Source organism: Oncorhynchus mykiss, chromosome 2 (genome assembly GCF_057628025.1).
Source record: "Oncorhynchus mykiss isolate SJ-2025 chromosome 2, ASM5762802v1, whole genome shotgun sequence".
Classification (NCBI taxonomy): domain Eukaryota; kingdom Metazoa; phylum Chordata; class Actinopteri; order Salmoniformes; family Salmonidae; genus Oncorhynchus; species Oncorhynchus mykiss.
This window is the reverse complement of record NC_143023.1, coordinates 88662289-88734229: the sequence shown is the minus strand read 5'-3', so window position 1 is coordinate 88734229 and position 71941 is coordinate 88662289. Positions and strand designations below refer to the sequence as shown.

The 71941-nt window shown below is 43.1% G+C and overlaps 3 protein-coding genes and 1 long non-coding RNA gene across 8 annotated transcripts; 1 reads left to right on the top strand and 3 right to left on the bottom strand.

Annotated features, from left to right (window-relative positions):
- Positions 1-22464: 22464 nt before the first annotated feature.
- LOC149985294 (uncharacterized) lies at positions 22465-28576 on the bottom strand. Its single transcript, XR_016489216.1, has 2 exons — positions 28205-28576; positions 22465-27772 (listed from the first exon to the last, which is right to left on the bottom strand). It is a non-coding gene; the product is annotated as an uncharacterized LOC149985294 (long non-coding RNA).
- znf277 (zinc finger protein 277) lies at positions 27661-34749 on the top strand. Of its 4 annotated transcripts, none has more exons than XR_016489214.1 (11): positions 27661-27798; positions 30063-30279; positions 31578-31666; positions 31780-31862; positions 32277-32479; positions 32772-32873; positions 33048-33112; positions 33266-33362; positions 33475-33517; positions 33781-33955; positions 34190-34749. XR_016489214.1 is itself a non-coding variant. In XM_021576089.3 (11 exons), exons 1-11 carry the CDS (start codon positions 27765-27767, stop codon positions 34374-34376), a joined length of 1326 nt encoding a protein of 441 aa, XP_021431764.2. In that variant the 5' UTR covers positions 27661-27764; the 3' UTR covers positions 34377-34749. The 4 variants fall into 4 exon arrangements, 2 of the variants coding, with proteins under 2 accessions (XP_021431764.2, XP_090067974.1); XM_021576089.3 differs by having other exon boundaries at positions 32772-32904; XM_090211848.1 differs by lacking the exon at positions 27661-27798 and adding an exon at positions 28538-29214 and having other exon boundaries at positions 32772-32904.
- A 4911-nt stretch (positions 34750-39660) lies between these two features.
- tmem168b (transmembrane protein 168b) lies at positions 39661-47370 on the bottom strand. The gene is made up of 5 exons (XM_021576056.3): positions 45690-47370; positions 45236-45541; positions 44850-44992; positions 42040-42314; positions 39661-41873 (listed from the first exon to the last, which is right to left on the bottom strand). Exons 1-5 carry the CDS (start codon positions 46515-46517, stop codon positions 41326-41328), a joined length of 2100 nt encoding a protein of 699 aa, XP_021431731.1. The 5' UTR covers positions 46518-47370; the 3' UTR covers positions 39661-41325.
- Positions 47371-47887: 517 nt separating this feature from the next.
- samtor (S-adenosylmethionine sensor upstream of mTORC1) lies at positions 47888-59744 on the bottom strand. 2 transcript variants are annotated; one of them, XM_021576065.3, is made up of 5 exons: positions 59207-59744; positions 52362-52503; positions 51944-52075; positions 51651-51765; positions 47888-51282 (listed from the first exon to the last, which is right to left on the bottom strand). In XM_021576065.3, exons 1-5 carry the CDS (start codon positions 59367-59369, stop codon positions 50650-50652), a joined length of 1185 nt encoding a protein of 394 aa, XP_021431740.1. In that variant the 5' UTR covers positions 59370-59744; the 3' UTR covers positions 47888-50649. The 2 variants fall into 2 exon arrangements, with proteins under 2 accessions (XP_021431740.1, XP_021431750.1); XM_021576075.3 differs by lacking the exon at positions 59207-59744 and adding an exon at positions 52792-53172.
- Between the last annotated feature and the right edge of the window lie 12197 nt (positions 59745-71941).

The window sequence follows — 71941 nt, the reverse complement described above, 5'->3', positions numbered from 1 at the left end:
AAGGAAAGACAAATAAAGAAAACCTAGAGCACGTTTAAGTAGAGGCCCTGATTGGTTTCACCTGTCTGCAGTTTGGCTCTAATTACAACTGGAGACAGGTGTGGCTGTTCTGCTGCAGTCTAGAAGTTTCCCCTGAGCTGTCCATGGTCTTGCCTCTGGAGAATACATCACATTGCTGTCAGTGGTCCTGGCAGCCAGAAAACACAGAAACCTCGCAGGCACATACCGTCCATCCAACACACAACCCCTGAAACCGCTATACTATACATAGAACTGAGTTAGCTCACCATCTTGAGATGGCAAATCAGTCAGAAGGGGAGAAGTTCTCAACGTCAAAACGGTATTCTCTCTATAGCAAAGCTAGCTTGGCTTACCGTGCTGTGCTCACTACTGCCCTTGTTTGTTGTGATTGAATGGCAAAGACAAACCCAATATTATTTTGCATGTTATTAGTTAATTGTGGAAATAAATTAAGATATGCAATAATTTTTTTGATATATATATATATTTTTAAATAACAGTATACAATACAATCGAGGTGATGTCATTAGAAATGTTTTTGACTGTTCATTTGCTTCCGTTCTGTAGGTGGCACTGTGCTTTTTTTTAAAGGATGGTGACCAATAATCTCTCAAAGGCCCTAGGATCCAGGTGGGTAGAGGTGGTCTGCCAGTCACTGGGACAACAACCTAACTTGGGATGGGGGGAGGTTTTAGCAGGTGGAAAAGTGGAGAACAATTGTAGGTTTACTCAGTAGCTGTGCAAATATTATGGTACAGCTATATGGACACGGAATCATTGGGGTACTTTTTAATGGTAAGTTTACAAACATATATTATGAGAAATATCATTTAAACTTGTATCTCATTATGATAAATGGTGAAATAAGAAAAGCCAGTTATAACTGTAATGGCATAGCAGATAAAAAGAAAAGACTATCACTATTTACCTGGCTAAAAGAGAAGGAATATAATATAAATTGTTGACAGGAAACTCATTCAACAATTTTAGATGAAGTTGTGTGGAAATATACTTCTCCCATGGGCAAAGAAATTCAAAAGTGGTAATGATATTATTTAACAATAATTTGGATCAGAATGTGCAAATAGTCCAAACCGATCCGCAAGGTACTGTAAGTATTCAGACCCTTTGCTATGAGCCTCAAAATTTAGCTCAGGTGCTTCCTGTTTCCAATGATCCTCTTTGGGATATTTCTACAATTTCATTGGAGTCTACCTGTGGTAAATTGAATTGTTTGGACATGATTTGAAAAGGAACACACCTGTCTATATAAGGTCCCACAGTTAGCAGTGCAAGTCAGAGCTAAAAGCAAGCCATGAGGTTGAAGGAATATTCCGTAAAGCTCAGAGACAGGATTGTGTCGAGGCACAGATCTGGGGAAGGGTGCCGAAAACAAAATCTGCAGCATTGAAGGTCTCCAAGAACACAGTGGCCTCAATCATTCATAAATGTAAGAAGTTTGGAACCACCAAGCTCTTCCTAGAGCTCTTCCTAGAGCTCTTCCTAGAGCTGGCCGGCCCGCCAAACTGAGCAATGGGGGAGAAGGGTCTTGGTAAGGGAGGTGACCAAGAACCCAAATGGTCACTCTGATAGAGCTCCAGAGTTCCTCTGTGGAAATGGGAGAACCTCCCAGAATGACAACCATCTCTGCAGCACTCCACCAATCAGGCCTTTATGGTCGAGTGGTCAAATGGAAGCCCTCCTCAGTAAAAGGCACATGACAGCCTGCTTGGAGTTTGCCAAAAGGCACCTAAAGACTCTCAGACCATGAGAAACAAGATTCTCTGGTCTGATGGAACCAAGATTGAATTCTTTGTCTGCAATGCCAAGTGTCACGTCTGGAGGAAACCTGGAACCATCCCTATGACTCCGTCATTTGTAACAAGTTTCAGCTAATTATTTTGGTAGCATTTCTATATAAAAAATATAACAAATATTTGGTGCATTTTCCCCCAAATTTAAGCCCTAGAAATCCAGGGCTTAAAAACAAAAGGCATCATTGTATGCTGATGATTCATGTTTTCTTTAAATCCGCAATTTGAATCCCTCCATAGCGTCATAGAGGATCTAGATCATGTATCTAACCTCCTGGGTAACAACCAAATTATGATAATGATGATTATATGATATATTGGATCACTAAAACATACAACTTTTACATTACCGTGTAGTTTACCAATAAAATGATCTGACGGTGAAGTGGACATACTAGGTATTCTTATCCCGAAAGAAAGAAATGATCTCACTACAATACATTTTAATAGAAAGTTGGCAAAAATAGATAAAATCTTGCTTCCATGGAAAAGAAAATGCCTGTCAATTTGTGGAAAAATCTACCTGATTAGCTCTTTAGTCATATTGTCACACCCTGACCATAGTTTGCTTTGTATGTTTCTATGTTTTGGTTGGTCAGGGTGTGAGCTGAGTGGGCATTCTATGTTTCATTGTCTAGTTTGTCTATTTCTATGTCTGGCCTGATATGGTTCTCAATCAGAGGCAGGTGTTAGTCATTGTCTCTGATTGGGAACCATATTTAGGTAGCCTGGGTTTCACTGTGTGTTTGTGGGTGATTGTTCCTGTCTCTGTGTTTTCACCAGATAGGGCTGTTTCGGTTTTCGGTACGGTCTTTGTTTTGTAGTGTTTGTATCGATTCGTGTTTTACGTTTGTTTATTAAACATGGATCGCAATATACACGCTGCGTTTTGGTCCGACTCTCCTTTGCCTACAGAGAACCGTGACACATATTGCAGTATACTTTTTTGCTTATGGCCCTGCCTAAACCCAGTGGTGTAAAGCTCTTAAGTAAAAATACTTTAAAGTACTACTTAAGTATTTTGGGGGGTATCTGTACTTTACTTTACTATTTATATTTTTGACAACTTTTACTTTTACTTAACTACATTCCTCAAGAAAAGATTGTACTTTTTACTCCATACATTTTCCCTGACAACCCAAAGTACTCATTACATTTTTAAATGCTTATAAGGACAGTAAAATTGTGAAATTCATACACTTATCAAGAGAACACATGGTCATCCCTACTGCCTATGGTCTGGCGGAATCACTGAACACATGCTTTTGTAAATAATGTTGGAGTGTTGCAGTGTGCTGTCTGGTTTGCTTAATATAAGGAATTTGAAATCAATTATACTTTTACTTAGACTTTTGATATTTAAGTATATTTTAGCAATTATATTTACTTTTGATACTTAAGTATATTTAAAACCAAATACTTTTTGACATTTACTCAAGTAGCATTTTATTGGGTGACTTTCACTTTTACTCGAGTAACTTTCCATTACGGTATCTATACTTTTACTCAAGTATGACAGTTGAGTACTTTTTCCACCACTGCCTAAACCTAACAACTTGATTTTTTAATTATACGAGCAAAAAATATTCAATCTTATTTGGAATGGCAAGCCAGACAAAATAAAAACAGGCCTATTTATATAATGAATATGAATTTGGAGGGCAGAAATGATTAAATATTAAAGCATGAGCCCTCTCACTAAAGCCTTCAGTCATACAAAAGCTATACTTTAAATCCAACTAGTTCTCTAGCAGATTAGAAAGAATGGCTCACCCTGTGTTTAAGAATGGCCCTTTTCCCTTTATTCAGATGGCAACCTCTCACTTTCGGTTATTTGAAAATATAAGAATCTACAAAATATAGCTATTTTTAAAACAAGCCATGGAAAGGTGGTTGCAATTTCAGTTTAATCCAACAGAAAAGACAGAACAAATATTACAACAAATATTATGGTTAAACTCAAATATACATATTAATTTAAAAAAAACATGAAAATAATGGTATAATCTTTGTAATTATATCATAAATAGGATTATTATTTAGAATTCAAGGGACACAGCATTCTGCAGTGATACGCCATCCCATCTGATTTGCGCGTAGTAGGAATATTATTTGTTTTTCAACAGAACAATGACCCAAAACACACCTCCAGGCTGTGTAAAGGCTATTTGACCATGAAGGAGAGTGATGGAGTGCTGCATCAGATGACCTGGCCCAATTGAGATGGTTTGGGATGAGTTGGACAGCAGAGTGAAGGAAAGGCAGCTAACAAGTGCTCATCACATGTGGAAAATCCTTCAAGACTGTTGGAAAAGCATTCCTTATGATGCTGGTTGAGAAAATGCCAAGAGTGTGCAAAGCTGTCATCAAGGCAAAGGGTGGCTAATCTAAAATATATTTTGATTTGTTAAAAAAAAAAGGTTATTACATGATTCCATATGTGTTATTTCCTCATTTTGATGTCTTCACTATTATTCTACAATGTAGAAAATAGTAAAAATATAGAAAAACCCTTGAATGAAGTGTGTCCAAACTTTTGACTGGTACTGTATATGTCTCAACAAATGACTCCACTATGGAAGTAACCACTTCACTGTACCGTTTACACCTTCTGTATCCTGTGCTTGTGACAAATAAACTTACGTTTGATTTGATATACTGTGTGTTGACCAGAGACGGTAATGTGAAGAATAACAAAACATGCCCTGCTTTTATTTCGTCACACACACAGCCGTAAACTATTTTTTGTAATTAGCTCGCCATTAACTTGTAAGTAATGATCTGGTTGTGAGTTTATTTTCCTGTAATAACATAATACAAATTAGTATTAGTAGTATTAGTAGTTGTTTAGTACACCACTGTACTCACTCTGTTTAGCACATGGCCTCACATGTGAATCATTAAAGAGATGGGTGGGGCTAAGGCTTAAGAGGGTGTGAACAATACTAAATGGCTGTAGACAAAGAAGAGCTCTCCAGTAGGTGTACCAAAACATTCAAGGGGCATTTTCTCAAAGTGGGGTTTCAAGTTGATCAACTTCCAAAGCAAAATTACTTCCCATTATTCCTCAGCTGTAGTGTATGATATATTGTTTTCTAGCTCTGAGTCTAATTTTATCCAATGTAAAAAACACATTTAAAAATTTTGCTAGATAAGACTGAATCGAGCCAGTCGGTCACGGTTATTAACTAATACACAAAACAACACTTTTTATATTTAAATGATTATACAAAATCCTTGCAACCAATATAATGTTATATATATATGGGGGATACAACCATCCCAGGTCTGCAGATTTTGCTACGAAGAGACAGAATCATTAGATCATTTGTTTTGGTACTGTCTATACATAGCTTGTTTTTGGTCACAGGTTCAGGAATGGCTGAAGAATAGCAACATTTACTTGGTGTTAACTCTGCAAATAGCACTGCTGGGTGATGTGAAAAGTCATAGTCAATCCATTAATAATATAATAACTTTCTTAGCAAAACATTTTATCTTTAATTTACAATCAATAGAAACTATGTTCAGAGATAAATGGGAGGTGTTGAGGGAAGCTGGATGGGAATAAAAATAACAAAAAAACAAGAAAGCTAATGTAAAATATACCGTGCCCATAAAATGTATATACAGTAGGTTCATAACTATTGTGAATCAGCACAGTTCAAAAAATATATGTCAAATAGAAATCAAATCTGGATGATCTTCAGAGATAGAAGCTAATCTACACCCTAAATATATATATATTTTTAAAAGACACACCCAAGAAACAACCACATCAAACTACACCCCCAAGACAACTCCCGTTTGCCTTCAGTCGTGGCTGCTAATATTTCAAATGAGGATGGATGAAAAATGAGGCAAAATCAGGAAGTGCAGTCGCCCTTTAAGATCAACCTGCAGCGCTCTGTGCTCAGCCTCTCTACCTCTGGCCCTATGACTGCTCTGTTCTTCTCCGGCCCCAGTCAACCTGCTGTAACAAAGCTAATTAAAAAGGCCACGCACAGAGCAGGTGGAATCAACCTACATCCATGGCACTCACACACACATTGCTGAGGGAACACACACACACACACACACACACACACTGAGCCCTACAGCATCCGACCCAAACAAATGCATGATTTCCGCACCCCTGTATACTTTATGTCCTATTTAACACCGTCATCTATTTTCCCAACCCACCATAGGGTATTGTAAGACATCAGTTACCATGTGGTAGAGGGAGAGGAACACCAGCATGAAGGCAGAAAATCAATAGTAGTATAACAAGCCATCCTGACATGACCATATTGCCATTCTTACACTTTCATAGATTACATAATCCATATCAAAACCAATTGAATCAAATAAGGCATTAGGCCTATAGCGAGCTACAGTGGGTGTGAGGGAGGCACAGAGCAGCTGTCCTGCATTAGGCCATCTTTCCTCCTGTGCTGACTGCTTGCAGTTGTGTTTATATTAACTGACAACCTTGTATTGATTCATATCCACCTAGCCAATACAGTATAGATCTGTAAACCTATTAGGATACTACTACCACCCCATTACCTGGTATCTGGAAGCAAAAAGTATAGTTTCTCACACATTTTCCCCACACAGTTTCTCCATTCAGCCATGAGAAGACTGCAGAGTGAGGAGACAGAGAGAGAGCGAGAGAGAGAGAGAGAGAAAGAGAGAGAGAGCGAGAGTGTGAGTAGAGAGAGTGAATGCAGTATCAAAGAAAGGGTCAGAATGAAAAAGGTGAAATAGAGGGTATAGCTTGATGTGTAGCCTGAGGTAACGGTAACGGCTTATAATATGTCTGGGTAACACATTCTGTGTGTGTGCAATGAGCATGGGCTAATGCATGGGGAATCAACCCCCCCCCCCCCCCCCCCCCCCCCCCCCCCCCCCACACACTGAGCCATGACCAACTACCCTCGGCCTCGTCTCTCCATTTTTCTCCCCACCATAGGTTTTGCGTTTTCTGTCGCTGGTCTGAAATGTCTTCCTTTGCAGTGCTGCCAGATTGTTGTATTATATGTAGGCCTACCAATAATGCATGAAGAGCCTGAGCGTGGCATTGTTTACTGCGATGTGACAACTGCACTCAAGCACATTAAAGTGTGCTCCACTGATGGAAAAAGCCTTTGTCAAGGCTGAGGCAAATGCATTAATACTGTTGACACGGTGACAAACGAGTTAACGCACCACATCTCTCTTTGAGCATTTGTATTCATGATGATACCCAGCTCTGTAACAAGCTGTGGCAATACTCTAGACAGATTATCTATCTATCATAAACAAACATTTATCTGGTAATGTTATTCTATTGTGCTGCTTTGAAAAAGTGGGCATCTGAGATTTTGTTGATAAAAAGAAAATGGACTGTAGTTGTTATAAAGTAATGATCTACCTAAGTAGTCAGTTTATGAAGTCCATGTCTGAACATTTCCTAAAAGACATTGGAACTAAGATTGGAACGGGCATAGGTCTATGGGACCACACACACAATTCACCGAATGTTGATCTACCATTCATCTGCCATTCGTTTGGTGTGGTGTGTTTTAGGGACCAGTTCGGCATGGTGTGTTTTAGGGATGTCTGACTTCTGGCATTTTCGCAGAATCGGTTTCCTAATTATGACGACACACTGTTCAGAGGTTCTAAGGGTAATTTCCATGTAAAAGGACCCAACATGTGAAGTTCATAGGAGCATGTCAAATTGGGTGTCAAATGAATGCTAAGAGTCTATCCTTTTGAGAAATTAAGGCATATGCAGTTGAAGTCAGAGGTTTACATACACCTTAGCCAAATACATTTATATTCAGTTTTTCACAATTCCTGACATTTAATCCTAGTAAAACTTCCCTGTCTTAGGTCAGGTAGCATCACCACTTTATTTTAAGAATGTCAAATGTCAGAATAATAGTAGAGAGAATGATTTATTTCAGATTTGATTTCTTTCATCACATTCCCAGTGGGTTAGAAGTTTACATACACTCAATTAGTATTTGGTAGCATTGCCTTTAAATTGTTTAACTTGGGTCAAACGTTTTGGGTAGCCTTCCACAAGCTTCCCACATTAAGTTGGGTGAATTTTGGTGGATTCGTCCTGACCGAGCTGGTGTAACTGAGTCAGGTTTGTAGGCCTCCTTGCTAGCACACGCTTTTTCAGTTCTGCACACACATTTTCTATAGGATTGAGGTCAGGGCTTTGTGATGGCCACTCCAATAACTTGACTTTGTTGTCCTTAAGCCATTTTGCCACAAATTTGGAAGTATGCTTGGGGTCGTTGTCCATTTGGAAGACCCATTTGCGACCAAGCATTAACTACCTGACTGATGTCTTGAGATGTTGCTTCAATATATCCACATAATTTTCCTTTCTCATGATGCCATCTATTTTGTGAAGTGCGCCAGGCCCTCCTGCAGCAAAGCACCCCCACAACATGATGCTGCCACCCCCGTGCTTCACAGTTGGATGGTCATTATGGCCAAACAGTTCTATTTTTGTTTCATCAGACCAGAGGACATTTCTCCAAAAAGTACGACCTTTGTCACCATGTGCAGTTGCAAACTGTAGTCTGGCTTTTTTAATGGCGGTTTTGGAGCAGTGGCTTCTTCCTTGCAGAGTGGCCTTTTAAGTTATGTTGATATAGGACTCGTTTTACTGTGGATATAGATACTTTTGTACCTGTTTCCTCCAGCATCTTCACAAGGTCCTTTGCTGTTGTTCTGGGATTGATTTACACTTTTCGCACCAAAGTATGTTAATCTCTATTAGACCGAACGAGTCTCCTTCCTGAGCAGTATGACAGCTGCGTGGTCCCATGGTGTTTATACTTGCGGACCTTTGTTTGTACAGATGAACGTGGTACCTTCAGGCGTTTGGAAATTGCTCAGAAGGATGAACGAGACTTGTGGAGGTCTACAATTCATGATACTTATAATACCAACTTTTTTTGTCCCTACCAATCTAAAGAACCCGCTGGAGCCAGTTATAACATTTTTATAGAGTAATTTGTTTATAAGTTCAGTTAAATGTTTTAAGCAACAATAACTAGTCTCTTGTATGCACCAGTCAATAATATCCACTTCACTTTCATGCATATATCACTTTGGGCAGCTGCAATCAGCCAGCCACATCCCTTACCAGCCATCACTCACCTGCTTCTCTCTGTCCACTCTTCCTGCACATCTATTCCCCCATATGTTTTTAAAATATAATTGAGCCTTGATGGCGAGCAGGGATGGAGACCCTGATCAGTCTTCTGTTTTTACATTTGTACATTTGATACATTGGATTAGTGCACAGAGTGAGCAAAGTTGATACATTGTACACCATTTCATCCCTGATATAACCAGGAGCACAGGCCAGTCTGAGTATTGGCTTTGCAAGTTCACTGTCACGCAGCAGTGCCATAGGAAAAACAGCTTCGCGACAAGCAAGCTTACAGCAATGAAAATGGCTCGTCTCTAGCTCAAACAGTTTACAAAATATGACATAACCGGAGCTACCTTTTAATCTTCATGCGGGATTTCGCACGCATTTGATATAATTTCACAAACCATGTCACAGCCCGCTAATTATTGGTTTGATAACAAACACCATTGTTCAAGTCATGTTACCTAGCTAGCTAACAACCTGGTAACTTGACGGTAGTCCTAGGCATATTTGATTGCCACAGGAAGAAAGTAAAAGGGTCTGCTACTCATGAGATGTGCTTCAAAAGGTAGGATTCATATAGGCCTAACTATATAAAACAATTGATCTCTTTCTGGTGCTCCTTACATTTGGTTTGGTGCCTAACATTTTTTACATTTGGGAGCAGTGTGTGTATGTTTGTGGTAGAGAGAGTGGTGTGTGTGTGTTTATGAGAACGAGGGAGACGTGTGTCTGTATGTTAACTAAAGAGTAAAGGTTTCATGCAGTATTTTCCCCTTACTGCCACAATGACATGCAGATCAGTATGTGTGTACAGTATATTCTTCCTCACATTCCTCCAGCCAACTCACAGGTAGGCCTTTGCAAATATTAGCAAATTAGCCATTCTACGCAGTATTGAATGATACAGTGAACAGTGCATAGTTAAATTTAATATGTGCTGAATTGAGTAAAACTGTGAATATCAGTGACAGGTTTTTGGTGTAGCACATGCACATAATGTATAGAAAACAGGAACAACCGTAGGTGGGACAGGGCGAACAGGAAGCTAGGCCATTCTGAATTTTCCCCTCGTGGTATCGCATTACAACTTGGTATCGTGATACTTGGCTTGGTATCGTTAGTCAAATTTGGTATTGTGACAACACTAAACTTTACAACTACTTAGCATGTTAGCTAACCCTTCCCCTAACCCTTTTAGCTAACCCTTCAACCTAACTCCTAACCCTAACCCCTAGCCTAGCTAACATTACCATTAGACACATAGCTAACATTAGCCACAACAAATTGAAATTCGTAACATATCATACACATTGCAAATTCATAACATATTGTATGAATTGCAATTCGCAACATATCATACTAATTGTAATTAGTAACATATTATATACGAAATGGATAATGGACATCCTGTCAAGGCTCAGGAGAAGATCCTGAAACGAAAGGGCAGGCAGAGGTCAGTAATCCACAGCAGAGTCCGAAAGGTACAGAACGGCAGGCAGGCTCAGGGTCAGGGCAGGCAGAATGGTAAAAAACGGTTAATGAACTAGAAAACAGGAACTAGAGAAAGACAGGCGCTGTAACGGCTTTCCTCCTGGGAAGGAGAGGCTGACCAAAATGCAGCGTGGTTAAAGTTCATGGTTCTTTAATCAGAGAAACTATACATGAACAGAATACAAAACAAGAAACGTAAAAACCCGAAAACAGTCCCGTGTGGCACAAACACTGACACAGGAGACAATCACCCACAAAATACCTAAAGAATATGGCTGCCTAAATATGGTTCCCAATCAGAGTCAACGATAAACACCTGCCTCTGATTGAGAACCACTCCAGGCAACCATAGACTTACCTAGAACACTCAACTGAATACAACCCCATAGACTACAAAACCCCTAGACAAAACAAGACCCATAAATCACCATGTCACACCCTGGCCTAACCAACATAATAAAGAAAACACAGAATACTAAGGCCAGGGCGTGACAGTACCCCCCCCCCCCCAAAAGGTGCGGACTCCCGGCCGCACACCTAAACCCATAGGGGAGGGTCTGGGTGGGCGTCTGTCCACGGTGGCGGCTCTGGCGCGGGACGTGGACTCCACTTGAACACAGTCTTAGTCCGCTTACTTAGCGTCCCTTGAGTGGCGACCCTCGCCGCAGACCTTGGCCCAGTAACCTTAACAAAGGGCCCCACTGGACTGAGGGGCAGCTCCGGACTGAGGGACAGCTCGGAACTGAGGGGTAGCTCAAGACTGAGGGGTAGCTCAAGACTGAGGGGTAGCTGAAGACTGAGGGGTAGCTGAAGACTGAGAGGTAGCTCAGGACTGATAGGTAGCTCAGGACTGAGAGGTAGCCCAAGACTAAGAGATAGCTCAGGCAGGTTGACGGTTCTGGCCGCTTCTGGCTGAATGGCGGCTCTGGCAGATCCTGGCTGATTGGCGGCTCTGGCAGATCCTGGCTGACTGGCAGCTCTGGCAGATCCTGGCTGACTGGCGGCTCTGGCAGATCCTGGCTGAATGGCTGCTCTGGCATATCCTGGCTGAATGGCGGCTCTGGCGGATCCTGGATGAATGGCGGCTCTGGCGGATCCTGGCTGACTGGCGGATCCTGGCTGACTGGCGGATCCTGGCGGATCCTGGCTGACTGGCGGCTCTGGCGGATCCTAGCTGACTGGCGGATCCTGGCTGACCCTGGCTGACTGGCGGCTCTGGCGGATCCTGGCTGACTGGCGGCTCTGGCGGATCCTGGCTGACTGGCGGATCCTGGCGGATCCTGGCTGACTGGCGGCTCTGGCGGCTCCATGCTGACTGGCGACTCATGACAGACGGGAGACTCTGGCGACTCATGACAGACGGGAGACTCTGGCGGCTCATGACAGACGGGAGACTCTGGCGGCTCTGGACAGACGGGAGACTCTGGCGGCTCTGGACAGACGGGAGACTCTGGCGGCTCTGGACAGACGGGAGACTCTGGCGGCTCTGGACAGACGGGAGACTCTGGCGGCCCTGGACAGACGGGAGACTCTGGCGGCCCTGGACAGACGGGAGACTCTGGCGGCCCTGGACAGACGGGAGACTCTGGCGGCCCTGGACAGACGGGAGACTCTGGCGGCTCTGGACAGACGGGAGACTCTGGCGGCTCTGGACAGACGGGAGACTCTGGCGGCTCTGGACAGACGGGAGACTCTGGCGGCTCTGGACAGACGGGAGACTCTGGCGGCTCTGGACAGACTGGAGACTCTGGCGGCTCTGGACAGATGGGAGACTCTAGCGGCTCTGGATAAATGGGCAGCTCAGACAACGCTGGAGAGGAGGAAGGCTCTGGCAGCGCTGGACAGGCGAGGCGCACTGCAGGCCTGGTACGTGGTGTTGGCACTGGTGGTACTGGGCCAAGGACACGCACAGGAAGCCTGGTGCGGGGAGCTGCCACCGGAGGGAGGGTGCGTGGAGGTGGTACTGGATAGAGCGGATCGTGCAGGCGCACTGGAGCTCTTGAGCACCGAGCCTGCCCAACCTTACCTGGTTGAATGCTCCCGGTCGCCCTGCCAGTGCGGCGAGGTGGAATAGCCCGCACTGGGCTGTGCAGGCGAACCAGAGACACCATTCGTAAGGCTGGTGCCATGTACGCCGGCCCAAGGAGACCAGATGCGTAGAGCCGGCATCATGGCACCTGGCTCGATGCCCACTCTAGCCCGGCCGATATGAGGAGCTGGTATGTGCCGCACCGGGCTATGCACCCGCACTGGGGACACCGTGCGCTCCACAGCATAACACGGTGCCTGCCCGGTCTCTCTAGCCCCCCGGTAAGCACAGGAAGTTGGTTCAGGTCTCCTACCTGGCTTCGCCATACTTCCTGTGTGCCCCCCCCAATACATTTTTGGGGCTGACTCTCGGGCTTCCTTGCCAGCCGTGTTCCCTCGTATCGCCGGCTGCTCTCTCCGGCTGCCTCTGCTCTCCTAGCTGCCTCCACCTGTTCCCATGGGAGGCGATCCTTTCCCGCCAGGATCTCCTCCCAAGTGTAGCAACCCTTGCCGTCCAACACATCATCCCATGTCCATTCCTCCTTGCGCTGCTCCTGCTGCCGCTGCCTGTCACCACGCCGCTTGGTCCTGTTGTGGTGGGTGGTTCTGTAACGGCTTTCCTCCTGGGAAGGAGAGGCAGACCAAAATGCAGCGTGGTTAAAGTTCATGGTTCTTTAATCAGAGAAACTATACATGAACAGAATACAAAACAAGAAACGTAAAAACCCGAAAACAGTCCTGTGTGGCACAAACACTGACACAGGAGACAATCACCCACAAAATACCTAAAGAATATGGCTGCCTAAATATGGTTCCCAATCAGAGACAACGATAAACACCTGCCTCTGATTGAGAACCACTCCAGGCAACCATAGACTTACCTAGAACACTCAACTGAACACAACCCCATAGACTACAAAACCCCTAGACAAAACAAGACACATAAATCACCCATGTCACACCCTGGCCTAACCAACATAATAAAGAAAACACAGAATACTATGGCCAGGGCGTGACAGGTGCAAGGGAAAATGCTGGTAGGATTGATGAAAAAAAAACTGGCAACAGACAAACAGAGAACACAGGTATAAATACACTGGGGATAATGGGGAAGATGGGCGACACCTGGAGGGGGGTGGAGACAAGCACAAAGACAGGTGAAACAGATCACAAATTAATCCACAAATTAATACATACCATAGGAAATATAACATATATATAACATATAACATATAAATGGAATGTCTCGGGTTTATGTACAGAACAATATGAAATGGTCTGAAACCAGGTTGCAGCCTCAGCCCAGCCCAGTTCCATGCGAGTAATGTGTTTATTGGACAAAATTATTAAATTAAATCCATTTATGATTTTCATGAAGCATCACTTGTGTGTCCCAATATTCATATTACTTTCGTTTTGGAATTCCAACATCATACGCGAGGAAACAGCGCAATATCTGCTCTAACTGAGATGGGAATAGACTATATTCAGTAGACTATATCCCCGGTATAGACCCCGTCTCTCCTACTCTGCATAGGATGCCCTTAGAAATGCGCTGCTACTGACAGAACGTTTCAGAGATATCAAGTTATGATGCTGCGTGTATTTCATCAAATGTTCGCAGTCAAACAACCAAAAATAACGCTCAACTCTTATTTTCCTGTGTTTGGTCCTGACTGCACTCTCATCTGCAGCGAATCGCACCACATTAAGAATTGAATGTGACCAGGGCCACCCTCTTTGAACGAACCACAGTGAGTTATTCAGTGCGCCCCTGAGTGCAGATGGGGATCACACCCCTGCAAACAAACCAAACTAAGAGATTAAACGCACTAGATTTCGGAAAAATTGCACCAAACAAATTTGGTGTGAAAATAATGTCCCCTAAGGCACCAAGGGATACTGATTTCAGCAAGCTGTTACTAGTTTCCCCCAAACTCTTTGCAGTTCTGCCTCTGCATCATTTCTCTTCAGTTTACCGAAAAGCACTCCGATCCCTACAAAATCCCGCCCTGAGAGAGGGCTTGATTTGAGCTTTAGAGAGCCAGAGCTTGGCAGTAGCAACAGAACGAACTGGAAAAAGGGGCAGGGTACCAACCAAGACTTTACAATGTCAAGACCAGACACTGAATTGTAATTATTTCACCTCTATGGCCTATTTATTGCCTTACCTCCCTAATCTTACTACATTTGCACAAATTGTACCTAGCCTTTTATATTGTGTTATTGACTGTACGTTTGTTTATCCCATGTGAAACTCTGTGTTGTTGTTTTTGTCTCACTGCTTTGCTTTATCTTGGCCAGGTCACAGTTGTAAATGGGAACTTGTTCTCAACTGGCCTACCTGGTTCAATAAAGGTGAAATAAAAATAAAATAAAACAAGCAGAAGGATACAGCCTGTAAATCAGATGTAAATTGTACTCTCCTTGCGTTGTGTTTTGTCCAAATAAATCACATCAGCCAGTGGTCCCAGTTGAGCATCATTTATTTCTGTTGCGGTTGTTAAATAGGAAACAGCACGTTAGTTGTGCAGGGCTTAACGATATTGATGGCTGTCGATGGCAAAATCCCTTGCATCACATTTTTTAAAAAATTTTAATTTTTTATTTTCACTCCCCAATTTCGTGGTATCCAATTGTTTTTAGTAGCTACTATCTTGTCTCATCGCTACCCGTCTCTCCCGTACGGGCTCGGGAGAGACGAAGGTTGAAAGTCATGCGTCCTCCGATACACAACCCAACCAAACCACACTGCTTCTTAACACAGCGCCATCCAACCCGGAAGCCAGCCGCACCAATGTGTCAGAGGAAACACCATACACCAGGCAACCTTGGTTAGCGCGCACTGCGCCCGGCCCGCCACAGGAGTCGCTGGTGCGCGATGAGACAAGGATTTTCCTACCGGCCAAACCCTCCCTAACGACGCTAGGCCAATTGTGCGTCGCACCAAGGACCTCCCGGTCGCGGCCGGTTACGACAGAGCCTGGGCGCGAACCCAGAGTCTCTGGTGGCGCAGCTGGTGCTGCAGTACAGCACCCTTAACCACTGCGTCACCCGGGAGGCCCCTGCATCACATTTTCATACTGGATGAACAAAATACAAAAATACAATACAAAATATAACGCGTGTAAATACCTGTTGTTAAATAGGAAACAGCACATTAGTTGTGCAGGTCTTAACGGTATTGATGGCTGTCAATGGCAAAATCTGTAGCATGAAGACAACTGTGTTAGCAGTGGGCTTATGTGACCACTACGTCGGTGTATGCTAACACACTTATTTACAGCAATCATATGCCAAAGCACTTCCCCGAAAGACCCTCAATCCCTAACAGGTACCATATACCCACACATGTATAAATCAGTAATGTACAGCAAACTTGTACACATTGCAAAATAGAAAATAGAAAACAGTATTCAGAACGTGACCTACCCCTTGCATCGCATTTTCATACTGGGAAGACCTGACGTTCGCGATCGCCCCCTATCTGCAAGCGGGGCCAAACACAACACGCCTTATTGTCATCAGAGTTGAACCAACCAATAAGAATGCTTGATGTTACGGATACAGGTATCCTGTGTGTGTGTGTATGTATCCTGTGTTCTTTTCTCTCCTTCTCCCCTCACAGGTGAAAATCATCACTCCCCAATCAGTCACCAATCCAATCATCAATTCAATCCAATCATCAATCAGAAGACACACACCCCATCAGTTGTTTGCTCTAGAGCTCAATCTCTCTGTAAATGCCATGTCTGTAGGTCTCTGTGTTTCACTCTCTCTGTGTATTAACCTCTCTTTTGTTTGAGCACCTCCATAGCACTTTGTCCTCACCTGTGAGTATTGTTTTTGGTTATGGTGTTTGTTTGTGTGAAACTGTGCAGGAGTCCCTAGGTTTCAGCCCGGCTGAACTAGTGTTTGGTCACACAGTGAGAGGACCAATGAAAGTCCTTAAAGAACAGTTCTTGTCTCGAGACAAGAATGTGTTGGACTACGTTAGTCGCTTTCGTGAGCGCCTACACCAAGCTTGTGCTCTCGCAAAGGAAGCTCTGTCTTCCTCACAGAGGAGCATGAAAAGACCCTATGATAAAGAGGCTGTTTCTCGTCCACTACAGCCAGGTGACCAAGTACTGGTGTTATTACCTGTTCCAGGATCTTCACTGTCAGCTCGTTTCTCTGGTCCTTATTTCATTGAAAATAAAATAAGTGAAACTATGTGCTTCAAACTCCTGATAGACAACGCCAATCTCGTGTGTCACATTAACATGTTGAAAGCTTACCACACCCGACCCATCACACAGTTAGAGAGTTCAAAAACAAAGGAAGGTACTGCTGTCTCCTCTGCTACTACTGCTATCATAGTGGACTGTCATATTGATGATGTTGATGGATTGGAGTTGCGCAATACTCAGCAGCAGTGTTTTAGATTGCTCAACTCAGAAATGCTGCTGTCTATCCAATCCGGTCTGGTTCATTTAACGGACGGACAGGCCAATGATATTGTGAGGCTACTATACAGTTTTCCATGTCTCTTTAATGACGTTCCTACTCGCACAAACGTGTTGGAACATGACATTAATGTTGGAAATGCTACACCTATCAAGCAACACCCATATCGTATCAATGCTTCCAAGAGGAAGATAATGAGGGATGAGGTGAGATATTTGTTGGAGAATGACCTGGCTAAGCCAAGTTCAAGCCCTTGGAGTTCTCCTTGCATTCTGGTTCCTAAACCTGATGGTACGTCCAGGTTATGTACGGATTATCGAAAGGTAAATTCTGTCACAATGCCAGATTCGTTCCCGTTACCCAGACTGGACGACTGTATCGACACTATTGGTGCTGCTAAGTATGTAACTAAGTTGGACCTCTTAAAAGGTTACTGGCAGGTTCCGTTAACTTCACGTGCTTCTGAGATTTCTGCCTTTGTGACCCCAGACAACTTCCTACAGTACTCAGTCATGGCTTTTGGGTTGCGAAATGCACCAGCCACTTTCCAACGACTGGTTAACTCTGTATTAGTTGGCGTTCCTAATTGTAGTGCATACCTTGATGACCTAGTGATTTATTCGTCTGAGTGGTCAGATCATGTTGACTCGCTAAGGGTAGTATGTGAATGGTTGGCAGCTGCTTCTCTAACCCTGAACTTGGCAAAGTTCGAGTTTGGGAAGGCTACTGTTACCTATCTCGGTAAAGAGGTTGGCCAAGGACAGGTGCGCCCTGTTGATGCCAAGATCTTGGCTATAACTGCATTCCCTGCACCTACCACCAGATGAGAGCTACGTCGCTTTTTAGGGATGGTTGGCTACTACCGTAGCTTCTGTAAAAAATTCTCTGCGGTAGTTGCTCCATTGACCGATTTGCTTAGTTCGGCTAGATCATTTGTGTGGTCCCCTGATTGTAAGAGCTTTTGAATCTGCGAAAGCACTCTTATGTAGTACACCTGTACTTGCTGCTCCGGATTTTGAACAACCGTTCAAACTTGAGGTAGATGCTAGTGCCAGAGGTGCTGGTGCTGTTCTACTGCAGCAGGACGAGTGGAGTGGATCATCCCGTTTGTTATTTTTCCCGTAAATTTAATAACTGTCAAACTATGCAACAATAGAACAAGAAGCTCTTGCTTTGTTGTTGGCTCTGCAATACTTTGAAGTAGATATTGGTTCCAGTGCCCTACCAGTGATTGTATATACTGACCATAACCCCTTAGTTTTTCTCCACCGGATGTACAACCAGAACGAGCGCCCAACGCGGGCGCTGATTGTACAAAATTATAATTTGGAGATCCGCCACAAAAAGGGTTCTGATACTGTGTTGGCAGATGCTTTGTCTCGTGTGTAAAAATGATTTTTGTATGTTTTGGCAAGGTTGACTTTGTTATTGTTGTGAGTATTTATTGTAATACTGTGGTCGCAATCCCTAGGGTTGCTCTTAAGGGTGGGAGTGTTACGGATACAGGTATCCTGTGTGTATGTATCCTGTGTTCTTTTCTCTCCTTCTCCCTTCACAGGTGAAAATCATCAGTCACCAATCCAATCATCAATCAAAAGACACACCTCCTCCTGTTTCCTACCCAATCACAGTTCCTTTCCCTTGGTTTAAAAACCCCATCAGTTGTTTGCTCTAGAGCTCAATCTCTCTGTAAATGCCATGTCTGTAGGTCTGTGTTTCACTCTCTCTTTGTGTATTAACCTCTCTTTTGTTTGAGCACTTTTTCCTCACCTGTTAGTATTGTTTTTGGTTATGGTGTTTGTTTGCTGGTGGAAAAAGGGGAAACCAAGACAAGTCGCCCATGGGCATACACTACCCGTAGGTAGACTTTGTTAAATACACTAGTTAGAACTGGGCGGACCACCCACTGTAATTTTGGTTAGCTGTTGTTAAAGTAGGCTAGTCTAGCTTAGGGGTGTTTTTGAATACTTATTGTTTCTTTCCTTGGGTCCAGCTCAGCCCCCCCCCCCCCCCCCCCCATTACCGTGTGTTTACTAATAAACCTTGAGTTTGACGGTAGATTTCAGTTGTCCTGGTTATTTCGTTCACACTTTGTCACTATTATAATTTGCATGAGTTATGTTACGGGTCTCATTACCATTCCCCCCCCCCCCCTGTTACACAAGCACTAGCTGCCTAGCTGCTCTCTCGCTAAGCCACGCCTATAGTGCATTGGGAAACTCAAACTATTGAGCACAGCATGTAACAGACAACCTCCACCGCACATCTGGCTACAATTGCTGCTCATCTATGGTCTGTTTGAACTAAGAGTCAAGCAGTTTAATGAAGGGAACACATGAATAAACAGCTTCATAGATGTAGCAAGCAGAACGCTGCCCATTACTAGAGTACTGTAATCATTGGTATTAGCATGCCTCTGGGGTCCCACCGTTCCAAAGTTGAATGGTACATGGCTTACTAAAAAAATGTACTTATGAAAAATAAACGGTAGCTATTTGGTTATGGTAAGAACTGTATTTTTCTAGATGTTTAAAGACCCCCGACGCAACAGTCAGAGCTGCAGACACCAACATATTTGAAATCAATAATCACCATTGGCATGTAGGGGAGTGAGGGCAACAGAGCTAGACCCTTAGCTAGTATAGGGGCATTTCCATATAAAAGGACTCATGAGCACCAACATGTGAAGTTCATAGGAACATGTCAAATGAAAGAAGGCTCTATATTGATGAGAAATGAAGGCATACAGTGCATTCGAAAAGTGTTCAGACCCCTTGACTTTTCCACATTTTGTTACTTTACAGCGTTTTTCTAAAATTGATTCAATTGTTTTTTTCGCTCATCAATAATTGTCCATCCTAAAAATTAGGAATAAGCAAAGGCTTTGATTTCTGGTCAAACAAATGGAAAGGGGGTTTTACGCAACATCTAAAAATACATCAAAACACAATGTTGGCCTCCCGAGTGGCGTAGCAGTCTGAGGCACTGCATCATTACAGACCCGGGTTCAATCCCAGGCTGTGTCACAACCAGATGTGACTAGGAGTCCCATAGGGCGGCGCACAATTGGCCCAGCGTCGTTCGGGGTCGGAGGGTTTGTCCGGGGGGGGGGGGGGGGGGGGGGGGGGGGGGGGGGGGGGGGGGGGGGGGGGTCATTGCACTCCTTGTGGCTGGCAAGGCGCCTGCAGGCTGACTTCGCTCATCAGATGAACAGTGTTTCCTCCGTCACATTGGTGCGGCTTGCTTCTGGGTTTAAGCAGGCAGGCGTTAAGAAGCGCCGTTTGGCGGCTCATGTTTCGGAGGAAGCATGACTCGAGCTTCGCCTCTACCAGCCTGTTGGGGAGTTGCAGCAACGAGACAAGATCCTATTTGGATGTGACAAAAAGGGGGTACATTTAAAAAAATAAAATTCATAATAATGTTGAAGTAAAGACCCCTGCTAACTAACATCAATACTTATTTGCCTTCTGTAAATGTAAGAAACATAGCCTTGTGCCTTGTAATTCTGAAGGAATTACCGAAAAATCAGTAATGGAATTACTGCAGTTGAATTGGCTACAATGGGAAATAACAGTCACAAACCACAGTTGGGTCACCTGCTACTGTCCTCCCTTTCACTGGCATACTGTTATGTTCAGCTCATAACTGGTGGTTAAAGCAAGACTGTGAAAACAGTTTGGACAACCCCTCACTGTCCTTCTCTCTGCCACTCTCTCTTCTATCTGTCTCCAGTTAATGTCACCTCTCCCAACTCATACTGACACTTACCATGACACCTACCACCTATTCTCTTTCCATTTACTGTAACAAGCATCCTCACCCCCTGAGCACTGACCGAACACCGGACGTCCACGGACTTGAAAAGTTTGGTCAGTCCGCCCTGGGTCGACCAAATCTGAACCAATATTAGACGTCTATGTTTCACAAGTTTGGACAGCACAGTACAGAACAGTAAAGTAAAGTACAGAACAGTACACTACAGTTGTACATTAGAGTAGAGTTCAGCACAGTAGAGCACACTAGAGTAGAGTACAGTACAATCTACTGTATTGTACTGTACTCTACTGTATTGAACATATTTATTTTACTGTACTCAACTGTACTGAACTCTACTGTACTCTAATGTTCTTTACTGTGTTTAAACTTGTGAAACCGACTTCTGTGATCGGTTCAGATTTGGTCTGGTCCGGACCAACCAAATGTGTTTTTGTTTGTAGGCGGAGCTCATTAGAATAATAACCAGTGTGTAGAATAATACCCAAATATGCAAAAGAAGGATACTACATATTTCTATCTTTGTGTACCTATTCAGGATACATCACAATAATGAAGGGAATGATATTCACAATTATGCATCTCTCTATAGTAAAGATCATGGTCCCATGATGTAATTCCGTTACCGTAATTCCATTTCCGAATGTAAATCCACTTCACCTGCTGTAGTTCAATAACCAAAATACATTTTTTTAAACTCAAGGTGTCATGTCATAGCTGACACCCCATTCTTTCTGCAGACATCTTTGATTCTTAATTTGGAGTAGATATTTAACAGAGTATTTGGAAAACATCTTCACATTAAAAACTGAGGGAGATTTTACCGTAATTCTGCTACAAAACTTTACATCTGGACAGTGAAAAATCAGTCAAAGCGTAATTCCTTTCACGTGGAATTGCCCATAGCCTAATGGAGGGGAAACAGTGGTCTGAGAGATTGCCATTCTAATTTAACCACCACCAGGCCTGTTGTCAGTTAGCCTAAACCCATCACACCATTCCTGAAAGGTTCAGTGGGTTCAAACTGCAGACACCACTCTGAGAGAAATAAACTAATAAGTAACAAACAAAGTCAACTTTGTCTCCTGTATGTTAAAAACACCAACTATCTCTCTCTGTCATCTGTCTCCCTGTCTCTTCACCAACTACAGGAATAAAGCACTAATTAGAGAATCACATTATCAATATGAGAGACCGTTTTTCCATTAGAGAGATGGCATCGAGCCCCAGCAGCAGATTGATTTTTCCTGATGAGTGCTTAATTAAAGACAAGAGTCCACTGCAGACGGAGAAGTAGCACCTCACTGCCTCCATCTGTGACTACCGCTACCGCACTGCTCAGCAGGCAGTGTCCATGTGGCCAGTCCACACGGCAAGTTGTGTGAAATGGTGCATGGTGGATGAATGTATCATTCCTAGAAGAAGGATGAAAATGTCTGCTGTGATTACTCCATATTATTGATTAATCTTATCCCTTTGTGATTCATATACTGTAATACAATCCATTTTGAGTAGTAGGCTATTTGGGTGGTGGGATAGTCTTAAGAAGTCTTCAAAGGTTGTATAAAATAAGTTGTATACTGACTAAACCCTTTACCCTAATCACTGTCTGTTTATTCATCTCTTCCAGACACTGAGCAGCCTGGTGTGATGCAGGGCATCAGCTAAAACTAAGTTGACTATTGGAGTGGTGTATAAGGGCACAAGGCGAGACCCAGATTCAGACACAGGACGCAGGTGGTTAGAGTCCAAGATGTTTATTAACAATCCAAAAGGGGTAGGCAAGAGAATGGTCGTGGACAGGCAAAAGGTCAAAACCAGTTCAGAGTTCCAGAGTTCCAGAATGGCAGGCAGGCTCGAGGTCAGGCAGGCGGGACTGGAGTCCAGAAAAACAGGCAAAGGTCAAAACCGGGAGGACTAGTAAAATAGAATAGAAAAGCACAGGGAAAACTACACTGGTTGACTTGAACATACAAAACAAACTAGCACAGAGATACAGGAAACACAGGGATAAATACACCAGGGAAAATAAGTGACACCTGGAGGGGGTGGAGACAATCACAAGGACAGGTGAAACAGATCAGGGCGTGACATGGTGTCAGCTTGACTGTAAGCTCATGGGTAAAAGCCCAATGCCCAGGCCCACAAAGGGGATTTGTCTCTCAAGCAGAACATCAGACTCACTGTTTGCCTGCACCTGGAAGATGAATTACGACAAATCCCTGCTTCTGATGACTTTGGGTATTCAATGGGAAGTTTAAGGTCTGAGTGACAATGTAGGCTAATCACTACGAATGGTATACCTATTTAGGGAAGTAATGTGGTAACTGCCACTCTGAAGTGTAGAATTCAATAATCTAACAAAGCTAAATAAAATGTACCATTTCATGAACTTAGTCTTTATTCATGCAGCAGGTAAATAATGCCATAGAAGGTTTTGCCATATCGAGAAGATTGAAATACTGCTAACTTCCCTTTTCGTCCTCATGCTAGCTAGCAGTAGCCACAGCACCCATTATGGAATGGCATATTGTGTTGAACAAAAAGGAGCTGATTGGCTGACACTGCCATTCCAAAATGGCGGCGTCGGCTACTACCAGTTAGCATGAGGACAAAAAAGGCAGTTTTCCAGGAAATTAGCAGGATTTCAATCTCTTCGACGTATCAGTGTGGATAAAGGCAACATTTGGAGTACAGTGGCATATTCCATCCCTGCGTTGAAGTACGTTTCCAGACCCATATCTCACGCAGGCTCCATAGTGTATTAATGTCACCATGATTGTGTACAGACCCCAATGCAGCTCAGCGTAAACAAGAATAATGGTAGGGTAGGACTCTTCTGGCATTTCCTCACATTTCCCTTATTTTTTATTTATTTCAGATACCAAATCAGTGAGCTGCTATATTGACTTTACTTCATATATGGGTTATTGATCTGATAATGAAAATATAACTCCTCCCCTCCGCCTTATAATAAACATTTAAAAATGTTAGAATGTATTGTTGTATTTGTGAATCCACAAAAATGCTAAAGATTTTTTGGTTTAATGTGTTTTCAATTGCTAAAAAGTTATCAAACACTTTTGAACAACTGGTGCTTTAATTTGGAGCAGATACTTATGGGTTTGGTAAGGAACAGATTGAAGAGAGATCAGAGCAGGAGCCTATCATTCTTATCTCTGCTGGGACAGAACATCCTGTACTCTCAGCTGAATGTCTTATATGGCATATGAAGAGAAATTGGGTATTGGCTACAATATCTCCTCATTCATGCTTAGAGCTATGAAAATACAAAAAGGAGTGAATTATTACTCACACAGCACATTCATCCTGACTCCTTAAACCATTTCTGTGGAGAAATTGAGCATCACAGCTACATAATATGGAAATTGAGGCCTGGGAGTCAAAAAAAAAACTTCTTAACAAAAAGGGGAAATGGGTGATAGTGAAATAATTTAATGAAGTATGCAGAAGTAAATGTGCCAATTAATAGCTAGAGTATGTCACGTTTTCCCGGCATGGAGATTCAGCTCCGAATCTTGTTAAGGGTTTGAGTTTCTTTAGATAATAAATGGATCAAGTTTAGTTATATTCAGCTCAAGGCTCTGACCTTGGAGCAGTACAGTAGGCGGGTTGAAGATGGATAAGTAGGCTAAGGAAGGACACTGAGGATGCTCTACAGTAGGATTTGTTTATAGAGCCTGTCTGATTCTCATATTGGTTGTCTTTGATCATTCTGGAGAAGCTGCTGGGTGGACATCATCTCAACACATAGCTGCCAATGGCAAGGACAATACAGACATTAGCCTGCACTGAATTCATGCATGAACACTGTGGTCTAACAGCAGTTCAGAGAGGAAAGCCATAGAGGGATAAGATTATTTTCTCCAATAATGCTCAGATTATTTGTATTTATGGTAAGGATCATCTGGAAATACATAACAGGAGAGTGCCTCAGGTATGAACTACACAATCTAAGTATATTTATGTATATCCTGTTTATTTCTTACATCCAAGACTTCACTACACCTCTGCATCACTAAAGGAATAATAAATAGAAAGCTGTCAACTAGACATCTGGATAGGTTTATCACAAACCTTGTTGCATTGAACACGATGTGAGAACATTATGCAATGAACAAAAGCCGCTATGGCTTTTGAAGAAATCAAATTTTTTTAAAGAGAGAATTGATTGTGAATGGTGATGCTTCTTTTTAATGTAAACTTGGCAAATGCACACTGAAACCAAACGATGGTCTTATAGAAGATGTGCTGCTCAGCTTACCCATTGAACACAACCGACAAGCTGTTTACAAAGAAAGTAAGCAATGACTTTCCAGTTGTTGGGTGGGTGTGTAGAACTAAACAGATTAATAAATGCAGCATTTTCCTGAGAAACGTGTCACCCGTGGTTGAATAGAATAGAGGGTGGATAAGAAGCACAGTTTGAAATGGGGACAGCATACACATAGACTTATAAATCAAAATCCACATTTGGAGAAGACAAAGCTTCACTGATAATAAAGAGTTGGATTTTCCTTGAGGGCTTAATTAAACCCTTAGAATCAAAATGCTATTATCAGTCCCCAACCCTGCACTGCAATTGACAGCATGGCCACTTTTCTTATGAGTCACCAACCATTAGGGCCCTCTGATATTTGTTAGGTAACAATATATCAACATTGCTGCAACATTGATGAGACATGAATGTGTTTCTCTGAGGGGCTATATGGCATGATACGCACCCAGTAGTTATGTCTAGCCTATATAGGGAATAGGGTGCCATTTGGGACGTAATCTATGATTTAAAGTAGGTGGTTACACACCAGTGCTCAGTCTGAAAGAAAAGGATCATGCTTCTGGACACTAGGCAGAGTCAGACAGTGACCCATGCGGGTGGTTCTTCCCACATAATGACATCTTTTGAGGCTGCAGACTTCTAAATGATAAAAACAGGTGCTGAGCAGGTAGTTGCTATGCAACAATCGGGTGCGAAGCTAGCAGCAGCAGCCAGGTGGGCTTCAGCAGAAAGGAGTGAGCACACACAGAGGTGGTTATTAGAGACCTCGGAACACTGTGGGGAACTCTAAAAGGCTGCTGGAACCACAGGTAGGACGGAGACTTTTCCAGTTTAATAGGCAACCTGCAGCTTGGGCTTGTCTGGTGAAAGAGAGTTGAGCATAGTGGTTCTCTAAATTGTTTCAAATTCAGAGTTGTAGACTTGAGTCCAGAGCGCTATTGTAATGCACAATACTGTATTGATTGCTTCTTTTCACATCCATTGTGTCAAAGAATGAACATTCTGTCTGGCCAGGCAAAAAGAAATACACATTTTCTTATTGTAAAACATAAATATAAAGGAGAAAATGAGGCACAAAGATTAAATAGATTGGAGTTGATTTAACTGTTTCATGACAAATTGATGCTATTTGAGCATGCTGTTATAAATACATTTGAAAGTGAGATTGCCATTGCCATCTATGACACCGGTTTATCTCTGAAATAATTCTATCCACAGATAATAAGAGCATATTCTCTCTTCGGTATTTGGAGTTGAGATTGGTTGAGCAAAGAGGGGAACAGTGGGCTGAAACAAATCTTCCTCCCTCACCACCACAGTGGAGGCTGGTAAGGGAGGATGGATTGTAATGAATGGTACCCTTACCACCACCTTCCCTTAATCACCACCACTCCCTCCTCTCTATCCCCAATCCCTGGAGTTTAATTAGGCTCTCTAAGCTCTGTCTGAATAATGCAACACCTGAGCACACCTGAATGTCTCTGCTCAAACAGACAGAACGAGAGAGAGAGAGAAAGAGGGACAAAGAGAGAGGGGGGAGAGATTATTTGCATTTTGCGCAGTACTTCCTGGTAAGCCTGCCCTCCAAAGCTATGGTATAGAAGAAAATAACATAGATATTTGTCCACAGATGGGAACATTATAGATGGTATGTCTACAATCATTTACATTCAATAACTGGGCTTGCGTCTTTTTTTTCTTAAGTGTATGACCATTTGAAATGCAATGACAAATACTTTACAAGACTACCATCTAGTGGTGTTTTTACACATTTACAGCTGGTCAATTATCCTTCTCCAGGAGAGGAGAGGGATGTGGAAGCGCGAATGAGCAAGGCGGGGGCTAAGGAAATTATATGGGCACTGGTGCTGCAGAACTGGCAGGAGCAGTGGAACAGCAACACTAAGGACAGGCATCTATTCCCTGTTCAGAGTAAAGTCGGGGAGGATGGTATGAAGGGACAGAAGAGAGGAGGCCATTTTTACAAGGCTACGGGTGGGACACAGCCGGTTTAATAAGTAATTAATTATATGTGATAGGAAAGCGTCCAACAGGAAGGTGTGATTACCGCAAGACATTGGAGAGGTGGGTATAATTTGTGGAACGTTCCAACAGGAATCCGTTCCAAAAACGTCTTAAAGTACAAGGTTGCCAACAAACGCATACAATGTAACATGATCAATTCACCTAACTTTTGCTAAATAACTATCGAGTAGGCATCAACTCACCACGTAGCTTATTCTTAATGTTTGTCAATAGGTTACCAGAGTGAGGACAGACATTTTTCGGAATAAACATGGTGAGTGAAAAACGTTATTAATTAGCCCACTCCCAACCCGGTTTCGTATTATGCCACTATACGACTTTGTATGCGTTATTTGTGGGCAACCTTGTTATTTACGAAGTTTTTGGATCAGATTCATGTTGGAACGTTGCAAAAATTATACCTACCAACATTGGAACATGTGCTGATACTGTGTGGGCAGTATGATAGGGAGAGAGACTGAGAATGGGATCCAGTAATTGAGTTTAAGTAGCATACTGAGTTGAACATATATTTTTTTAAGAGAAACTTAGCTGGCAGATAGGATTCAGTTCCTCCCAGTACAGTGGGTGGCGCTAATGCACCATAACGTTGGATACCAACTGCCGATAAACGCCAAAGAAGAAGAACAGCCGTACCGCCGATAAACCGAACAGAAGAACGTCAGCTGTATTGACCACGTGACATTTGAAAATGGCTGCCTGCGTGGAGAAAAAAATAAATTCAGGTACGTGTCACTATCTCTGGATAACGCAAATAATTATGACTCTATAAGAGGTATATATGTATATGAACGCAATTTCCTATTTAAGAAATGCATAATTTAATACACGTTAACCTTTCAATATTGCTAAAGAAGTAGCCAGCTGTTCAACTTGTTAGCTAGTTGAGCTAGCTATACCTAACGTTACCTGTAAAATGCAATTCTGACTAAGTTATTTTTCAGGATTTACTCATACGGTATAATGACTTTGGTACAAATAAAGTAGCTAAGTAATGTGTATAATGTTTTGGAGTCAGTTATTCACAATGTGATAGTGCTTGTACTCATTGGGGCCGATTCAGACTTACGAACTTTACGCCTTTTCTACCCCTTTCCTACGCACTTCTCAGTATTTAGTATTCAGACTTACCTTATTCAGTCCCATAACGTGCTCTGCAGTTGTGGCTACCCAAAATATTTTCTTGTGGAGTTTTCATTCAATAGGATTTTCAGTACATTATCTTAAAGCCATCCCGTTTAAATACGGTGTACATTTTTTTTTTTTTAGCTCGAATTCTGTCAACAGACTAGAATATATCGAGAAAGTGGTTCAGAATATTAAGGATCAAAGAAAGAAATCCATCAAAATATATGTATATTCCTCTGTTTCAGCAACAATTGGTAGATTTGAAAGGGGTACACAGAATCTCTGAATGTCTCCCCTATGTGGAAGCTAGGTAGTAAATTGCAACAGCACTAGGCTGCATTCAAAAGACATTTGCCCGTAACGTGGCGGAGACTCACGCTTGAGCATTTTACTTTCGGTTTTGGTCCACCAGCTTCAAACGGTTGTAAAAATGTTATTTTTGTTATTGAAAATATGTTCACAGCGATTTTAATGGATTCCTTACACGATTCAGTATTTGATTTCTCAAACTGAAATTGAGTTAACTGTAGAATTTAACAACCAGGAAATGAGTGGGCTGCTTGACCCGATTTCCACTAGATAACTCAGCCACAAAATACGATATAATGCAAAATATATATATATATATATATATATATATATAATCCTATGTGTAGCTCCTTTAAAAATAGTCTGATTTTGTAGATTGTTTAGATTTAGTAAGTAACGTTATTTATGAATCAAAAGTTCTACAACCCATGTTGGAATATTAGCGTACATAGAATTATAATGGTGAGAAAAGTGTACAATAGTAGGCTATACCCTCATTTATTGCCGGCAGTAATAATGGAACTGTGTGATGATGGGCAAAGTATTGCGCCATGAGTCGGGTTCTGTTACGGTTTGGTCTGCGTTCCGCTCCATAACGATTTAAAAAGCCTACATGTCTTTCAAAAACATATATTATCAACTGTTACTAATCCTCAGCAACAACCACACGGCCGTGACGGTGTTTACAGAGGGAGCAAATTAAGGTAAACGAAACAATGTAATTAAATGGAATGATAATTTAGGTTATACCACCTGAAGGCAACTAAAAGTAAATTGACAGTTGAATGTGTGGTTGGTTATTAGGCCTACTGACGGTCGATACTGATAGTGGCTAATATTTAACATGATAGAAATGGTAAACGGCTAAGTCTGGGTAGCCTGAAATTAAGACATTCTTGGGTGCCCACCCTGCTAGTTAAAAGGCTGTACAATTTAAATTATGCATAATGGCACAGCATTTCAAACTGTACTATGGTAAAGTTGATATGCTTCAGTTAGCCATATGACTGGTTTCACATTTGTCTTCAGCGATTTTATAAGGTAAAATAGATCTAAAACAAGTGTCATTTATATTTATTATTCCCTTATCCAGATGGATTACTCATTTAACTAGCTCTTATCAATAGCTCTTATCAAGTTGTAAATTTAAAGTGCATGGAGAATGGTGGTGTTTTTATTGGGAAAAAATAAAGTAGATGCTTTATCCACTTGGAACCGGCAGGTTCGCTAGACCTTATTCGTGTTTAATGTGGAATTATTAGGGAATTAAGTCAAGGTCAGAATAGAGCGTATCTGTAGACACCTCCACCACACCTTCATATATTCTATCTCCACCCCAAACAAATAGCAGGTGAATAGCATGCTGTTTTCATGCTTAAGTTCAAGATCAGAATATGCAGAGGGAGGTGCATACAAAGTGAATTACGTTCCATTTACGCGCGCATAACTTCTTTTTTTGTCATATTGCATCGTTTTAATGCTCCATTTTTGAGAAGGGGTGAGAATCATATCAAGCGATGTTTAATAAGAGCATGTTTCACTCTCCCCTCAGATGAACAGGAGTGGATACTGGAGCCTCTGTGTTTCCCTGAGCAGCCTGCTACAGACATCGGCACCAACTCATCCTCTCATCATGACATGGAGGTGGTGACCTGTGTGCTCTGCTCTCACTCCGCCCCTTTGTCAGAGAAGGACCGCCTCCTAAAGCACCTAGTACTGGTGCACAAGCTGGTCATCGCTGATGTCAAACTCATCGCTGACTTTCCTAAGTACGTATCAGAGATACTATATTTGTGTATATTTGAGTATACAAAACCATTATTTTCATGACATAGACTGACCAGGTGAAAGCTATGATCCCTTATTGATGTAACTTGTTAAATCCACTTCAATCAGTGTAGATGAAGGGGAGGAGACAGGTTAAAGAAGGATTTTTAAGCCTTTAGACATTGAGCCATGGATTGTGTATGTGCCGTTCAGAGGGTGAATGGGCAAGACAATATTTTAGTGCCTTTGAACTGGGTATGGTAGTAGGTTCCAGGTGCACCGATTTGTGTCAAGAACTGCAGCGCTGCTTGGCTTTTCACACGCTCAACCGTTTCCCATGTGTATCAAGAATGGTCCACCACCCATAGGACATCCAGCCAATCTTGCACAACTGTGGGAAATATTGGAGTCAACATGGGCCAGCATCCCTGTGGAACACTTTCGGCAGCCATGTGTGGGCCTTGGAGGGCACTTGGGAGTCAGGTCCAGCCTACGGGATGATCCCGTAGGTGAAGAAGCCAGATGTGGAGGTTGTGGGCTGGTGTGGTTACAAGTGGTCTGCGGTTTTCTAAAATAACGTTGGAGGCAGCTTATGGTAGAGAAATTAACATTAAATTATTTGTCAACAGCTCTGGTTGACATTCCTGCAGTCATTATGCCAATTGCATGATCCCTCAACTTGAGACATCTGTGGCATTGTGTTGTGACACAGCTGCACATTTTAGTGGCCTTTTATTGTCCACAGCACAAGGTGCACCTGTGTAATGATCATGCTGTTTAATCAGCTTCTTGATATGCCACACCTGTCAGGTGGATGGATTATCTTGGCAAAGGAGAAATGCTCACTAACAGGGATGTACATAAATTTGTGCACAAAATGAGAGAAATAATCTTTTTGTGGGTATGGGATATTTCTGGGATTTTTTATTTCAGCTCATGAAACATGGGATCAACACTTTGTTGCGTTTTGTATTTTTGTTCAGTGTATAAAATATATTTTCTACGGTATGTAGCCTCTCTTCAGTCCTGACCACATAACTAGAATGCATCTATTTCTATGGTCTTAATTATCAAGTTCCCTATCACAATTGTGGCACAGGTTTGATGATGTTTGATCTATACAAACAGTTATAAAACAGTAATAGCCGTTATGAAAACTGGGATAAATCACATGGAGAGATTGTCAATCGTGGCTGGCTACTTTTTGTGTACAGTTCCCTCTTCTCCAGAGGAAATGTATCACATACAGTCTGTCTCACACAAAATATTAATTGTGTTCTACTGTGTCCATTTCTTTCAGATACATGGAATACTGGAAGAACAGAATCTCTGAGCAACCCATCACAGATTTCTGCAGTGTGATCAAGACTAACTCGCAGGGCCCTGTTGGTAAGTAGTATTAATTTACTATAGATAGCCTTGAGGTTCACAATCTCGCTGCTTCTACTTTACCCTGTTCTTGCATTATATTATTTAATATACCCTCTTTATGTGCTTTTCAGAAAAACAGGAGCACTACTTCCTTCTGTGTGATGTCCTGCCAGAGGACAGGGTCCTCAGAGAACATCTCCAACAGAAACGACTGGTGAGTTACATTTGAGTCATTTAGCAGACGCTCTTATCCAGAGGAAGTTACAGGATCAATTAGGGTTAAGTGCCTTGCTGGACAGATTTTTCACCTAGTCGGTGCTGGGGTTTGAACCAGCAACCTTTCAGTTACTGGCCCAACGATCTTAACCGCTATGTTATCTGACAAGTTTTCAGAACAAGCTCTATTTTATGTATACAATATACTGTATGTCCCTAGGCTAATATTCACAAAGCATCTTAGAGTAGGAGCGCTGAGCTTGGATCGGGTCTTCCCTGTCCGTAGAAACATTCTTATTATTTAAAAGACAAAACTGATCCTAAATCAGCACTTCTACCCTGAGACACTGACTTCCCACTGGGACTGCATAGTTTAATTTATGCTACTAACTCACACTGTGTTGGTCTACAGGAGGAGATCCTGGAGCAGCAGCAGAGGGAGAGGGATGACGACAGCTTCCAGCGCATCTGCATGTTCTGCAATGACGAGTTCAATGGGAACAGATCGTCACTGCTCAACCACATGGCCAGGGAGCACTCGTTCAGCGTGGGACTGCCTGACAACATAGTGTACTGCGTAGAGTTCCTTGACCACCTGCAGAGCAAACTGGATAAGTAAGTTAGTTTTTGGAATGGATATCCTTTTTATGTTAATGTTTGTTTGCTATTTTTATCATTTGAAAAGAAAATTGTCATCTGTAGCCATCTGTAATTCACTAATTAGTAACACTGTAGTAATGTTTTCCAGTACTTTTTGTTTTTCTGTGAAGGAGAGCGCTGCTGTAGTAACGTTTTCCAGTACTTTAGTTTTCACTGTGAATGAGTGCTGGTTGGTGTCACACATTAGCATTACTCAACCAAACAATGTTTCAGAGCTTTGAGTGTTTCATTGTTTTTTTTCCCCCAGTCTGCAGTGCCTGTATTGTGAGAAAACATTCAGAGACAAGACGACACTGAAGGATCACATGAGAAAGAAACAGCACCGCAGAATCAATGGCAACAACAGCGAGTATGACTGCTTCTACATTATCAACTACCTGGTACGCTCAGTGTTGTGTGAGAGTATAATTAATAGAAATGCATATTGCTATATTTGACCTGGAAATATATTATTTTCACATTTAATTAAGGGTCATCAAATAATGATAAAGTGATGAAGACAGGTCTATTTTCCCTGCAACAGGAGCTGGGGAAAACATGGGAAGAGGTCCAATCTGAGGATGATCGGGAGATGGAGGATGAAGATGAGTAAGGATTGTCCTAGTGACACAGTCATTGTTGTTTGGGATGGTCAAACAGTAGGTTAGATTTGTAATCGGTGTTCTCTAGGATTGAATGGTATGCACTTTTGCAGTGTTGTATTTACCATTGAGGAAATGACTCTGTCTGTCCTCTCTTCAGTGATTGGTCAGACTGGCAGGCTCACCCAGTGTGTGCTGTGTGCCTGTTCTGTGAGCAGCAGTCAGAGAGCATGGAGAAGATCTACACACACATGGAGGTAACAGTCCCCTTATGCAGTTGTTGACAAATTTGGCCCATGAATTGCCGGTTTGGGAGCAGCTACTTCAATATGGTTCATGGATCTGTTTTTCTTCACCGTGCATTTTCAGGAAACCCACGGATTTGATCTGCACAAGTTGAAGACCGAACTCAGTAAGTAATATTGCACAACTGCTATGCTTTGTTGTACAAAACCCACCATAAAAACAAACACGTACACCCATCCAAATGAATGGGCATACCAGTCTTTCCCATACTAGGGCTACATTTACAGGCAGCTGAGTTACATTTTTCCACTAATTGGTCTTTTGACCAATCGGATCAGCTCTTTTGCCAATAATTAGGCAAAGGACCAGAATTTGGTTGTGTGTGTATAAATGCAGCCTAAGTGGCCTGATAAGCATGTCTTCTCCCAGATCTGCGGTTCTACCAGCAGGTCAAACTGGTAAACTACATCAGACGAGAGATCCACCAGTGCCGTTGCTACGGTTGCCAGGAAAAGTTTGGGTCCAAACCTGAGGTTATACGTCATGTAATGGAGGCAGGTCACGTGATGCAGCTACCAGAGACGTCAACCTGGGACCAACCACAGTAAGTTTGGAGCTCTCGTAAGTGATGTGCATGGAAAATGTATTGTTTACTTGTAATATTGTTAACTAAAACCATATTAATAACAAGACTATTGTTTTACTACAGTTTAAAAGTGATGTGTTATTGGAGTGCTGAATGAATGGTATTGTCAATTGCTCAGCTCTCCATCTGGTGGCTATTGTGACTGTTTCTGATGTCTAAATGCCAGTCATTACAGCTCATTCTCCAATCCAGGTATTACTTCCCCACCTATGAGAACGACGCCCTCCTCTGTGCCTTGTCGGACAGTGACAGTGAATCAGAACACACAGGCCCTTGGAGAGACGTCCCTGTCATAGCTGAGGACATCTCTAACCTGAAAGTCCTGAAGCAGACCAGCGTCCTCAGCCACCTTCTGAAGAACACAGACAGCTCTAGTTAAAAAGCTGGATGGATGGACCAATGATGTTATAAACTCAGTGGAGGATGCTCAGGGGAGAACGGCTCATAGAGGGACACAGTGCAACAACTTCTCGCTTCGCTGTATCTCCAACAAGACGGTGATGCTCATCAGACACTGTGCACTTAGCAGACCAGCACACATGTGCAGAAATGAACATGGCCTGTTTCATAAGAATTTCCTGAGCCTGGACTACATTTATGTATGATTTAATGTCATACTTGGTACAAATCACCATGTACAACATACCTGCAGGTGGATTTGTTTCATATAGTATGATTGCTGACAAAACGTGACCTCACTGCAGAGATGTGACAATTGCTAAATGTAAATAAACATTATGAATATACTATAACTGATGATTCCCTCTCGTTTAGCTTGCTTATACAATAGTTGAAAGAATGGCAGGTAGCCTAGTGGTTAGTGTTGGACTAGTAACCGAAAGGTTGCAAGATCGAATCCCCGAGCTGACATGGTAAAAATCCGTTCTGCCCCTGAACAAGGCAGTTAACCCACTGTTCCTAGGCAGTCATTGAAAATATGAATTTGTTCTGAACTTACTTGCCTAGTTAAATAAATAAAAACACAACACTACATTTCTAAAAACCCTGAGCTGCAGTAAAGTAAAAAACAGTACAGATTAAATTGGAATCTGTCTGTTACTTAATAGAGGGGATGGACTTCCATTTTCTAGTGTTTTTTGTCAACCTTGGTGGTCTTAACATGAATAATGTGTTGTGTGGCTTTGTCCAGAACCACCTGCCGTACAGTTGACCCCCAAACTGCAAAGTACTCAGTGTCTCCACCACGTCGTTCACATCAGGACTCACATTCAAACACGTCACTGAAACAGACAAACGCAGAAGTAACACATTTTGGATAAGTAATACGTTCAGTTAAAATACATCACATTATCAATCATAAGCAATTAATTCTGTCAAGACATTTCAATATTCATATTTGGAAATGTGGGTGTCAGATTATTTTCAGTATTTTAGAGGGAAAACATTACCTTAGCATCTCTACTGATACATGGCTGAAGCAGGTGTGTAAGTTGAGTTTAAATGTCACATGCAGCGTGTTACATTTCAGGGCACTGAAAACACCTTCTGTAAGTCATGGTCCTCTCAAATGCACAAAGAAATGTAAAACCATTGTTCCAGAAGGCATGCCTAATCAAGCCAAGCTCAATGATTTCAAAGAAAAGATCTGCCCCCATCTCCTCACATCAGTGTGAGAGCTACCTGTCCCAGGGACGTCAAGGATTTGTTGATGTCTGCGGTCTCGACCAGTCTGTCGTTTGGCTTCTGTCTTGGCGATGAGCTCAGACCCCTCCAAGTCACACAGGGTCAGGGTATTGTGAGACGACACACTCTGTACCCTCCAGTCAGGGTGAGCAACAGGTGGCCCGAGAGTTGACGAGGGAGAGGCTCTTCCTAGCAGTGGGTTCACAACCATACTGCTATTGACATGACTTGGTAGGCCTACCTTTGTTTTGTTTTTGGTTGAGCCAATCTTTCTATTCTTTTCTCCATTTCCATCACGTTCAGAATGCCGTCCTCGGTCTTCACCTCGACGTGGGTCAGCCCAGACACAGAGATGGACTTTCCCTAGGTCCATATCTCTAATGAACTGGTGGGACTTTGACAGGAGATCATTTAGGTCAGGGTTTCCCAAATCCGGTGCTGGGGCCCCTCGGTACACGTTTTGTTAATTGTCCTAGCGCTCGCTACACAGCTGATTTAAATAATCAAAGCTTGATTATGAGTTGGTTATTTGAATCACCTGTGTAGTGCTAGTGCAAAAAGCTGCATGTGCACCCAGGGTGGGCCCCAGGACCGAGTTAGGGAATCCCTGATATAGGCTGTCATTGTTGATTTCCAACATGTGTAAGTCGTCCTAGAGCTTGTCTGACCATAGGCTAGAATGCAGACTACTGTATATCCATCCGCACAAGACCTTACTATGGGCAGGGTCACTTCAAATACTTCCTCCTGCATGGAGAGACAAATTGAGAGAGCACACCAGCACAAAATCTAATGCCATCACAAAAACAAATGTTCTAATTACAAGAGGTTGGTGGCTCCTTAATTGGGGATGGGCTCGTGGTAATGGCTGGAATGGTATCTAACATAAAAAACATGGTTTACATGTGTTTGATGCCATTCCATTTGCTCTGTTCCAGACATTACGAGCTGTCCTCCCCTCAGCAGCCTCCTGTGGTCCTAATCCATTGGGTTCTGTGTTTCAATTAAATTCACCTACCTGTGAGGTGCTGAAGGGTTAGACTTTATCAAAGAGGAACTTGTTCTTGGTTCCCTTGTTGTTGACCAGATGCTCCTGGTCTGAGTATCCCCCAGTGTCCCCCTGGAGCTTCAACAGCTTGTTGTAGAGGGCCTCCTTGTAGAGCAGGGATGGGTTGTGGGGGCCACAAAAAAATCTGAACTCATCATGGGGAGGGGGGAACAAAACATTTTTAGCGCCCCCCTTTTAACAGTATGCTTAGGGTCATTGTCCTGCTGGAAGACTGAAACAGGTTTCCCTCAAGAATTTCCCTGTATTTAGCACCATCCATCAATTCTGAACAGTTTCCCAGTCCCTGCTGATAAAAAACATCCCCACAGCATGATGCTGCCACCACCATGCTTCACTGTGGGGATGAGGTTCACGGGGTAATGAGAGGTGTTGGGTTTGCACCAGACATAGCATTTTCCTTGATGGCCAGAGTACCTTCTGACCAGAGTACCTTCTTCCATATGTTTGGGGAGTCTCCCACATACCTTTTGGCAAACACAAAGTGTTTGCTTATATTTTTCTTTAAGGAATGGCTTTTTTCTGGCCACTCTTCCATAAAGCCCAGCTCGGTGGAGTGTATGGCTTAAAGTGGTCCCATGGACAGATACTCCAATCTCCACTGTGGAGTTTTGCAAGTCCTTCAGGGTTAGTTTTTGTGGGTGGCCCTCTCTTGGCAGGTTTGCTGTGGTGCCATATTCTTTCCAATTCTTGCAATTTACTAATAATGGATTTAATGGTGCTCTGTGGGATTTTCAAAATGTCAGATATTTTTTTATAACCAAACCCTGATCTGTACTTCTCCACAACTTTGTTCGGAGAGCTCCTTGGTCTTCATGGTGCTGCTTGCTTGGTGGTGCCCCTTGCTTAGTGGTGTTGCAGACTCTCGGGCCTTTCAGAACAGGTGCACAGTTGTGGCCAAAAGTTTTGAGAATGACACAAATATTAATTTCCAAAGTTTGCTGCGTCAGTGTCTTTAGATATTTTTGTCAGATGTTACTATGGAATACTGAAGTATAATTACAAGCATTTCATAAGTGTCAAAGGCTTTTATTGACATGAAGTTGATGCAAAGAGTCAATCTTTGCAGTGTTGACCCTTCTTTTTCAAGACCTCTGCAATCTGCCCTAGCATGCTGTCAATTAACTTATGGGCCACATCTTGACTGATGGCAGCCCATTCTTGCATAATCAATGCTTGGAGAATTGGTGGGGTTTTGTTTGTCCACCCGCCTCTTGAGGATTGACCACACGTTCTCAATGGGATTAAGGTCTGGGTAGTTTCCTGGCCATTGACCCAAAATATTGATGTTTTGTTCCCCGAGCCACATAGTTATCACTTTTGCCTTATGGCAAGTTGCTCCATCATGCTGGAAAGGCATTGTTCTTCACCAAACTGTTCCTGGATGGTTGGGAGTAGTTGCTCTCAGAGGATGTGTTGGTACCATTCTTTATTCATGTGTTCTTAGGCAAAATTGTGAGGGAGCCCACTCCCTTGGCTGAGAAGCAACCCCACACATGAATGGTCTCAGGATGCTTTACTGTTGGCATGACACAGGACTGATGGTAGCGCTCACCTTGTCTTCTCCGGGACAAGCCTTTTTCTGGATGCCCCAAACAACCGGAAAGGGGATTCATCAGAGAAAATGACTTTACCCCAGTCCTCAGCAGTCCAATCACTGTTCCTTTTGCAGAATATTAGTCTGTCCCTGATGTTTTTCCTGGAGAGAAGTGGCTTCTTTGCTGCCCTTCTTGACACCAGGCCATCCTCCAAAAGTCTTCCCGTTACTGTGCGCGCAGATGCACTCACACCTGCCTACTGACATTCCTGAGCAAGCTCTGTACTGGTGGTGCCCCGATCCAGCAGCTGAATCAAGTTTAGGAGACAGTCCTGGCGCTTGCTGGACTTTCTTGGGCATCCTGAAGCCTTCTTCACGACAAATGAACCGCTCTCCTTGAAGTTCTTGATGAGCCGATAAATGGTTGATTTAGGTGCAATCTTACTGGCAGCAATATCCTTGCCTGGGAAGTCCTTTTTGTGCAAAGCAATGATGACATGTGTTTCCTTGCAGGTAACCATGGTTGACAGAGGAAGAACAATGATTCCAAGCACCACCCTCTTTTTGAAGCTTCCAGTCTGTTATTCGAACTCAATCAGCATGCCAGAGGGATCTCCAGCCTTGTCCTCGTCAACTCACACCTGTGTTAACGAGAGAATCAGTGACATGTCAGCTGGTCCTTTTGTGGCAGGGCTGAAATGCAGTGGAAATGTTTTTGGAGGATTCAGTTCATTTGCATGGCAAAGAGGGACTTTGCAATTAAGTGCAATTCATCTGCTCACTCTTCATAACAGGCAGCAAACTTTGCTCAAAATAATTTTTGTGTCATTCTTTTTTGTGTCAAACTTTTGGCCACAACTGTATATACTGAGATCATGTGACAGATTAGGTGACAATTCGATTGCACACAGGTGGACTTTAACTAATTATGTGACTTCTGAAGGTAATTGGTTGCACCGGATCTTATTTAGGGGCTTCCGAGCAAAGGGGGTGAATACATGTGTGTGCACCACTTTCCATTTTTTTTAAACAAGTTATTTTTTTCACTTCACCAATTTGGACTATTTTGTGTATGTCCATTACATGAAATCCACATAATATCAATTTAAACTACAGGTTGTAATGCAAGAAAATAGGAAAAACACCAAGGGGATGAACACTTTTGCAAGACACTGTATGTGAGTCCCCAGGACTAGGGGGTCCTGATTTGAAAAACACTGCATTAACATTAAGTTTGTTCCAAATCTGTAAACTCCGTCAATATTTAGCCTAATGTTCTCTGATAGCCTGAAAGGAGGTGGTTGGCTGCATTAGACTAATTGACACTTAATGACCTTATGAAGAGATTACAGCAAAGTGGAATAGACAGGCACACCAGCAGAGCGCATAATTTGTCCATATATCAATTAAAAACACTGAAATCTCAATTTTTATTGCATAGTTGAGAATTCTGTCAATGCTTAAGATTAAAACATTTCCATACACACAGTTGATTAGGCTAAGCTTGCATGTCTAAATCACTGTATATGATAAACCCCAGAGTACAATCACGCATAAATGCAAGATCACATCCTACATTGGGTCCATATTCCTCCAGGTAGTGCAATCAGTATAGGTACAGTAACAACCCTCAGACTCCCTGAGGTAATTGTGGTAGATACCAGACGTCCCAAAAGCAGTACAAAGTTATTCATACAAAATAAATGAATAGCAGATGTGAAACAGCAGTGATAGGGAAAGGGGGATACCTAGTCAGTTGTACAACTGAATGCATTCAACTGAAATGTGTCTTCCGCATTTAACCCAACCCCTCTGAATCCGAGAGGTGTGGAGTGCTGCCTTAATCGACATCCACGTCTTCGGCGCCCGGGTAACAGTGGGTTAACTGCCTTGCTCAGTGGCAGAACGACAGATTTTTACCTTGTCAGCTCTGGGATTCGATCCAGCAACCTTTCAATACTCTTCAAAGCTTTGACATAAAGTAGTTAATTAAAAGCTGAATATACAAATAGGCCTAGATGTATGGAAACGCATGGATAGCAATCAAATATGAAAGTATCGAATTAGAAATCCACATTCGACTCTTGAAAATAAATGAAATAACTATTATCGTAATACAATATCCTAGTAACCTGATATCCTTTTTTAAACAGGGACAAAAGGCCATTTGTGAAAAATATCAGATTTACAAAGCTGGATGGGGGCATGCATTGGTCATAATAGATGAATGGTGCAATCAGTGTAACCACTGCAACTTTTTGTTGTTTGAAAATCCAATCTGGGAGAGTGACAATATGATACCACTTCTACAGCAGCAGGGCTTCTCAGCCTGAAATTGTGATAAATTGGGAAAAAGGTGTATACATTTCAATTTGAATTTTTAGAGCGATTGAATTAAGAGAAAAGTTTAAAAAAGGTGGGAATAAGCCAGTACAACTGGAGTTCAGAGAACGGTACAACTACCCCAATAAACCCACCAAAAGACTAGAAATGAAATTATGTAAAACAAAACTCTAATCAAATCAAATAACCACCACTAATGAATCTATAGAATGACTTAAGGAATAGCCAAACAATAATTTGGGAAAGAAATATGTAGTACTACATCAAAATACCATAGTACATCAAAATCAGGAACCTCATATCAGTAACTTAGTACTTTAGCACACATAAGCAAAACATATAGCTCACACACACAATCTGTAACTGTCTAGTTAGTCATTAAAGGGAAACCTTGGGATTTCAGCATGCTAGCAGATACCCATAGACATCCACTCATTGTGCTAATGCTAGTGACCTCTAACTTCCTTCATACTTGACACAGAGACATGATATCTACTAGTTCATCTGACTCTGGGGAAGTAGATAAAGAGCCTCATTGCCAAACTCCCGAAGTATCCTTTTAAGATTTCACAATCAACAGCTGCCTTCACTGAGGGTCCTAAAAACTCAGCGATCAATATCACGCAACCAATCAATCAATTACAAAAACTGATTTAGAAAACATTTCTGTACGGTGAAAAACATGTAAATACAAAGTGAAGAAGCCTTAGACAGTATGATTCTTACAGAGGTGAATTTCTAAGATTTGACCAACTTGAATCCTTGGCCAGTGTCTAGTATGGCTGGGGGAAACCAGTTGAGTTTGACCCTTTTGAGGCACCGTAGGCAGACACTGCATAGCCAAAGCAGGTTCAGCCCCCCACACCAGAGCGCTAACTGGACCACGGGGTAGGTCATCCTGGGGAAGTACATCCTCCAGTGTTGAGTGACATCACTTTCTGTGGGCAGGTGCAGTGTGTAATCACTCCAGTGCTTAGAGATGCCGTAGGCAGCGGTGACAGTCCTTCCCCTCTCTGACCACTGGACAGTGCTGTCTGCATTGCAGTTGTACTCCACCCACTGAGAGGTGAAGTCCCCAAGCTGGGGGGTGTCCTGGAGCTCAATATCCGTGGCTCGGGCTAGCTGGGCCCCCTGCACCGCCACATAAAGCCCCCCCACCTTCCTTACCTCCTTAACCCAGGGTAGGGAGTTCTCACTGTCCAGGACCAGGATGAGGCGGGAGCAGGAGTCATTGTTCTTCTCCCTCCACCATTCCAGGATCTTGTCCAGTTGAAGGGTGCCCCCTCCTGACAGACAACCACAGCACAGGGCAGAGTTAGAGAGAGAGCAGTGGAATGCTGTGGTGGATAGTACTTTATTTTGTGGTTTCAGTACCATAAAATAATGTGCTACAGAGAGTGAGTTAAAGTAACTGAGCTTCACAGAATGACAAAACTTCTAAGTGATTGGTACCTGCTAGTGCCCACTCCCCGCTGCGGTGGGTATGCCCACTGTAGAACACCACATAGGTGTCGTGGCGAGGCCCATCGGCTGTGCAGAGCTCCATGAAGGCTTTGAGCTTCACCTGTAGGGCTTCCAGAGTCACCCCGCTGGTGGAGTAGTCGCAGCCGAACGTCTCGATCATGTGGTAGGAGAAGAAATTCTGTATACTGTTCAACATGCCCGTGGAATGCATGTTCAACATATGTACCTGGTCCGGAGGTAACAGAGTGGGCTGCCCATCAGGACTGCAAGGGAGAGAGGAGGAGTGAGGATGATTGCAGTAAGGGTAAGTTAAATTAAAGACTGTACAAAAGTATGCGCCCGTGTGTTGAGTAAGTATAGTATAGTATAGTTTGTACTGTACAATGCCTTCAGAAAGTATTCATACCCCTTGACTTTTAACACATTTTGTTGTGTTACAGCCTGAATTCAAAATGGATTAAATAATAGTTTCCCCTTACCCATCTACACACAATACCCCATGAAAAAAAAATGTTTTTAGAGATTTTTGGAAAAGTACTGACAATTAAATACAATAGTATTTAGTATCTCATTTATATAAGTATTCACACACTTGAGTCAATTCATGTTAGAATCACCTTTGGCAGTGATTACAGCTGTGAGTCTTTCTGGGTAAGTCTCTAAGAGCTTTGCACACCTGGATTCTACAATATTTGCACATTATTATTTTTTTAATTCTTCCAAGCTCTGTCAAGTTGGTTGTTGATCATTGCCATGATCACAGCCATTTTCAATATGATTTTAAGTCAAAACTGTAACTAGGTCACTCGGGAACATTTGATGTCGTCTTGGTAAAGCATCTCTAGCATATATTTGGCCTTGTGTTTTAGGTTATTGTCTTGCTGAAAGGTGAATTTGTCTCTCCGTGTCTGTTGGAAAGCAGATTGAGCCAGGTTTTCCTCTAGAATTTTGCCTGTGCTTAGCTCTATTACATTTATTTTTTATCCTGAAAAACTCCCCAGTCCTTAATGATTACAAGCATACCCATAACCAATGTGCCCTCTAATATGTGGTGTTCAATGCAGGCCTACATTGCATGAGACTTTTAGAAAACATTTTTAGATTATGAAGGGCTTGACATTAATTAATGATCTTTTACTTGATCTGTAACACCATGGGCCAAATAGGTGACTGTAAATTGCATTGTGAGATGCAAGAAACTACTTTACAAAATATAATGAATTATTATTACCATACAGAGAATTAGATCATGTAGGCTACCCCTCTACCTATTTGCATAATCAAGCCTGTCTCAAAATACAACACTGCCCCTTGAATTAAAACATAAGCTTTTTTTTCCTCTCACCTGACTGGCTTTACAACAACAGCTTGAAATGTAGCCTACCAATTTTGTGCTCTTGTAAGAAACAGTAACTCCCCATTGCTGACCTATACTTATCTATAACTGGGCTAATAACTCACACCTAGCAAAGAATATCAACAAATGTGCACATGCGCAGCTCTGCACTCTGATCTGATGTGAATAGCGCATTCACTCGCTGATTAAAAGACCGCTTGTGGGCTACACCTGACGATAGAATTCTCTGGCTCTGCCTACAACAAATTTGCAAACTTAATCCTGCAAAGTTAGATTTGGTTTGGTCTGTTGCATTGAAAAGGGGCAGATTTGATGTTGATGCCATCACAGAAAAAACATTGATCTATATAGTGCAAACTAGTTGTGCAAACTCAGTAAAGTTTCATCTCTTGCGTCTCTGCACGGCATGGCATTTCTTCTGCGTGGCAGTCCTGGAGGAAGTGTGCAGCTGCGCACACGCACAGTTTAGAGGGAATATATCCCAAAACATGATGCAGCCACTACTATGCTTGAAAATATTGAGTGGTACTCAGTAACATGTTGTATTGGATTTGCCCCAAACATAACACTTTGTATTCAGAACATAAAGTTAATTTATTTGCCACATTTCTTGCAGTATTACTTTAGTGTCTTGTTGCAAACAGGATGCACGTTTTGGAATATTTTTATTTTGTACTGGCTTCCTTCTTTTCACTCTGTCATTTAGGTTAGTATTGTTGAGTAACTACAATGTTGTTGATCCATCATCAGTTTTCTCCTATCAGAGCCATTAAACTCTAACTGTTTTAAAGTCACCATTGGCCTCATGGTGAAATCCCTGAGCGGTTTCCTGCCACTCCGGCAGCTGAGTTAGGAAAGACACCTGTATCTTCGTAGTGACTGGGTGTATTGATACACCATCCAACGTGTAATTAATTACTTCACCATGCTCAAAAGGATATTCAATGTCTGCTTTTTCTTTTACCCATCTACCAATAGGTGTCCTTCTTTGCAAGGCATTGGAAAACCTCCCTGGTCTTTGTGGTTGAAATTCACTGCTCGACGGAGGGACCTTACAATTATGTGTTGGGTACATATATTGGGTAGTCATTCAAAAATCATGTTAAATACTATTATTGCACACAGAGTAAGTCCATGCAACTTATTATGTGATTTGTTAACAAATGTTTAACTCCTGGACTTAAGGCTTGCCATAACAAAGGGGTTGAATACTTATCGACTCAAGACATTTCAGCTTTTCGTTTGTAATTCATTTGTAAATATTTCAAATAAAACTTCGATATTATGACGGTATTGTGTTTAGGCCAGTGACATAAAATCTCAATTGAATCCATTTTAAAGTCAGGCTGTAACATGAAAATGTGGAAAAGGTCAAGGGGTGTGAATACTTTCTGAAGGCACTGTATATATATTTGGGTGTCCACTATCCATACATTCCTACCTGCAATAGTTGGTGGGGATGACCACTGCATACCCCACACATGTGCCGCCTAGGCAGTTTCCCAGCTCATAGAAGAGGCCGTGGAACAGAGACTCCAGAGCCAGGACCAGCAGGAGCATACTCATAAAGATACTGCTGGAGGACTGAGACACAGACAGACACAATGGGTCACATTCACACACTAACCAAATAAGGAGGACTATGAAGTTAAGATGGCTCTGAATATCTATGACCTCAAAAACTATGGGAAAGTGTCCAATCTCAATTTATTTTATGCCAGTTAACATAGCTTATCAATAAAACAGACTAAGTTATATGAGCCATTAATGTATAACATTGCTGGTCTGGACTGAATAACAGTGCTATATCAATGACTGGAGACATACCTGCCATGATAAAGCAGCCAAGATGACAGTGGACACCAGACTGAAGAGCACCAGGCGTTCAGAGATGAGACAGAAGTGTCTGACTCCTTTAGAGGCCATAACCTTGTCTAGGCAGCTGCTCCCGGCTCCCTGGGCCAGACACACCCTCTGGCAGTCACTAAGCTTGGTGTGGAAGCCCCACAGAGTGATGATGAACACCACGTGACAGATGGCCCAGAACACCCCACTCAGCATGAAGCCCGGGATCATCAGGTACCACCGGTCCAGGTCCACCAGCTTCAGGGCTGCCAGGATCCAGAAGCCCACCTGGGAACAAGAACCACAATGCAAGTAAGTCTACTGTTGACTATGTGTTTTTATCCTCAATTATTTTGTGTGTGCATCATTGTACTCACATGGCTGGGGAAAATCTATATGCATTTTAAATGTGTCAAATAAAATGAATTCAAATCACCTCCGCCAGCAGCAAAGGCAGGAGGGACAGCCTGCGCCACAGCCCCCTCCAGGCAAGGTAGGGCAGCCAGCGCTCGGTCACCGACAGCCCACTGAAGTACACGTCCAGCAAGGGGTCGCAGATCAGCTGGCTGAAGAAACATGCCAGGGCGAAGGGGTTGGTGGTGATGCCCAGAGCCTTGAAGAACAGCACCGCAGTGATGATGGAGAAGCAGACCAGGTTGGGCAGGGCCAGGAGAGCCTTCATGCGCAGGGCCACCATCAGAGTAGCCAGGGCCACCACCAGCACCACTACACTCATGGACTTCTGGATGAATAAGACAGTACTGGCGATGGCAAAGCCTGCCAGCTCCAGGGCCTCTGCTGAGGTAAGGAAGGCAGGGCGGTACCTGGTGCAGCCACACATCCTCTCCAGCAGAGCCCACAGCGTCCTCAAGACAACACTGGCCAGCAGGAGGTAGTTGGTGGCTTGCTCTTTGATGTTGCTCTCCAGAGTGGGGTTGTTGAGGAAACACAGGAGGCCAAGCAGGAAGCCAAACCACAGGTGGAGGAGGCTCAGGCTGACTTTTTCCATGCTGAAGTAATAGTACAGTATGCTTGCTATACCGAGGACAAACAGGGCCAGAACAAATATGATGAGGATCATGGGTTCCTCAGTCTTTTCCCATCGCACATAGAGCCCCAGGCAGAGAGCCACCAGCAGGTTCAGACCAGACAGGTAGCCCAGACATCTGACAGAGGACCACATGTTGACCTCTCCGTTGACCTCCTCCAGTCTGGTCATCGCTGCATGCAGACAGTGACTGACACAGTACCGTAAGCGAAACATTTTGATATGTAAGAGTAGCTAACAGTTTGTTACAGCTGGTAACGTTATTAGTTAAGAGTTCAGAGGCAATTAAAACCTTTCCATGAAGCAAACTTAGCTAGCTAGATTGCAAGACCATGGCGAAAAAAAAGTCACTCACTAGCTAGCCACCTTGAACTAACAGAGCAGCAAACTTTGAGCTAGTGATAGGTAGTCTAAGCTAGCTAACGTGAGCTAGAAGTTACTAGCTAGTTAGCTAGCTACATGGTTTTTGCTAGCTACATGATTTGCCGGTAGCTAGCTTGCAGTTGTACGACTGGCAGATGGTACGCTTGATTACATGGTCCGTTTGCTGTTTCTCTTCTTTCGTATGTAAATAGATAAGTCTCATACAAACCTAGCTAGCCCAAATGAATGTATTTCACTTGAAGAAGCAGTAGACAAAATACTTATTTTCCACTTTGAAAACTTTTCGGTCAAATGACTGCCGCCATCAAACTAGAACGGCGACTCTACGTCACTACGGCAAGTCAGTAGTACAAACAAAGTGGCGGAAAGTCGAAGTATGGAAATTCATAAAGTGTGATGACTAATCAATCAATCTAGACGTACTGTAAATGAGGCTCTTCCACTAAATATTACAAATACTTTATCAATATAGGTCAAAACATACTACACATTGATATACTTATGCCCTAACTAACATGATCAACACCTAGTAGGCAGATTGTAACGGGCTAATGTGATGCTCAATTAGCCGTTACAAGACAGGTAGTTTGGCGTAGCAGAGAATTTTAGACCAACCATCTTCTTTAGAGTCACCCAAACATGTATCTTCTAGAATGTTGGTGTCCAGTTGCAGGTGGTTCCCTTGAATTTAGAAAATGTACCATTATTAAAATAAATACAAATGTTGTAATCCAACAATGCATATGCCACTATCTTGTCTACTTCATATCTTCTCTCATTGATTGAGACAGTTGAGTCCACCCGAAACTGCCGCTCATGACACTCACTGGTCTCGATCAATGAGAGAAGATTTGAATTAGAAACAAATCGTAGCGTACCCATCATTGGATTACTTCATGAAGCAAAAACATTTTAATAACAGAGGATTTTCTAAATTGCAACGAACCACCTGAAACTGGACAGTTTAGAAGCACATGTTTGGCCGAATCGAGAACGAAGATGGTATCGCCAAATTAAGGATGGTCGAAAAGTCTGCTACGCCAAACAGTACCTATCCTGTAATGATCCTGTAATGGCTAATGAAAGCATTACATTAACCCGTTACAATCTACTAGATAATCAATACCATGACTAAATTAGTTCACTTCAGTCCTATAGGAAAACAGTGAATGGAAGAGGACACAATAATCACACACGAACACTGCATTTCCATTCATTTATAAAAGAGAGAAGAAAAAAAAATGCACACTGTCGAATTCCTTAATACTGAAAATGAAGCTATTCATGCAAGTAATGGACTTAAACTCTTGGAAGACAGATGAGATGTATCCCTAAATGCTAACTGGTACAATTGACAACGCTCAAGAAAATGAACTATAATGAGAAATGTATTTTGTATTTTCTGTTAAAGAGAAATAGTTGAAAATACACCAAACATGAACTGACCAGAAAGTTAACAGATTTAGAGCAAGTAATTAATGAAAGATGACAAATTTAAACAAAATATATTGTTCTTAGGGTAAAACATTGAGCCAATGATACTTTGCAGTGGTAGATGGTAGTAGGTAGCTCATTTGGGCAGTTGCACATGACAAACATTTGGCAAAAGAAGCCCGTTGTATGCTGACAAGTGAAGTGTGAGTTTTCCAACACAGTATGGCATGAGAATCAGGATTGCAAAAACATTACTGGGGATAAGAAAGAAGGCACCTTTAGGATTACAGGTATCCTGATGTACATCATACAGTTTATACTAATAAGACTATGGTTGTTTGTGTAGCATCCCAAATGGCACCCTATTCCCCATAAAGAATAGGATGCCATTTGGGAGACCTAATCCTAAATCCCCCATGACAGGAATCACATGACTCATGGCAGCTGAGAGATTCATCTACTATTTATGACGTAAAGTGCCACAGACAAGTACATTACAACAAACACACATCCACACTAAAAAGGGGAACATAAATACCATTCCCCATAAGATACAGTACTTTCAGGAAACACCTGGCTATTGCTAAAATGCACTTTGATGGGATCAGAAGTTGCATGACTAATGATGAGACAGCAGGGTATTAGTGCAAAACCTCATTGAGGTGAATCATTTGGAATTGTTTGAGCGCTCATAACAAGATCATTTTAAATTGTTTGGAGTTAAAACTTAAGCAGAGTACACATTTAGTACTTTCATGTGTAAAGTGATAGTCAAAATGTACTTCCTGATGCAATGAATGACTCGTTATTTGTTGATACACCTATACTAGCAACCCATGAAAAAAACAATTAATATTTTTAATTCGGAAATGACGAATGCTAGTCCCATGTAGCTGTTGGTAGAGAGTGGCACTTGTAGCGCCAGGGTTATGGGTTTGATTCCCATGGGGGACCAGTATGAAAAAAGTATTAAAATGTATGAACTTACTACTACTGTAAGTCGCTCTGGAAAAGAGCGTCTGCTAAATGACAAAAATGTAAAAATGCTTAAGGCAAATGTTGCTGTCCTCAGATACGATGTAGAGTAAAGGAAGAGAGATGAACAGCAACTGACAGCTAGAGCTTTAGTCTCTTGGTTGACCTGTTTCACATCAGTGAACATAAGAGGTTTTATCGCTACATACACCGGATAGGTGCAGTGAAATGTGTTGTTTTAAAAGGGTCAGCCATAATAGTACGGTGCCCCTGGAGTAAATTAGGGTTAAGTGCCTTGCTCAAGGACACGTCGACAGAGTATAGGCAGTCTTCTTTTTTGGAATATGTTACCAGTACCCATAGAGAAGCTACCAGCTACCTATAAAGAAGCAAATACATAAATCCAGACATATTATTGATCTGATAATGTAGCCTAAGTATTGTTACAGAAAATAAAGTGATTACAAACAAGGATGTAATGACAAAATGCTAAATGTTCTGGGTTACAACATTGAAGGTAAATTAACATTGATTAAAACCAGTTTCTTCACACCAGCACAGAAAAGAGAGCAATGACTAGTTCACAACTCGTACCATGTTACACAATGAGAAAAACACAGTTAACAGTTTCACATTAGTAAAAGTAATTACGTACACCTATCTTAAAGTTCTGAAAATGCTACAAATCTATTGTAAAAAGAGCCATGAAATCAGCCAAACAAAATGCTGAATTAAAACGCCATTTTCACACATCGTGTTAGACAAGACCAGTGTTCAAATGGGAACAAATCAAAACATTTTGGCTGAGAGTACAATGTATTTTTCTTCTTATTTTTTTTAGAAAATGTAAATGCATACCAAGAATTAGAGAAAGTCTAGCCTCACCTGACTAACATCTCAATCGCTCCACTCCAACCAAACTTGACAAACCTCTGTGGTATCAATCCATTTAAGAGGGATTTAAAGTCAGCGGCTTGCTGGCACTGAAGCACATTCACTGTTTAACTACTAAGAAAAAGCCTTTGAAGGAGTAAAGATTGCTTTTCTTCTGTTAGTAGAGTGAGATCAAAGATGGATAAAAAAAAAAAACAAGGGGCAGACTTACTCTCAGTCTATCCTGAGGGTATTCAACGACCAAGTTTTTATTTTAAAAAACTACCTTATTTACTGACGTGTGTATTGTGTTGAGTGACTAACCATCGAAGATATTGAAAAAAATAAACTGACTTCTGTAAACGTCTTTTTCTTTCACTCTGTGCAAACTGCATTGTTAAGGAAGAGTAGGAGTGTGAGAAGAATGCAGCAGGTTCATTTGGTAGCGCAGCAGTTGTGTACAGACAGACTGTATCCCTCCCCCTTGGGCCTAACCACTCGATGTTGCATGTCTGAAGGCTCTGGATACGTATAAGTAGTGTGGCGTTAAAGCGTCACCCATATTGCTTCCACATTACAGATCTGCAAACATTGAAGGGTTATGGCCAAGAGGAGTGGTAGGGATCGAATTGGAACTGGTAAAAGAGAAGAGAGTAGCTAGTAGGGTTTTAGCTGGTCTAGCTCAGCTCTGCAGTAGAATGGGGTCCTCCAGCTCGTGTAGGAAGGGCACAGAGCTGCTCTGGCTCTCTCCGCTATCCGAGTCATATGGCGTGTCGGGCAGCTCCATGAAGCCCCACGCCAGCTGGTCGTCCTCGAAGTCGGAGCGCACCTGAACTGGCACGTCGGTGTAGTCCTCCTCCTCAGGGGATTGGAAGTCCTGAGGAATGTAGAGCATCTCGGGGTAGTTACGGCTGACCAGGTCGCTGGTGGTGGCCAGGGACACCTTGCGGAAGGCGATGAGGTGCATGTGGGAGAACTTGATGTACTTGCAGCGCCTGAAGCCAAGCGACTCCACCGCCACGCGCCAGCTGCGCATCATGAGGGTGTGGCGGTTCTGGTGGGAGGAGTCTGGGGTGATGATGAGCAGCAGGCCGTGCAGTTCCAGTAGCTCGTGGGCCTTCTTGCAGCAGATCCAGCGCTGGTAAGGCGAGGGGAAGTAGGAGAGGAGCAGGGAGAAGACCACTACGTGGAAGAGCTGGGCGGGCAGGGAGTCAATGGGGCTACGCAGCTGTCTCAGGAAGGCTTCCACTGTGTCGCCAGCCAGTTGCAGAGGCTGCTGGAGCTGGAGGTTGAGGAAGTCACACTTGTATACACTCTGAGGGGAAAGGGTAGAAACAGATACTTTAGAGCAACACAAGCTGTTCTCATCATGCAGTAGCATTTTAGACCCATATCTAAGACGCACTGTTCTTAATCCATTTAGTTATCTAAATCACTCGATGCTAATATTCTGCCAGTTCCTTCACAGCAGGTCAGGTTTCATTCCCATCAACTGTTGACACTTACTGTCAAGGGACAGCATTGTTCTATGGTCTGATATTCACACAATGAATATCCCTGACATTTTTTAAATATATTTAACTAGGCATTTTGTCCCGGTAGCAAATTAGTGAGTAAGACAGTAAGAGTCAAGACTTTCTAGCTGGGACCGAGGGAGTGATCACGGAGAGTAATAGTACATACCTCGACCGCAGGCACTATGTCAATACCGACTGTGAGGAACTCGTCAAACTTCAGGAAGGGGTTAAAACAGCTGCCAACGTCCAGCAGCCGCATTTTACCAAGCTGGAGGATGGACCTTCAACCAGAGGCTTTAAGTTAACGTTAAGTATGACAGAGTAAGAATGCTTAATGAGAGCAGTAGCTAATAGAGGTAAGATGTGTCAATATGAACACACAACAGAGCATGCTGAAACAGAGCAAAATAGTCAGATAAAAATGGACATGTTTGATTTAACACTGTCACAATACAGTACCTGGGGATAGAGGAGCTATAGGGCTGGTCACTCAGAGCTGTGGCCGACATGGCCATGGCAAGCCTGGCACTCTTCTCATCCTTCTCCAACATTCTTTTCATCCCACCATCCTGAAAATACTCCTGGCAAACACTGGAAAAATAGTCCCGAAACATCCCACATAATGGTATTAATGCCTTAATGTTAAAACAGTGATATGCTAAGAAATAAAAATGGGGCAAATCCTAACTCTCCATTGGAATAAATGCATGACTAAGTGAAAATTCAATAAACAGAAGTTAGGATTTACCCCACAGTGTTGATATCGAAAGGGCTGGATGAGTCATCGGAGTAAGCATAGAGCAGTGGAGTTCTGAGCTAGTACAACACAGCCAGAGGGTTATTTACAAGGTCTCCTTTTGTGGGGGGACTATTTTACCTGCGACACCACTCGATGCGTCCCTCTCCCTCGCAGGTCTTGGCCCAGTGGTTGTCAGCCAGGTTCCTCATGGCCAGGGCGTATTCACTCAGAGTCTGTTCATCTTCACAGTGCTCTCGCCAGATTTTCTCAAAATCCCCCACTGTGGAAAGATAACAGGCAGCAGGAGGTTGAAACAAAGCTAACAAAGGCAACCAAATCACCTCACACCATACAGTATGACATACATATAGTAAAACTACTAAGCACTGTAGGCTACATGAAAGTGGGCCAAACACTGATGCTTTGTTTTCCCATATCACCACATTGAAATTCTTCATTATAAAATGGCAGGAATTGAAAGTTTGTCCTGTCAGTTTTGTTTCTAAAAATAACACGCAAGCATAGAACGTACGTAGAGTGCACAATAAGCCAGCATGAATGTACCTACTTATAAAGTGTGGCCATGCATTCAAGAGGAATCACAATCGTTCAGCCCTTCAGATGAAAACACCACAGGCTAACACCGCTGACGCAACATTGCTTCAACATTTTCAAAACAGTTACTCATTATATGTCTGGCATATCTGAAAACTGGATTTTCAATAGCGGTCTTCACTTCTGTTCCTAGGTCTAGATCTTCACAAATTTCCTGCAACAGGTCTTCCCAGACGCACAGCAGAATGTGTGTTTCGTGAGTAAACACGCTGATAAGGAAGAAATCCCATGACCACATGGGGGAAAAACCTATCAGATTTGCAGAAATGAAACGACAACAAGACGGGCTGGAATAAACAGCAGTAGTACAAAGCATGATTACTGTGGTAGCAATGCCAAGCAGACCAGATCATGCTTTATTTATTAACCAATCATGGTGTCAGCTGACAGGGTCTTTTCAAGAGCATCAGCTAGCCAGTCCTTCTGCTAAAGTGGAAAGGACCTGTTGAATGCTACTTTTTTTTTTTTTTTTTATTACTTTGTGTGATTATTGCAATATATACCTACATACTAGTTGAAGTCAGAGGTTTACATACACCTTAGCCAATTACATTTCAACTCAGTTTCACAATTTGACATTTAATCCTAGTAAAATGTCCCTGTTTTAGGTCAGTTAGGATCACCACTTTATTTTAAGAATGTCATGTCAGAATAATAGTAGAGAGAATGCCTTATTTCAGATTTAGTTCTTTCATCACATTTCCAGTGGGTCAGAAGTTTACATACACTCAGTATTTGGCAGCATTGCATTTAAATTGTTTAACTTGGGTCAAACGTGTCAGGTAGCCTTCCACAAGCTTCCCACAATAAGTTGGGTGAATTTTGGCCCATTCCTCCTGACAGAGCTGGTGTAACTGAGTCAGGTTTATAGGCCTCCTTGCTCACACACACTTTTTCAGTGCTGCCCACAAATGTTCAATAGGATTGAGGTCAGGGCTTTGTGATGGCCACTCCAATACCTTGACTTCGTTGTCCTTAAGCCATTTTGCCACAACTTTGGAAGTATGGTTGGGGTCATTGTCCATATGGAAGACCTATTTGTGACCAAGCTTTAACTTCCTGACTGATGTCTTGAGATGTTGCTTCAATATATCCACGTAATTTTCCTCCCTTATGACATGGTGCCATCTATTTTGTGAAATGCACCAGTCCCTCCTGCAGCAAAGCACCCCGACAACATGATGCTGCCCCCCCTGTGCGTCACGGTTGAGATTATGTTCTTCGGCTTGCAAGCCTCCCCATTTTTCCTCCAAACATAACGATGGTCATTATGGCCAAACAGTTCTATTTTTGTTTCATCACACCAGAGGACATTTCTCCAAAAAGTACAATATTTGTCACCATGTGCAGTTGCAAACCGTAGTCTGGCTTTTTTTTTTAATGACGATTTTGGAGTAGTGGCTTCTTCCTTGCTGAGCGGCCTTCAGGTTGTGACGATATAGGACTTGTTTTTACTGTGGATATAGATACTTTTGTACCCATTTCCTCCAGGATCTTCACATGGTCCTTTACTGTTGTTCTGGGATTGATTTGCACTTTTCGCACCAAAGAATGTCCATCTCTAGGAGACAGAACGAGTCTCCTTGCTGAGCGGTATGACGGCTGCGTGGTTCCATGGTGTTTATACTTGCGGACCTTTGTTTGTACAGATGAACGTGGTACCTTCAGGCGTTTGGAAATTGCTCCCAAGGATGAACCAGACTTGTGGAGGTCTACAATTGCTTTCTGATGTCTTGGCTGAGTTCTTTTGATTTTCCCATGATATCAAGCAAAGAGGCATGGAGTTTGAAGGTAGGCCTTGAAATACATCCACAGGTACACCTCCAATGGACTCAAATTATGTCAATTAGCCTATCAGAAGCTTCTAAAGCCATGACATAATTTTCCAAGCCGTTTAAAGGCACAGTCAACTTAGTGTATGTAAACTTCTGACCCACTGGAATTGTGATAGTGAGTTCTAAGTGAAATAATCGGTTGAAACAATTGTTGGAAAAATGACTTCTGTCATGCACAAAGTAACAGACTTGCCAAAACAATAGTTTAACAAAAATTGTGTGGAGTGGTTGAAAAATGAGTTTTAAATGACTCCAACCTTAGTGTATGTAAACTTCCGACTTAAACTGTATATACATACCATTCAGCTATTTTTTTTAGCTGCCCAGCATCTGAACAAAACAAGCTGCAGAGCAAAAATACTAATAGGGCTGGATTCAAGCCGTAGCTCTGAAGTTCGGTGTTACAGCGCAATTTCATTTTAAAAGGTCATTTCCGATTGAGCCGACATATGCAGCGTTTACCTTTAATGCAGTCTCTGCTAACACGGGAACATTGCCTTTACCATTTGATATCGCGTTGTTGCGCAGCTGTTCAGCGCTACAGACTGAATTTAGCCCTAGACGCTGCCCAGTTTGATAATCACAACATAAGAGCACAGGGCAAATCAACCATTCAACTGGTAGAATAACTTAACACAATCTAAACTTAAACTGTGGCACTGGATACTCTTTCAGTAAGATTAGCTAATTTGGGATCATGCATTGCTGCAACGCAACCAAAATATCTGCAGTTGAGAAGACTTGCCTCATGATAAACAGTCTGTTAGAAATTAGTGATGGGGGAGGGGACGATAAGTTACATGTCAGGATATTTAAAATAAAATAATGTATGTACAGTATCCTATTAAACAATATGTTTCCTTCATAGCTTGTACTCTTTTTAAATAGGGAGCCAATTTGTTTTCAGCACTTTCAATTTCCATGACTGATTAAAACTAGTTGCATGCTCTCTCGTCCCTCTGCAGCAGACAGTGCCTTCAGAAAGTGTTCACACCCCTTGACCTTTTCCACATTGTTGTGTTATAGCTGGAATTTAAAATTGATCAAATTAAGATTGTATGCGTCACTGGCCTACACACACACAATATCCCATGATGTCAAAGTGGAATTATGTTTTTTTTTTTAAATGTGAAGATGCTGGAGGAAACGGGTACAAAAGTATCTATATCCACAGTAAAACGAGTCCTATATCGATATAACCTGAAAGGCCGCTCAGCAAGGAAGAAGCCACTGCCCCAAAACCGCCATGAAAAAGACAGACTATGGTTTGCAACTGCACATGGGGACAAAGATCGTACTTTTTGGAGAAATGTCCTCTGGTCTGATGAAACAAAAATAGAACTGTTTGGCCATAATGACCAACATTATGCTTGGAGGCAAAAGGGTGATGCTTGCAAGCCGAAGAACAACATCTCAAATGTGACGCACAGGGGTGACAGCATCATGTTTTGGGGGTGCTTTGCTGCAGGAGGAACTGATGCACTTCAAAAAATAGATGGCATCATGAGGAAGGAAAAGTATGTGGAGATATTGAAGCAACATCTCAAGACAGTCAGGAAGTTAAAGCTTGGTCGCAAATGGGTCTTCCAAATGGTTAATGACCCCAAGCATACTTCCAACGTTGTGGCAAAATGGCTTAAGGACAACAAAGTCAAGGTCAAGGTAGAACTGAAAAGGCGTGTGCGTGCAAGGAGGCCTACAAACCTGACTCCGTTACACCAGCTCTGTCAGGAGGAATGGGCCAAAATTCACCCAACTTATTGTGGGAAGCTTGTGGAAGGTTACCAAAAACATTTGACCCAAGTCAAACAATTTAAAGACAATGCTACCAAATACTAATTGAGTGTATGTAAACTTCTGACCTACTGGGAATGTGATGAAAGAAATAAAATGGTGAAATAAATCACTCTACAATATTATTCTGACATTTCACATTCTTAAATTAAAGAGTTGATCCTATAAGACGGGGACTTTTTACTAGGATTAAATGTCAGGAATTGTGAAAAATTCAGTTTAAATGTATTTGGCTAAGGTGTATGTACACTTCCGACTTCAACTGTAATTGTATGGTCCCGCAGTGAAGCAGTGAATTTCAAACATATTCAAACAGGGAGGTTTTCCATTCCCTCGCAAAGAAGGGCTCCTATTGGTAAAAATAAAAAAGCAGACATTGAATATCCTTTTTTAGCATGGTGGTTATTACATTTTGGATGGTGTATCAATATACCCAGACACTATAAAAATACAGGTGTCCTTCCTAACTCAGTTACTGGAGAGGAAGGAAATTGCTCAGGGATTTCACCACGATGCCAATGGTGACTTTAAATTAGTTACAGTTTAATGGCTGTGATAGGAGAAAACTGAGGATGGATCAACAACATTGTAGTTACTCCACAATACTAACCTAATTTAAAAAAAGAGTGAAAGGAAGCCTGTATAGATTAAAATATTCAAAAACGTGCATCCTGTTTGCAACAAGGCACAAAAGTAATAATGCAAAGAAATGTGGCAAAGCAACTATTTTTTTGTCCTGAATACAAAGTTATGTTTGGGGCAAATCCAATACAACACATTACGGAGTACCTCTCCATATTTGCAAGCATAGTGGTGGCTGAATTATGTTATGGTTATGATAGTAATCGTTTTAACGACTGGAGTTTTACCAGGATCATTTTTTTTTAACGGAATGGAGCTAAGCATAGGCAAAATCCTAGAGGAGAACCTGGTTCAGTCTGCTTTCCACCAGACACTGGGAGGTGAATTCACCTTTCAGCAGGACAAGTGTGGCCAAGTTACAGTTTTGACTTATATCTACAGCAAGACCTGAAATGGTTGTCTAGTAATGATCAACAACTAATTTGACAGAGCTTGAAGAATTTTGAAAATAATGGGCAAATGCAAAAATCCTGGTGTGGAAACCTCTTAAGAGACTTACCCAGAAAGAGACTCACAGCTGTAGTTGCTGCCAAAGGTGATTCTAGCATGCATTGACTCAGGGGGTTGAATACTTATTTTTTTATACAGAATGTTAGAATTTTTCTTCCACTTTGATATAGCATTTTGTTAAGATCATTGACAAATAAAAGGACAATCAAATCAATTTTAATCACCTTTTGTAACAAAACGTGGAAAAAGGTCAAAGAGTATGAATACTTTCTGAAGGTATGATGGTGAGCAATATTTTTGAAACATCCAATCGCAATAAAATCACAATACATATCGTATCAGCACCTAAATATTGTGATAATATCAAGTCGTACGGTTCCTGGCAATTCCCAGCCCTATTAGGAATACGTTTACTGGCAGATTCCTCCATTGGTTACGTCTGTACCGCCTGCCCTACATCTGAATGGAAGACAAATTCCTGCAAAGGCCAATAAAGTGAACTGAACCAGAAATGCCTATTCTTCTGACCTCTTTATGGTGTTTGGTTTGTGACCAATGATCTGTGAAGGGTCCAATAGTGAAAAGCATGTTTGCGTTACCTTTGTTTTCAATGAAAGGACCTAAATATTGGAGTTAATAACAAGGAGATAGGATTATGTCTCAATACTAGGCCTCAGACCTTTCAGAGTCCACTTTTTAAAAATGTAACTAGGCAAGTCAGTTAAGAACAAATTCTTATTTACAATGACTGCACACCCAGGCCAAACCCGGACGACGATTGCACTTTGAAGGACATATTAGAAAATGTTTGTTCAAAACAGACAGGGATCTCAATTTAGCAACTCTGGATGATATGTGCTCATACTATTGGCATATGCCGGTGTCTCATAACAACACATAATGGATGCGCCTGAACTTGAGTTTTTACTTGTAGGGTCTTGTTCTTTTCAGTTTCAGAACAGGGGTGTGTGTATTCATTAGCTGGATTCCATTACAAAACGTTTGCAAAATAAACTATAGTGACCAAACGGAGAGGGACCTGAATTTGTCCAATAGAAACTCTCGTTTTAGTTGCAAAACGTTTTCCGATTGGAGTAAACGGTTTCCGTTGCTAAACATTTTGCAACAGAGTCCGAATAATGAATATACCCCATGACGTCAAAACAAAATGCCATACAACCCATGTTGATCTCTTTGCCAGTTCCCGTGATCCAGTATGTTACAATTGAACAACATTACCAAATCACTGGATGGCTGGCTATAAGAGGCGCGATTATTATTATTTTTTTAATTGATTACTGCCAAATCATCTAATGAGGGACAAACATTGCAAACATAGCCTAGTTTAAAGTGCACACTGCAGATTGAAATGTCCACAGGCGGCCTTCATCTAGCGTTAGTTTAACCGTATTTAAATTAAGTGAATGTAACGTTAGGCACATGTCCCATGATTGCACGACAATGTTGTTGTTTTTTTGACAGTAGAGCAGCGAGACCCTGACATGTTGCCAGTCACTTGCAGTTTGTGCAAGGCCCAAAAAATAGGAAATAACGTTAGCTACCTAATCCGGGCCTTGTTTTCGATCAATTTAAATAGCCCGTTTGATGAGAGACGCCGTACTCCTGAATTGGGCAAAGCTAGCGTACCTTCTCTGTATTTTCTTCGCAGTTTTCTATGGACGTTCTTGACAACTCCGGACAATTTTTCCTGCTCCTTCTTCTTGCACCGCGTTTCTTTCGGAATGAGAACGTAGCACGGCTCCAGTTCGGTTTCTGTCTCTCCTGTCTCAGCATTGTTCACCGGGTCCATAGTCCTACGACACTTCTGCTCCTCCTTCACGTCTAGCTACTAGCTAGCTACCGGTGTCGGCCCCCGCGCACCCAATCCACTAGCCAAATACGCGCGCGCTGATTGGTTCGCTTGGAAAGATATACTGTGGAGTTGACAACTGTATGACCAATCACAGAGCTGAAAACAGAAACGCCTTCTAATAGAATTTGTAGCGTCAGCATACAGTTGCATGTGCTGTTTAAATTGAATTATACCAAATATTATGGACATACTGACAAGATACATGTCTCTCCGAGTCCGCCCACAATGGGAGTCGTTGTCCACAAAGTGGAACGGCGGGCTGTGTAGTTCCCGGCTTTATTTTCTTTAGATTGGTGGAAACATCTCATTATTGTCATATTTTTTTGAGTATAGCCCCATACCATGAATATGTGTAGCCATCTCGAGACAACTCCGATATAAAGTGTTTTTTTTTCTCGAAGTTGCCGTGATGTCTACTTATACACTCATAACAATTTAAGAATTACAAAACGTATATTTGATCACATAAACCTCGCATAGCAAACAAGCCATTCATTTTTATGTTGACCAAATTCGACACTCTCATTGACCTCCATACACAAACTCCTTACTTGGTGGGCGAAACGACGAAGAAAAAAAACGCCACTTGCATTGAGGGAGACAGATTTTCTGCCGAGTTGGTAATCTCTCTTCCTCTTCCATGGCGTTGTTGAATATTTGTTTCTGATTGGTTTTAAGGGCATTCTAGAGCGTGGATTATTTAAGAAATAAGGCAGGGGGGGTGTGGTATATGGCCAAGGGCTGTTCATATGTATGACCCATCTTGGAGTGCCTAGACACAGCCTTTAGCCGTGGTATATTGGCCATATACCACACACCCCTGAGGTACCTTATTGCTATAATAAACTGGGTACCAACATATAATTAGACCATTAAAAATAAATGTTTTGTGATACCTGTGTTATACGGTCTGAAATACCATGGCTGTCAGCCAATCAGCATTCAGGGCTCAAACCACCCCGTTTATAATTCCACTTATAAACGGGGTGGTTCGAGCCCTGAAGGCTGATGGCTGAAAGCCATGGTGTATCAGACTGTATACCATGGGTGTGATCAACAATTACTATTTACTGGTCTAATTACGTTGGTAACCAGTTTATAATAGCAATAATGCACCTCAGGGGTTTGTGGTATTTGGCCAATATACCATGGCTAAGTACTGTATCCAGGCACTCTGCATTGCGTGGTGCCTAAGATCAGCCCTTAGCTGTGGTGTATTGGCCATGTACCACACCTCCTTAGGCATAATTGCTTACATAACATACAGTATATCAGTACAGTATAAGGCTTCCATCCCTCTCCTCTCCCCTACCTGGGCTCGAACCAGGGACCCTACTTCAAGGTCTCAGAGCGAGTGACGTCACCGATTGAAACACTATTAGCGCGCACCCCGCTAACTAGCTAGCCATTTCACATCGGTTACACTCACCACCCTTTTGACCTCCTCCTTTTCCGAAACAACCAGTCACGGCACCAATGTAACAGTATAGCGAATGAATGTTTCGCTAAGATCCTAAAGCTGAGTGGGGTGTATTGGGTTGAGGCGCTGCAGGGCGGTGGACCCCTAGGAACAGGGCGATCCAGCTATATTGTGTGCAAGGAAAAAGAGCTCTACAATACTATTAGGCTTATGATATGAAATATACTGAACAAAAATATGAACGCAACATGCAACAATTTCAAAGATTTTGCTGAGTTACAGTTCATAAAAGGAAATAAGTCAATTGAAATAAATTCATTACACCCTAATCTATGGATTTCACATGACTGGGCAGGGGCGCAGCCATAGGTGGGCATCGGAGGGCATAGACCCACCCACTTGGGAGCCAAACCAACCCACTGGGTCCCAGGCCCAGCCAAACAGAATGAGTTGTTCCCCACAAAAATACTTTATTACAGACAGAAATACTCCTTAGCACCTCCTCACCCCTCAGACAATCCTGCAGGTGAAGAAGCCAGATGTAGAGATCCTGGGCTGGCAGGGTTACATGTGGTCTGCGGTTGTGAGGCTGGTTGGACAAATTGCCAAATTCTCTAAAACAATGTTGGAGGCGGCATATGGTAGACAAATGAAAATTGAATTCTCTGGCAACAGCTCTGGTGGACATTTCTGCAGTCATCATGACAATTGCACGCTCCCTCAAAACTTGAGACATCTGTGACATTGTGTTGTGTGACAACACTTCACATTTTAGAGTGGCCTTTTATTGTTCTAAGCACAAAGTGCACCTGTGTAATGATCACACTGTTTAATCAACTTCTTGATATGCCACACCTGTCAGGTGGATGGATTATCTTGCTAAAATGCTCATTTACAGGGATGTAAAGAAATTTGTGCAACATTGCTTTTTGTGCATATGGAACATTTCTGGGATCTTTTATTTTCAGATCATGGAACATGGGACCAACACTTTACATGTTGCATTTATATTTTGGTTCATTATATATGTAGGATTTGCTGTTTGTGTTTTAATGTACAGTCGTGGCCAAAAGTTGAGAATGACACAAATATTAATTTTCAGTCTGCTGCCTCAGTTTGTATGATGGAAATTTGCATATACTCTCTTTGCATATACTCTCAAGTCCCTCTTTGCCATGCAAATGAACTGAATCCCCCCAAAAACATTTCTACTGCATTTCAGGCCTGCCACAAAAGGACCAGCTGACATCATATCAGTGATTCTCTCGTTAACACAGGTGTGAGTGTTGACGAGGACAAGGCTGGAGTTCACGCTGTCATTTTGATTGAGTTCGAATAACAGACTAGAAGCTTCAAAAGGAGAGTGGTGCTTGGAATCATTGTTCTTCCTCTGTCAACCATGGTTACCCGCAAGGAAACACGTGCCGTCATCATTGCTTTGCACAAAAAGGGCTTCACAGGCAAGGATATTGCTGCCAGTAAGATTGCACCTAAATCAACCATTTATTAGATCATCAAGAACTTCAAGGAGAGTGGTTCAATTGTCGTGAAGAAGGCTTCAGGGCACCCAAGAAAGTCCAGCAAGCTCCAGGACCGTCTCCTAAAGTTGATTTAGCTGTGGGACCGGGGCACCACCAATACAGAGCTTGCTCAGGAATGGCAGCAGGCAGGTGTGAGTGCATCTGCACGCACAGTGAGGCAAAGACTTTTGGAGGGTGGCCTGGTGTCCAGAAAGGCAGCAAAGAAGCCACTCTAGGAAAAACATCAGGGACAGACTGATAGTCTGCAAAAGGTACAGGGATTGGACTGCTGAGGACTGGGGTAAAGTCATTTTCTCTGATTAAACCCCTTTCTGATTGTTTGGGGCATCTGGATAAAAGCTTGTCCGGAGAAGACAAGGTGAGTGCTACAATCAGTCCTGTGTCATGCCAACAGTAAAGCATCCTGAGACCATTCATGTGTGGGGTTGCTTCTCAGCCAAGGGAGTGGGCTCACTCACAATTTTGCCTAAGAACACATCCATGAATAAACAATGGTACCAACACATCCCCGAGAGCAACTGCTCCCAACCACCCAGGAACAGTTTGGTGACAAACAATGCCTTTTCCAGGATGATGGAGAACCTTGCCATAAGGCAAAATTCATAACTAAGTGGCTCGGGGAACAAAAAATAGATATTTTGGGTCCATGGCCAGGAAACTCCCTAGATCTTAAACCCATTGAGAACTTGTGGTCAATCCTCAAGAGGCGAGTGGACAAACAAAAACCCACAAATTCTGACAAACTCCATGCATTGATTATGCAAGAATGAGCTGCCATCAGTCATGTGTGGCCAGAAGTTAATTGACAGCATGCCAGGGCGGATTGCAGAGGTCTTGAAAAAGAAGGGTCAACAATGCAAATATTGACTCTGTGCATCAACTTCATGTAATTGTCAATAAAAGCCCTTGACAAATGCTTGTAATTATACTTCAGTATTCCATAGTAACATCTGACAAAAAATATCTAAAGACACTGACGCAGCAAACTTTGTGAAAATGAATATTTGTGTCATTCTCAAAACCTTTGGCCACGACTGTACACCTGTTCTGAAATGCCCCAGAGTCTGCAACACCACCAAGCAAGCGGCACCATAAAGACCAAGGAGCTCTCAGGTCAGGGACAAAGTTGTGGAGAAGTACAGATCAGGGTTTGGTTATAAAAAAATATCTGACATTTTGAAAATCCCACGGAGCACCATTAAATCCATTATTAATAAATGAAAATAATATGTCACCACAGCAAACCTGCCAAGAGAGGGCCACCCACAAAAACTCACGGACTAGGCAAGGAGGGAATTAATAAGAAAGGCAACAAGGAGACCAAAGACTTGCAAAACTCTACAGCGGAGATTGGAGTATCTGTCCATGGGACCACTTTAAGCCATACATTCCACAGAGCTGGGCTTTACGGAAGAGTGGCCAGAAAAAAGCCATTGCTTAAAGAAAAATATAAGCAAACACTTTTGGTGTTTGCCAACAGGCATGTGGGAGACTCCCCAAACATATGGAAGAAGGTATTCTGGTCAGATGAGAATAAAATTGAGCTTTTTCCATCAAGGAAAATGCTATGTCTGGTGCAAACCCAACACCTCTCATTACGCCGTGAACCTCATCCCCACAGTGAAGCATGGTGGTGGCAGCATCATGCTGTGGGGATGCTTTTCATCGGCAGGGACTGGGAAACTGTTCAGAATTGATGGAATGATGGATGGTGCTAAATACAGGGAAATTCTTGAGGGAAACCTGTTTCAGTCTTCCAGAGATTTGAGAGTGGGACGGCGGTTCACCTTCCAGCAGGACAATGACCCTAAGCATTCTGCTTAGTGGTTTAAGGGGAAACATGTAAATGTCTTGGAATGGCCTTGTTATGGTGAGTGAATGAGGACCCAAAAGCGAACTAACTTAAACAGAGCTTCTTTAATAACCAAACATAGGTAGGCTCAGATAGACCGGCAGATTCCGACAGGACAGGACAAGGTTACAGCAAACATGACGATAGTCTGGCTCAGGCATGAAACACAACAAACAAGAATCCGACAAGGACAGGAACAGAAACAGAGAGAGATATAGGGACCTAATCAGAGGGAAAAAGGGAACAGGTGGGAAACGGGGTGAATGGGTAGTCAGAGGAGACAAGGAACAGCTGGGGGAAAGCGGGGGAGAAAAGGTAACCTAACAACGACCAGCAGAGGGAGACAGGGTGAAGGGAAAGGACAGAGACAAGACACAACATGACAGTACATGACAGTACCCCCCCACTCACCGAGCGCCTCCTGGCGCACTCGAGGAGGAAACCTGGCGGCAACGGAGGAAATCCTCGATCAGCGCACGGTCCAGCACGTCCCGAGAGGGAACCCAACTCCTCTCCTCAGGACCGTACCCCTCCCAATCTACGAGGTACTGGTGACCACGGCCCCGAGGACGCATGTCCAAAATTCTACGGACCCTGTAGATGGGTGCGCCCTCGACAAGGATGGGGGGGGGGGGGGGAAGACGAGCGGGGGCGCGAAGGACGGGCTTGATGCAGGAGACATGGAAGACCGGGTGGACGCGACGAAGGTATCGCGGAAGAAGAAGTCGAACTGCGACAGGATTAATGACCCGAGAAATACGGAACGGACCAATGAACCGCGGGGTCAACTTGCGAGAAGCCGTCTTAAGGGGAAGGTTCTGAGTGGAGAGCCAAACTCTCTGACCGCGACAATATCTAGGACTCTTAGTTCTACGCTTATTAGCAGCCCTCACAGTCTGCGTCCTATAACGGCAAAGTGCAGACCTGACCCTCTTCCAGGTGCGCTCGCAACGTTGGACAAAAGCCTGAGCGGAGGGGACGCTGGACTCGGCGAACTGAGATGAGAACAGCGGAGGCTGGTACCCGAGGCTACTCTGAAAAGGAGATAGCCCGGTCGCAGACGAAGGAAGCGAGTTGTGGGCGTATTCTGCCCAGGGGAGCTGTTCTGACAAAGACGCAGGGTTACGAAAAGAAAGACTGCGTAAGATGCGACCAATAGTCTGATTGGCCCGTTCTGCTTGACCGTTAGACTGGGGGTGAAAGCCGGAAGAGAGACTGACGGAAGCCCCAATCAAACGGCAAAACTCCCTCCAAAATTGAGACGTGAATTGCGGACCTCTGTCCGAAACGACGTCTGACGGAAGGCCATGAATTCTGAAAACATTCTCGATGATGATTTGTGCCGTCTCTTTAGCAGAAGGAAGCTTAGCAAGGGGAATGAAATGAGCCGCCTTAGAGAACCTATCGACAACCGTAAGAATAACAGTCTTCCCCGCTGACGAAGGCAGTCCGGTGACAAAATCTAAGGCGATGTGAGACCACGGTCGAGAGGGAATAGGAAGCGGCCTGAGACGGCCGGCAGGAGGAGAGTTACCGGACTTAGTCTGCGCGCAGACCGAACAAGCAGCCACGAAACGACGCGTGTCATGCTCCCGGGTGGGCCACCAAAAACGCTGGCGAATGGAAGCAAGCGTACCCCGAACGCCAGGGTGGCCGGCTAACTTGGCAGAGTGAGCCCACTGAAGAACGGCCAGACGAGTAGGAACGGGAACGAAAAGAAGGTTCCTAGGACAAGCGCGCGGCGACGGAGTGTGAGTGAGCGCTTGTTTTACCTGCCTCTCAATTCCCCAGACAGTCAACCCGACAACACGCCCCTCAGGGAGAATCCCCTCGGGGTCAGTGGAGGCTACTGAAGAACTGAAGAGACGAGACAAAGCATCAGGCTTGGTGTTCTTAGAGCCCGGACGATAAGAAATCACGAACTCGAAACGAGCGAAAAACAGCGCCCAACGCGCCTGACGCGCATTAAGTCGTTTGGCAGAACGGATGTACTCAAGGTTCCTATGGTCAGTCCAAACGACAAAAGGAACGGTCGCCCCCTCCAACCACTGTCGCCATTCGCCTAGGGCTAACCGGATGGCGAGCAGTTCGCGGTTACCCACATCATAGTTACGTTCCGACGGCGACAGGCGATGAGAAAAATACGCGCATGGGTGGACCTTGTCGTCAGAGAGGGAGCGCTGAGAAAGGATGGCTCCCACGCCCACCTCTGACGCGTCAACCTCGACAACGAACTGTCTAGAGACGTCAGGTGTAACAAGGATAGGAGCGGATGTAAAACGATTCTTGAGGAGATCAAAAGCTCCCTGGGCGGAAACGGACCACTTAAAGCACGTCTTGACAGAAGTAAGGGCTGTGAGAGGAGCTGCCACCTGACCGAAATTACGGATGAAACGACGATAGAAGTTCGCGAAGCCGAGAAAGCGCTGCAGCTCGACGCGTGACTTAGGGACGGGCCAATCAATGACAGCTTGGACCTTAGCGGGATCCATCTTAATGCCTTCAGCGGAAATAACAGAACCGAGAAATGTGACGGAGGAGGCATGAAAAGTGCACTTCTCAGCCTTCACAAAAAGACAATTCTCTAAAAGGCGCTGGAGGACACGTCGAACGTGCTGAACATGAATCTGGAGTGACGGTGAAAAAATCAGGATATCGTCAAGGTAAACGAAAACAAAGATGTTCAGCATGTCTCTCAGGACATCATTGACTAATGCCTGAAAGACAGCTGGAGCGTTAGCGAGGCCGAAAGGAAGAACCCGGTATTCAAAGTGCCGTCTTCCACTCGTCCCCCTCCCTGATGCGCACGAGATGGTAAGCGTTACGAAGGTCCAACTTAGTGAAAAACCTGGCTCCCTGCAGGATCTCGAAGGCTGAAGACATAAGAGGAAGCGGATAACGATTCTTCACTGTTATGTCATTCAGCCCTCGATAATCTATGCAGGGGCACAGAGACCCGTCCTTCTTCTTGACAAAAAAAAACCCTGCATACGACCGGTGTGGGGAAGAGAGGTGGCCCTGGACCGACTGAACACCGTGCGCAGATCGTGATATTCCTCCGGCACCCCTGTCAAATCACCAGGCTCCTCCTGTGAAGAAGAGACAGAGGAAACAGGAGGGATAGCAGACATTAAACATTTCACATGACAAGAGACGTTCCAGGAGAGGATAGAATTACTAGACCAATTAATGGAAGGATTATGACAAACTAGCCAGGGATGGCCCAAAACAACAGGTGTAAAAGGTGAACGAAAAATTAAAAAAGAAATGGTTTCACTATGATTACCAGAAACAGTGAGGGTTAAAGGTAGCGTCTCACGCTGAATCCTGGGGAGAGGACTACCATCCAGGGCGAACAAGGCCGTGGGCTCCTTTAACTGTCTGAGAGGAATGTCATGTTCCCGAGCCCAGGTCTCGTCCATAAAACAGCCCTCCGCCCCAGAGTCTATTAAGGCACTGCAGGAAGCTGACGAACCGGTCCAGCGTAGATGGACCGACAAGGTAGTGCAGGATCTTGAAGGAGAGACAGGAGTAGTAGCGCTCACCAGTAGCCCTCCGCTTACTGACGAGCTCTGGCCTTTTACTGGACATGAAGTGACAAAATGACCAGCGGAACCGCAATAGAGACAGAGGCGGTTGGTGATTCTCCGTTCCCTCTCCTTAGTCGAGATGCGGATACCTCCCAGCTGCATGGGCTCAGCACCCGAGCCGGCAGAGGAAGATGGTAGTGATGCGGAGAGGGAGGCGACGGAGAGCGCGAGCTCCTTTCCACGAGCTCGGTGACGAAGATCAACCCGTCGCTCAATGCGAATAGCGAGTTCAATCAAGGAATCCACACTGGAAGGAACCTCCCGGGAGAGAATCTCATCCTTTACCTCTGCGCGGAAACCCTCCAGAAGACGAGCGAGCAAGGCCGGCTCGTTCCAGCCACTGGAGACAGCAAGAGTGTGAAACTCAATAGAGTAGTCTGTTATGGATCGATTGCCTTGACATAGGGAAGACAGGGCCCTGGAAGCCTCCTCCCCAAAAACAGATCGATCAAAAACCCGTATCATCTCCTCCTTAAAGTCCTGATACTGGTTAGTACACTCAGCCCTTGCCTCCCAGATTGCCGTGCCCCACTCACGAGCCCGTCCAATAAGGAGAGATATGACGTAGGCGACACGAGCAGTGCTCCTGGAGTAAGTGTTGGGCTGGAGAGAAAACACAATATCACACTGGGTGAGGAACGAGCGGCATTCAGTGGGCTCCCCAGAGTAACACGGCGGGTTATTGATTCTGGGCTCCGGAGATTCGAAAGCCCTGGAAGTGGCCGGTGGATCGAGGCGGAGATGGTGAACCTGTTCTGTGAGGTTGGAGACTTGGGTGGCCAGGGTCTCAACGGCATGTCGAGCAGCAGACACTTCCTGCTCGTGTCTGCCTAGCATCGCTCCCTGGATCCCGACGGCTGAGTGGAGAGGATCCGAAGTCGCTGGGTCCATTCTTGGTCGGATTCTTCTGTTATGGTGAGTGAATGAGGACCCAAAAGCGAACTAACTTAAACAGAGCTTCTTTAATAACCAAACATAGGTAGGCTCAGATAGACCGGCAGATTCCGACAGGACAGGACAAGGTTACAGCAAACATGACGATAGTCTGGCTCAGGCATGAAACACAACAAACAAGAATCCGACAAGGACAGGAACAGAAACAGAGAGAGATATAGGGACCTAATCAGAGGGAAAAAGGGAACAGGTGGGAAACGGGGTGAATGGGTAGTCAGAGGAGACAAGGAACAGCTGGGGGAAAGCGGGGGAGAAAAGGTAACCTAACAACGACCAGCAGAGGGAGACAGGGTGAAGGGAAAGGACAGAGACAAGACACAACATGACAGTACATGACAGGCCTAGTCAAAGCCCAAACCTCAATCCAATTGAGAATCTGTGGTATGCTAAGAGCCTGGAACAACATATATTTAGGATGTTCCTGGGACAATATTTAGGCATAGAGATTCCATCCTCTCTGATTTTGCTTGATGTTCTTGAATTAAATTCCTGGCCTGGGAGCCTCTAGCAGCACTTGTAACGCTGGGTTACTTTGTCGCTACATACTGCCACCTAATGGTAGGTAATATTGAGACAGAATCCTCCTCAGACCTTCCAGAGTCCACTATGGAGGACATGTTAAAAAAAATTGTTCAGACAGGGATCTCAATTCAGCAACTTTGGATGAAACCATGTTCTCATACTATTGACATGAGGCCTGTGGCTCATTAAACTTTCCATTGTGGATGAGCTGTGCGAACTTTAGATTTGACTTGTAGGTTTGTGCTCTTTTTAGTTTCACAGGTAACAATGACATCACACAAAAGCCATTGGTGACTTTAACATTGACACGGAAACGTCCACAGACCCACTCCAAAAGGCTTTCGGAGCTATAATCGACTCAATGGGTTTTGTCCAACATGTCTCCGGACCTACTCAATGCCACAGTCATACTCTGAACCTAGTTTTTCATCAAAATCCTGGACTATTGGACCACCATTTTATTACGTTTGCAATCGCAACAAATAATCTGCTCAGACCCCAAACAAGAATCATCAAAAGCCATGCTAAAAATTCTCGGACGACCCAAAGATTCCTAGATGCCCTTCCAGACTCCCTCCACCTAACCAAGGACGTCAGAGTACAAAAATCAGTTAACCAACTAACTGAGGAACTCAATTTAACCTTGTGTAATACCTTAGATGCAGTAACACCCCTAAAAACAAAAAACATTTGTCATAAGAAACTAGCTCCCTGGTATACAGAAAATACCCGAGCTCTGAAGCAAGCCTCTTTGACGAAAAGATCATGATCATTAGAAAGCAAATTATGAACTCCTCTTTAAATCTGCGTTTTCCTCCATAGCTCAGTTGTCCTGAGTCTGCACAACACTGCCAGTACTTAGGATCAAGGGAGACACTCAAGTTTTTTAATACTATACTACAATGATTAAAATAATCATGGCCTCTAAACGTTCAAGCTGCATACTGGACCCTATTCCAACTAAACTACTGAAAGAGCTGCTTCCTGTGCTTGGCCCTCCTATGTTGAACATAATAAACAGCTCTCTATCCACCAGATGTGTACCAAACTCACTAAAAGTGGCAGTAATAAAGCCTCTCCTGAAAAAGCCAAACCTTGACCCAGAAAATATAAAAACTATCGGCCAATATCGAATCTCCCATTCCTCTCAAAATTTTTAGAAAAAGCCATTGCGCAGCAACTCTCTGCCTTCCTGAAGACAATGTATACGAAACGCGTCAGTCTGGTTTTAGACCCCATCATAGCACTGAGACTGCACTTGTGAAGGTGGTAAATTACCTTTTAATTACGTCAGACCGAGGCTCGGCATCTGTCCTCGTGCTCCTAGACCTTAGTGCTGCTTTTGATACCATCGATCACCACATTCTTTTGGAGAGATTGGAAACCCAAATTGGTCTACACGGAAAAGTTCTAGCCTGGTTTAGATCCTATCTGTCAGAAAGATATCAGTTTGTCTCTGTAGATGGTTTGTCCTCTGACAAATCAACTGTACATTTCGGTGTTCCTCAAGGCTCCGTTTTAGGACCACTATTGTTTTCACTATATATTTTACCTCTTGGTGATGTCATTTGGAAACATAATGTTGACTTTCACTGCTATGCGGATGACACACAGCTGTACATTTCGATGAAACATGGTGAAGCCCAAAAATTGCTCTCCCTGGAAGCCTGTGTTTCATACAAAAGGAAGTGGATGGCTGCAAATGTTCTACTTTTAAACTCGGACAAAACAGAGATGCTTGTTCTAGGTCCCAAGAAACAAAGAGATCTTCTGTTGAATCTGACAATTAATGTTGATGGTTGTACGGTCGTCTCAAATAAAACTGTGAAGGACCTCGGCATTACTCTGGACCCTGATCTCTCTTTTGACGAACATAACAAGACTGTTTCAAGGACAGCTTTTTTCCATCTACATAACATTGCAAAAACCAGAAACTTTCTGTCCAAAAATGACACAGACAAATGTATCCAAGTTTTTGTCACTTCTAGGTTAGACTACTGCAATGCCTTACTTTCCGGCTACCCGGATAAAGCACTAAATAAACTGCAGTTAGTGCTAAACACGGCTGCTAGAATCTTGACTAGAACCAACATTTTTTATCATATTACTCCAGTGCTAGCCTCTACACTGACTTCCTGTTAAGGCTAGGGCTGATTTCAAGGTTTTACTGCTAACCTACAAAGCATTACACGGGCTTGCTCCTACCTATCTTTCCGATTTGGTCTTGCCATACATACCTACACGTATGCCACAGTCACAAGACGCAGGCTTTCTTTCTGTCCCTAGAATTTCTAAGCAAACAGCTGGAGGCAGGACTTTCTCCTATAGAGATATTTATGGAATGGTCAGCCTATCCATGTGAGAGACGCAGACTCGGTCTCGACCTTTATTGAAGACTCATCTCTTCAGTAGGTCCTATGATTGGGTGTAGTCTAGCCCAGGAGTGTGAAGGTGAACAAAAAGGCACTGGAGCAACGAACCGCCCTTGCTGTCTCTGCCTGGCCGGTTCCCCTCTCTCCACTGGGATTCTCTGCCTCAAACCCTATTATAGGGGCTGAGTCACTAGCTTACTGGTGCTCTTCCAGGAGGGTTGCGCCACTTGAGTGGGTTGAGTCACTGACGTGATCTTC

Coding starts and splice junctions, on each gene's coding strand:
- samtor (XM_021576065.3), bottom strand. CDS start 59,369: ATGGACCCGGTGAACAATGCTGAGACAGGAGAGACAGAAACCGAACTG. Junction 52,504..59,206: donor GCGAAGAAAATACAGAGAAG/GTACGCTAGCTT, acceptor ATCTTTCCACAG/TGGGGGATTTTGAGAAAATC. Junction 52,076..52,361: donor CGCATCGAGTGGTGTCGCAG/GTAAAATAGTCC, acceptor CTATTTTTCCAG/TGTTTGCCAGGAGTATTTTC.
- tmem168b (XM_021576056.3), bottom strand. CDS start 46,517: ATGTTTCGCTTACGGTACTGTGTCAGTCACTGTCTGCATGCAGCGATG. Junction 45,542..45,689: donor TGCCTTTGCTGCTGGCGGAG/GTGATTTGAATT, acceptor TCTTGTTCCCAG/GTGGGCTTCTGGATCCTGGC. Junction 42,315..44,849: donor ATCCCCACCAACTATTGCAG/GTAGGAATGTAT, acceptor TCTCCCTTGCAG/TCCTGATGGGCAGCCCACTC.
- znf277 (XM_021576089.3), top strand. CDS start 27,765: ATGGCTGCCTGCGTGGAGAAAAAAATAAATTCAG. Junction 27,799..30,062: donor GGAGAAAAAAATAAATTCAG/GTACGTGTCACT, acceptor CTCTCCCCTCAG/ATGAACAGGAGTGGATACTG. Junction 32,905..33,047: donor TCTACATTATCAACTACCTG/GTACGCTCAGTG, acceptor TCCCTGCAACAG/GAGCTGGGGAAAACATGGGA.